General features: G+C 40.3%; 2 protein-coding genes across 4 annotated transcripts; one reads left to right on the top strand and one right to left on the bottom strand.

Moving 5' to 3' along the window:
• Positions 1-12,212: 12,212 nt before the first annotated feature.
• LOC149298914 (storkhead-box protein 1-like) lies at positions 12,213-28,837 on the top strand. Its single transcript, XM_089486773.1, has 3 exons — positions 12,213-12,510; positions 26,356-26,508; positions 26,631-28,837. Exons 1-3 carry the CDS (start codon positions 12,213-12,215, stop codon positions 28,835-28,837), a joined length of 2,658 nt encoding a protein of 885 aa, XP_089342899.1.
• Positions 28,838-33,211: 4,374 nt separating this feature from the next.
• Positions 33,212-49,827, bottom strand: LOC149298913 (cell division cycle and apoptosis regulator protein 1-like). Of its 3 annotated transcripts, none has more exons than XM_089486920.1 (24): positions 49,752-49,827; positions 48,978-49,156; positions 48,229-48,273; positions 47,450-47,482; positions 45,905-46,098; positions 45,513-45,627; positions 45,200-45,398; positions 44,414-44,543; positions 43,618-43,779; positions 43,210-43,435; positions 42,879-42,992; positions 42,232-42,398; positions 41,381-41,591; positions 40,384-40,467; positions 39,796-39,981; positions 38,966-39,157; positions 38,650-38,880; positions 38,307-38,415; positions 35,924-36,015; positions 34,806-34,952; positions 34,575-34,695; positions 34,267-34,452; positions 33,657-33,881; positions 33,212-33,258 (listed from the first exon to the last, which is right to left on the bottom strand). In XM_089486920.1, the coding sequence occupies exons 1-24, from the start codon at positions 49,825-49,827 to the stop codon at positions 33,212-33,214; spliced, it is 3,471 nt and encodes a 1,156-aa protein (XP_089343046.1). The 3 variants fall into 3 exon arrangements, with proteins under 3 accessions (XP_089343046.1, XP_089343047.1, XP_089343048.1); XM_089486921.1 differs by having other exon boundaries at positions 33,212-33,265; positions 33,676-33,881; XM_089486922.1 differs by lacking the exon at positions 48,229-48,273.
• Positions 49,828-51,520: the final 1,693 nt, after the last annotated feature.

The following is a 51,520-nucleotide window of genomic DNA, read 5'->3' as shown; positions in this document are numbered from 1 at the left end:
GCAGTAGTGTTTTTATGTAGTTGAGGACTATGTTCCTTACATTAACTGTTTGAGATAAAAGAACACCATGTAATTAAAACTTAACATTAACCCCTTAAGGACTAGGTATTTTCCAGTATCAATGAGCGGAGAGATTTTTTTCATTTTTGATATGTGGTTGTTTGAATGTAATTCTATTCTCACTTCACGCGCTCATACAAGTTGTATTTTAAAAGGACATAGCTTTGTTAGGATACTAGGTACATATACCTACCATATACTAGGTATATATATATATATATATATATATATATTTTACTATTAAAATACTGTCGTTGTGACAGTCTGCCATGTGATGCTGCAATAACATACCCCAATTTTTGTTCAACAACATCTGAGTACAGTGATGCCCCTCATGCATGGGTTTGTCGGTTTGTTTGGGTGTAATAGACCACATTTGGGGCTCACTGGATGTTTCTCAAAGTCACTTAAATCCCCTTTCTTTCCTATTCTGCTAGTTGTCTTGACCACGTCTACATGCGTAACCCCTTCAGTCCCCTGTGGACATACTGCTGGTAAGTCCAAAAAACGCATCCCAAGAATCCCCTATGGACGTACCGGTACGTCCTGCCCTTCTTGCAGGGACACATCCCTGCTGCTGCACGGGAGATCAGGCTGTCGTCTGCTTCTGTGGATGCTGCAAAAACACCACGATTGCGGAGATACAGCTGTTTAACAGTAGGGCTGCAACTAACGATTATTTTCATAATCGATTAGTTGGCCGATTATTTTTTCGATTAATCGATTAATTGGATAAAAAAAATGAATGTAAATTTTTCATTTATTTAAAATAATGTAATAAACAAATTATATTAAATACAAACAGCATAATAAAAAAACTTTGATAAAATGCATTTCTTGCCTTTATTTCGCAACCAGCCCCCCCCAATTTATGCACGTTTGAGCCCAGGCTTTCCACGCTGCCTCCCACATATGCCACTCCACGCTGCCTCCCACATATACCACTCCACGCTGCCTCCCACATATGCCACTGTGCCTGATACACCTTATACCCCGATACACCACTCCATCCTCCCTAGACATGCCACACTGCCTCCCAGACATGCCACACTGCCCTCCCCACATATGCCACTCCACTCTACCCCTAGATAAGCCACTCCACTCTACCCCCAGATATGCCACTGTGGCCCCAGATCTGCCTTATACACCCTGATACACCACTCTGTCCTCCCCAGACATGCCACACTGCCCTCCCCACATATGCCTTATATACCCTATATGCCTTATACCCCCAGATATGTCACTCCGTCCTCCCCAGATATGCCGTATACCCCCCAGATATCTCATAGTCCCCTCATAGAGTCACAGACCATACTTTTATAAATAAGTACTGGGTTAATCTTCACTGCCCCCAGGATTTAGATTCCCCTTAGTTTGCCCCCCTTTATATCTAACTGCACCTTAAGTTAACTTTAATAAATTAATAAAATTAACCCTCAGTCCTCATCATTAAATTAACCCTAAACACCCCATTAACCATAACTGCCCCTAAATTAACCCTAAAGACCCCATCAACCACAGCATCCCCTAAATTAACTCTAAAGACCCCATAAACCACAACAGCCCCTAAATTAACCCTAAACATACCATTAACCAAAACTGCCTCAAATTAACCCCAAACACCCCATTAATCACAGCTGCTCCTAAATTAACCCTAAACACACCATTAACCATAGCTGCCCCTAAATTAACCCTAAACACCCCATTAACCATAACTGACCCTAAATTAACTCCCACCTCCCCTAACTTTCAGTAGCCCAAATATTAATTTTATACTTACAGTTAGATGAGTGTCACAGCCATGTGGTTCTGGCCTTCTGGGAGAAGGAAGGGGGCGGGGCCAGTTGTCACAGTGATTACAGGGAGGGGCTGGTAAGTAGGAGCTGCTGCTGTGAGTCAGACTAAACGGATTATATAATGAGGGGTATTTTTCAGAGCGTTTGCTCCGAAAAAACCCTCATTTAATAATCGATAAAAATCGATTCAACTAATCGATAATGAAATTCGTTGGCAACGATTTTCATTATCGATTATTATCGATTTTATCGATTAGTTGTTGCAGCCCTATTTAACAGGCTTTGTTGTTAAGGGGTTAAATGCACTGAGTTGCTGCCATGTGATTGGCTGATTAGCTATTTGTGTTGACGAGCAATAACCTATTGTTACATCCAAGGTATGCAGAATTGCATCTCTGAACACACAACACGTTGAACCTTGAAGCAGATGGGCTACAGCAGCAGAAGACCACATCGGGTGCCACTCTTATCAAACTACAGGAAACCAAGGCTACAATTCGCACAGGCTCACCAAAATTGGAGAATGGATGTTACCTCATCCATCGTTCCGGCTCTTTCGCTGGCAGGGGAGCTGAGACGCAGCCCGCGCTTTCAGCCCCCCTGCTCGTTTCGTCTGTGTGAGCCGCCGTAGGGTCCGTCCTGCTGCTAGACGTGTGTCCCCGCAAAGATCGAGGGATCTTGACGGGGCGTACGTCTCAATGTCATAAGAGCTGTTCGCGCAATACACATGTTTTATTCATGTCGCTTCTTTTTTCCTCCACCCCCTAATTAGGTGGGTAGGAGGATCTAGTAGTGCGGAGGGATATTTAAACTCTCAGTTGGCATTACACCTTTGCCTGTGATAGCGCCTTATTGCCTACACTTGCGGTTTGACCTGCTTGTATCTATTGGTTCTTTGACTTCAGCTTGTTCCTGACCATCATTGTTTGCCGTCTGCCCTGACCTTTGCTTGTGACCCCAACTACTCTTTTGCCTGACGCTTGGAATTTATTATTATTTGAACCATTTTATGTTACGGATTCCGCTGTCTTTCTGCTAAACGTGCACCGGTAGCTGAGCTCTCCATATCCGCTAGGGGCACCTTTTCCAATTTCTGCAGAAAGGATCCACAGCCGGTACTGCCACAGTGACAACGGAAGACTGTTGTCTAGTCTGATGAGTCTTGATTCCAGCTGCAACATTCAGATGGCAGGGTCAAACTTTGGCGTAAACAACATAAAAGCATGGATCCATCCTGCCTTGTATCAACAATTCAGGCAGGTGGTGGTGTAATAGTGTGGGGGCGTTTTCTTGGCACACTTTGGGCCCCTTAGTACCAATTGAGTATCATTTAAATGCAGGCAGTCTACCTGAGTATTGTTGCTAACCATGTCCATCCCTATGACCACAGTCTACGCATCTTGTGATGGCTACTTCCAGCAGGATAATGCACCATGTCACAAAGCTCACATCATCTCAAACTGGTTTCTTGAACATGACTCCAATGGTGTCCAGTCACCAGATCTCAATCCAATAGAGCACCTTTGGGAAGGAGTGGAACAGGAGGATTCGCTTTATGGATGTAGAGCCGACAAATCTGCAGTAACTGTGTGATGACATCATGTCCATATGGACCAAAATCAATGAGGAATGTTTCCAGCACCTTGTAGAGCGTATGCCACAAAGAATGAAGGCGGTCCAACCTGGTATAAACAAGGTTTCCTAATAAAGTGGCCAGTGAGTGTACATAAGCACTAATATTTTAGTTGGTCCCCCCTTTACAGCTTCTGGGGATACTTTCCACAAGATTTTGGAGTGTTTCTGTGGGACTTTTTGTCCAATAAAGATTTTTTTTTTTTTTTACTTTAGGCACTGATCACTGATATCTTGTGCCACATATATATTTAACACTTTTTTGTTTTGTGTTTGCAATTGTTTGTTATGCATGAGCACAGAGTATTTGAGGGAAAGATCAAAAAAGAAATTTTTTCACAGCCTTCTTTGCTCATATTTACCGAGGGTGTCAATATTAGTGGAGAGCATTGTATATCAGATGCATTCTGATTATTTGACAAAAAGTCTTATTGGGAGAGGTTCTCTCCTAGAATAAGGTTATGAAAGCCAGGGGTATTGTACATAAGTTAAATAGAAAGAACCTGCTGAGCACCTATCCTGGGTATAAAGATCACCCATCCCACAGATAGAAAAAAAATAATTTTGTAACCAGCTATAGTTTGGTTTTAATAATATTACAAATAGCATCAAATTCCAGTCTCACTATTATGGCTACAGCTAATTGAAAATGGATGAAATTAATGAATATTGATATAATGACATACAATAATTATGCTGCTTTGATAAATCAAGATATGTGTGTCCACTAATCTTGGGTAACAATGTTAAGGTGTATGCATATATTTATCACAGCTGTTACCCATTGTGAAGGAGGTGGTTGATTTTGGTCTTCTAATTCTATACCAAGATACAAAGGGGAACAGAAGTAACCTAGTGACCTCACCTGGAATAATACTTTGGTCTTAAAAGAGTTAGTGTAAACTCTACAGCATTTTATATAGTGGTATTTTTTATACTGGAGTTTTGTTAGATATGTGATAGGGCAGATATGTTCTAGTGGCCAAAAGAGCAATCAAGACCACAGCTTCTAAGCCTTCTTAAATAGTTTTTTTGTAGAACAAAGTAGTATACATAAAGTACTGATGTTATGGTCTGGCTGCTTTCCTGCTCACAGCCAGGGCTACACTGCTAATGCTAATTACAGCCTGTCTGGGTTGCCATGGCTACACTCCTGCGAGGAAGGCCACTTTTGCCGCAGCTCCAATTTTGGCACACCCGAAACCCGAACTCCCATTCATACTTGAGGTCGATGCGTCTGAGTCCGTAGTAGCGCCTTCCTGTCTCAACGTCCTACTCCTGAGTGCCAGTTACACCCATGTAGGTACTTCTTCTAGAAGTCCTGGGGAATGCAACTATGAAAGTGGTGACCGTGAGTTGCTGGCGATAATACTCACTCTCAAAGAATGGAGGCATTTTCTTGAGGAAACCGCTGTACCAATCCTGATCCTCACAGATCATAAAAATCTCACTTACCTGTCCGATGCTAAACGCTTAACTCCAAGGAAGGCCCGTTGGGCGTTATTTTTATTCTGCTTTAATTATGTGGTCTAGTACCTGCCAGGGACCTAGAATGTCCAGGCCGATGCACTGACAATTCTTGAATGCTAAAGAAGAGTATCCTCCTAGTCCAATTATTCCCTCACACCGAGTACTGGCTACCATACGAACCAGCATAACTTCTCCCCTCGGGAACAGAATACAGGCCGCTCAAGTGGATGCACCTGTTGAAACTCCCTCTGGGCAATGTTTCGTACCTGTGAACCTTCATACCAAATTACTTTCCGCCTCTCATAATGCTAATTCAGCAGGTCATACAGGGAGGAACCAACTTCTCCAGTCGGTTTCCTGTGTCTTCTGTTTCCTGTGGCCATGAATTAACAAAGATATTGTTGTCTTCGTAGCAGCCTGTTCAGTTTGCATGTAGACTAAATCACCCTGTCACCTTTCAGTGGGCCTTCTCCAACCTGTACCCAATGGTAAGAGGCCATGGTCAAACCTCGCCATGGATTTCATAAGCGACCTTCCACTGTCGAACGGTAACACAGTTATCCTCGTGGTTGTCGACCATTTTTCTCAGATGATACACTGCATACCATTCAAAAAGCTCCCATCCGCTAAGGAGTTGACTACAGTCTTTATCAAGGAAGTCTATTGGCTACACGGGGTTCCCAAAGTCATAATTTCTCACTGGGGTAGCCAGTTTGTTTCGAGATTTTGGAAGGCCTTCTGTGCTCAACTGGGTATCCAATTCTACTTTGGCCTACCACCCACAATCGAATGGTGCTGTGGAGAGGGCTAATCAATTGGAGCAATTCCTGCGGTGCTACATCTTGGACCATCAGAACAACTGGGCGGATTTTGCTCATAATAGTGCAGTCTCAGACTCCACCCGGTTCTCCCCTTTCATGGTGAATTATGGGTATCAGCCCTTCGTGATTCCAGATAATTTCACTTCCCAGGGGATTCTGGCACTGGAGGATCACCTCTGACAGACCCCTTCCACATGGGTGCAGGTCCAGGAGGCACTACAACGCTCACAACTGTGTCAGGAGCTCCAGGCTAATCGTAAACGTTTACCCGCACATTCCTATCAGGTAGGGGAGAGGGTCTGGTTGTCCTCCAGAAATCGGGTGCCCTCGCAGAAACTGGCTCCCCATTATGTGGGGCCTTTCCGTATCCTATGATGGATGAACCCTGTGGCTTATGCCCTGGACCTTCCTTCCAATATGCATATCCACAATGTGTTCCATGTCTCGCTGTTGAAACCTCTGGTTCTCGCTCCTCGTCTCCCTTTCGGTGTCTGTTGACAAACATAAGGAGTTCAAGCTCCGTTCCATAGTCAACTCTTGTTGGTTCCGTGGGAAGCTGCAATATTTGGTCCATTGGAAGAGGTACGGTCCCGAGGAGAGATCTTGGGTTTCAGCCCCAGATGACCATGCTCCCGCTCTCCTTCGTTTTCCCCTCAAACCCAAGCCCTGCCCCACAGGGAGGGGGTCGTTGAGGAGGGGATACTGTTATGGTCCGGCTGCTTTCCTGCTCACAGCCAGGGCTACACTTCTAATGCAAATTACAGCCTGTCTGGGTTGCCATGGCTACACTCCTGTGACTCAGCCCATTGCCCAACCCACAGCTCGAATAAAAATTAATTCACATTAAAAAGTGGCATAAAACGTCCCGTAACTTCCGCTTGGTGTTGTGGTAGCTTTGCTACACTCCTATTGCATATAACTCGTATGGACTTCTGAGTGTGCGGCTCTTTCCCTCCTGTTTTCATCAACACGCACGAGGCGTTTCACTCCAATAGCTTCTTCTGGTATCAGCCTTACATCTTTGATATAATTTTATTTGATTCTTTTACCCACAACTTTATTTTTTTGTAGCGCTGTCACTAATTACCTTTGTTATTTCACATTACTTTTGGGGTAACTGGCGTTTTAACCTCAGTGATTCAGGAGCACTTATTACGTTTGTTCAGCACTTCACCTAAAGTCACTTATTTGTAGTTTTTGAATCAATGTTCAATCCAGTTTGAACTTAATCCTCAAATGTTTTCATCCAGGAGGGCTAAGGTTGGGTACCTCATCTCCCTTTTAATCAGCAAAGACTTTGTATATAATGCTTCCTTCATGGCGGCTTTACATAAAACGTTTAATGTACCCTGTAAAGCCACCAAAGCCTCCAGATCAGTGGCTGTGTAAGCTATTGAGTTTAAGACTATTGCTGCTGAGTTAACCTGGTCTAGTGAGGCTCTCATTGCAGCGTTTTATGACAGCCTGTCTGAACGCATCAACTCTGCTCTGGTTGGAAGGGTCATTATTGCAGGTCATGTCCTAATAAGGTGGAAAAAGGAGCCTTGCCTGACTAAGTTTATGGCTGCTCCCCCTACTGGAAGAGATTGTTTCCAAGTTCCTGACCCTTATAGAATGGAACAATATCAAAGTCTCTACATCTGCCAAGCTTGACTCACTAGACGTAGGCTCCTTCTTATTCTGATGGACACCCCTGCATCCTGCTACCATTACCCAGCAAATCTCTTCTTTACTCATCTGTGTGAGATTGCTACATCAGGAATTTCATATAATTTTGTTGCATTGGTTTGGACCTCCTGTGGCTGCAGGTGTACAATCCCTCCATCAATTGGCAGACTGGTTAAATTTCTGTGCCTCACACTGCCAACAGAAAGTCTTTTTTAAAGTCTATGTCTATTTTCATGTCAATAAAAAAAATAAGCCGAGGGACTTCCACCACTTCGCCTCTATGCTTGCCTGATTGAGCTGCTCCCTGATACCACTGTTGTTGCCCTAGTCTCTCGCTCTAGAAGAAAATATTAAAAATAACCTTGAGAGGTTTCATTTGTAACTGAACTTCTCCTGCAGGTGCAGGTTTCTTTTTCATTTCCAAAAAAGATGGGGGATTGAGACCATCCATCGATTAGCGTGAGCTCGACCGTATAACAGTCAAATACAAATACTCATAACCTCTCACACCAGAGCTGTTTAACCAACTTCATGACTCCATTTTCACTAAGCTGCATCTCAGGGAGGCATATAGCCTAATCCGTATAAAGAAAGGTGATGAATGAAACACTGCCTTTAATACTCGCATTGGACACTGCTAGTGTACGGTGACGCCCTTTAGTACTTGCAACGTGCCTGCCATGTTCCAAGAATTTATAAATTAAATTGTGACATATATTATATATTGTGACATTACCCTAAGGTTTCTAATTCATGACAAATTTTAGAATGGCCTCAACCTTAGATCCTCTAACCGTTTCTAGGATTTGTTAATTATCAAAAAATAATTAGGAGCTTTTCTGAGACCAAGACCCCCACTCACTCCCATGACTAAGAAGGGTGCAGATTGTAAACATTAGTCTGAGAAAGCAAGCGTCTGCTCAAATGATCCTTTGCCACCGCACCAGTCTTAACCTATCCTGATGTTTCCAAGCTCTTTGTGGCAAACTGTATCTTTGTGCATGTTTCTCTAAGCAATTCTCATCTATGGTCTGCGCTATTGAATCATATGTTGAAGTTCCAGTCTAAAGTCCTAGTCCATAGATCCTACCGGCACTATGTTTGTTTTGGAACCTGGAAGGTCCAATATGTTAGTATGTGCTCATTCATCTTGCACCACGGAACATCCTTGTGTTCAATGCAACATCATCGCTACACATTTTTGGCAATCCCACTGTAGAGGATCTCTGGAAGCTTGTGTTCCCTGTGCCACAGATAAAACCTCTCTTGCCAGACCTACTGTTCTTCTTGAGCCTCAGATGTCAGACTAATCGTTGTCATAGACTGGCTCCTTCATATACAAGGGGCAATAGAGCATGGCTCTCAACCAAGAACAGCCACTGCAAAGGTGCAGAGAGGCGTGAACTTACCTCAACCCCTTGTTAGGCGTTTCAGGGCTGAAGAACAACCAACTGCTTGTTGGTGACAGCAGTAATCACATGCACAGAAATGCAGATGTTCTGCTATAGGCTGACTGCTCTGGTTATGGAGTGGTCAGCTAGAGTGCTAACTTAGCTATCGCAGCAACATGGGACCATTTTTATAGTCCCGAGGGGCATCTGTTCATAATGTGCCTGGCACATCACTGCTTGGGAAGGGGTTATGCTCGAATATCTCTGTATATCTCAGCCCCAAGTCTCTAAAGATGCCCGGCGCTTCCTTCTTGAGACAGCATTTTTTTATTTACCATTGCTTATTCTGCAGCACTGGCTCATTGCTCTTGCCTCCCCCATTTTAGTTGGTGCTTAGTAGTGCGAATAGTTCACATGACCACCCGGGCTGCAGAACTCAAATTCATGTGGCCAATAAGCCAGATATGGAGTCCAAGTAAAAGATAGCTTAAAAAAAAGAGCTGTGAAGATTCTTAAGCCAACTGAAAGCTGATTGAAGGAGGTGCTGAAAGTCCTTTAAACCGTTTCATTTAACTTGGGAGTTTAACATGAATAGTCGCCTGCCCGCGATCTTCTGGTATTTTTCAGCAACTTGCCGCCTGGAGCTGCAATGAGAATGTCACACGCAGCATATTGCCCAACATCATTGTGTAAGGACAAAGGCTGCTAATGGTACTTTGTGCCCCATATGGAAGCTGCGCATTGCTTTAAAGGCTGCTGGCTTTTTTGGCAATAGGCGGCTTCACACTTGGACCTCCCAGCCTAGGCCAGAATACGTCACCCGATATCCTGCCACCAAATAAATAAAACAGTAGGAGTTTCTCTTTAGCAATTGGGCAACAGCCTCAGATGTTTTTGGAATCTAGCATCCTTCCTGCCAGTGATAGAATCATTGCGCCTTCATCAGCTGACGCTTTAATCCAGCACACCCTCAGCACACCCTCAGTGCACACCCTCAGCACACCCTCAGCAGGGGCGGGCTGGGCCGGGGGGCAGGGGGGCAATTGCCCCCCAGGCCGCCCTAAATCCGGGCCGGTGGGCCGGACGGACGACCAGCAGACGAGCATTCAATGCGGCTGCGGCCGCAAAGTTAAAAACTAAGCGGCCGCGAGCAGGATTGAATGCGGCCGTCATGCGTACCTGGCGGGGGGGGGAGGGGGCGGTCCGCCCCGGCTGCCGCTCATCTGAGGGGTGCCACCATGCCGGCACGCCTTCAGAAACAATGCGCGCGGCAACTGTGGCTGTGCGCCGGGACTTGATGTCAAATCCCGGCGCACAACACTGAAGCCACGCCCACCGTCTTCCGCGCTCAGTGCACCGGAAGGACAGGAAGAAGAAGAGGAAGAGGAGGAAAAGTGAGAGTGAAAGAAGAAAAGGTAGGAGAGAGTGGATTAGTAAGTGTGTGAGAGTGATGGGTGTTATGCTGAATGTAAGTGTGTGAGAGTGATGGGTGTTATGCAGAATGTAAGTGTGTGAGAGTGATGGGTGTTATGCTGAATGTAAGTGTGTGAGAGTGATGGGTGTTATGCTGAATGTAAGTGTGTGAGAGTGATGGGTGTTATGCTGAATGTGAGTGTGTGAGAGTGATGGGTGTTATGCTGAATGTGAGTGTGTGAGAGTGATGGGTGTTATGCTGAATGTAAGTGTGTAAGAGTGATGGGTGTTATGCTGAATGTAAGTGTGTGAGAGTGATGGGTGTTATGCTGAATGTTTGTGAATGAGGGTTTCAGATAGCATGGATGTGTAAGTGTTGGGGGATAGCTTGGCATAGGGAGTCTGTAATCACATCCCTTTCATGCCCAGATTCCAGCATGTAGTGGCTGCCTAGGCATGATAGGAGTGTGATTGCTGTTTTAAATAATTTTTTGGTCCAACTTCGGTGTGTTAACACTTTTATTGGACAGAATAATTCAATGACAGTATTAATATATATATATATAATTGCAAACAGCAATCACACTCCTATCATGCTAAGTCAGCCAGCACATGCTAGAACCTGGGCTTGATAGGATTGTGATTGTTGTTATATATATATGTGTATATATATATATATATATATGTTAATATTGTTGTTGATTTTTTTGTCTAATTTTGGTGTTACTTTTAATAAAGTATTTTAAAGTTTTTTTTTGTTTTTTTTTCAGTTTTGGCCAAGTGAATGCTGAATTTTTAGTTTCAGTCCAGAATTTTCATTTCGTTGCATCCCTACTATATACTATGCCAGTCACTAAAGTGGTAAGCCTACACCACATCAATGTTTGGCTTAGTATATAGTGATAGGGGTTGTCAGTGTCTGGCTCAATGTATAGGCACACATTGACAGTGGTACAGCGTAATCCCTAAGTATATAATGATAACAGTTATGCTGTACCCCTGTCAATGTTTGCCTAACCATAGAAACTATGCAGTTTTAAAGTGTGTGTGTGTGTGGGGGGGTGTGCCACATACAGGGTCTGCCACAGGTGCCAAATACTCTAGGTACCCCCCTGCATCCTGCGGCTGTCAGACCCAACGGCCATGCCTCAGCTCCTCTTCCCACGTCTTAAAAGGGGTGTGATGAAGAGCTGAGGCATGCGGTGCGCGCACGCCGGCCACTTTAATTTCATTAGGCGCTGGTGGAGTGACTGCCGCACGACGGCCACTTTCAATGTCGCTCGCAGCCGCTTTGACGGTGCAATGGGCCAGTTGACTAGACTCGCCCCCCAGGCCTTAGGCTGCCAGCCCTCCCCTGACCCTCAGTGTACACCCTCAGCACACCCTCGCTCTAGCAAACAAAATACCTACCCTGAATACACTGGGTAAACGTATCATAATACTAGTAAAGTGTGCCGTGCAGGTAGTGAGTACTAGCGCACCGCATAGAGTATGCGCTCTGCTAACCGGGTATCTGTACATCATTATTTTAGTAATTGTTTAGTAATGTTTTTATTGCCCAGATTTGCAGCTTGAATCAGAGTTTTTGGCCCCATTGTGACTGCATTCAGTCCAACTCCAGCACCATCTGCTCCAGCACACTTTTCCCTTAGAAATCATATTACACTCTCACAAGCAGCCCCCCTGCCCGGGTCGCGTTTCACTCCCCCGCCCGCCACACACCTCATGCCTCCTTACAGTACTCCACTGACCAAGGTGTTTAGAAAGGCCCCGCCCCCTACCCAAGCACTATCCCATTGGCTGGTCTGGGAATGATTGACACGCGAGGAGTCTTCCCCGCTGCTCGAGCTGTTCCCCTGGCACTTGTGTAATTGATACGCGTAAGGTTTCCCCAGGCGAGGGCTCCGGTTGCAGCAGTTTTCAGTATCCCATGCGCGGATCGGCAGAGCTATAGATCCAGCATGTCCCGGGATAGGGTGGTGGAGTTGGCCCCCAGCTCCCTGGCCTTAGTGCTGAGCAGGGTGGACGTTACCGGGGAGGAAAGGGGCAGCCAGATCTTCCAGGACTTCCAGGCTGCTAACGCGAGGTGCTTCTGGAACAGGAGGCTGGTCCGGGCCATGTCGGAGGTATCGTTCCAGGGCTGGTTGGAGAGCTGGGTGCTGCTGGTCCAGGGGCACAGCTCAAACCTGGAGGTGCTGAGGGATGCCTGGGTCAGGAGAGCTCTAAGACCCCCGCGGGGTTTCCGTGTCGTAGCTCTGGGTGAGTACACAGTAGGGTAAAGTGTTCTATCTATGGAGCTGACCCCATAGAAACCAGGGGGTTATTTATTTATTTGAGTTCTGCACCTTTTACTCGCTAACACGGGACCTTTCCAAGTTTACTCCTATCCCATGTTGACTTTATTATTATTTTTATAAATCTTTATTTTTATTAGCCTTCTTGATCATTGTCCATAGTTTAGTTCTTCTCTCCTAATCATTCTTCTTTCTCTACATGTTTCGTCTTGCTTTGCTTCCAGTTTCTTGAATATTTATCACTACAGCTGTTGTTTTGGAAAACTTCTTTTCATGATGAATCCTGGTTACAATTTATTGCTGATGCCTCTTTGAGCTCAATGTTAGTTTTATTATACAATTGTTACATTTTGGTCCTATGTGAATTGAGACAGAATGGGGGTGACTGCTTGTACAAGGAGACATGGATTGCAGGTAAAGTCACATTCAGATGGTTGTAGCATAAGGGAACAGATGGTTTCTAGTGACAGTGGGGTAGCTTTTAGGGGAGGGAGAAGCAAACATAAACAGAGATTTAAAGCATATAATAAGGACCAACACCACATGGACCAAACATGCAGTGTGGATAAACCTGGATGAGAGGGAGACATAGTGGGGCTAATGCTAGGGTATCTTTATAGCCATTAGATTGAAGCACGATGACCTGGCATGGATGTGTAGATAGTCCAGTATTAAGTGCGGAAGTTCACTTTTCATCGGTGAACATTAGCTACATTGTTGTACCCTGGTTTTTGATACATTTGTGCCTTTGCATCCTTATTTCTTTTTACTTCTACTCTTTGCTTTATATCTGGCTGCATTGCTCGCCGATTCCCTTACCTGTGCACTCAAAACGTTAGTCTTGCTTCCATAAAATGCCTTTTTTTTTTATAGATCCTGGTAACCGCTTGGTGACTATATTTTACTTTGGCGTTTATTCACTATAGCAGGGATTGTCAGTTGAGTTAACTCCTTGACTTCACTTTATATTATGAATGTCCAACCCCAGTTAACCTCTCCTCCAAGAAGAGTTTGAGTGGCCCTGTATAATGTGTAGATAAATTAGCCAGATATATTTACGTTTCCTCACCCAATGAACAATGCGTTATATAGGGCAGCTCAGCCCTATATGTTGGCCCATCATAATGAATAGTGAAGTGAAGGAGTGGAAACCACAACTCCTGCCTACTCTCCCTTTAGTGAATAAACTTCTTTGTTGAATTCCCTGATCCTAGCCACTGGGTATATATGCTTGCCAGTTACTACATTTATTATTTAGGTATGCTATTGCCAGCAGCTACTATTTTTGCAGTCCCTTGCCTTATCTCATACTGAAACCATACCATACTGTTACCAGCCATTTTGGTACATTGCCCTTACTGCTGGTTACATTTTTTTATTTACCAACATAGGCACACATTTTAAATACAATTTATAATAATGTCAGTGATAAGAATTATACTATAAGTAAGTAACTGTTCAATGCCATCTCAAACTTATTTGTCTGTAATTGGATTTTGGGTACTTCTTATTGAATTGCAGTTATAAATTGTAGTGAGCATTCCTTACATTATCAAGGGTAATGTCCTCTTGGTACTGCTCTTGTTTCATTATGATATTATTTTGAAAGTTTTTCCCCTACATGTAATAATCTGTTAAAGGGACACTCCGGCCATCATATGCACTTTAATGCTTGTAATAACTGAGTGGTCCGATTACATTTTCCTATCCTTAGCGATATGGCTTATAGGATATGTGGGAACACATCTCCTGGTTCCACCAGGATTCCAGGGAGGTCTAATAAGACCCCCTGTGTGCATGCCATTGAGGGCTGCTCTAAAACCATTGCTTATACAAATCAAAGGAATGTGTATGATATGCATCTTTCATTTACACATAAGTGTATATTTGAAATTGTGTGGTTTCTTTTCTTTAGCTAAAATGTTGTTGATATTGAGCTCTCAGACATTGCATTTATCTCCCCAGCCTACCACAGTTATCACTTGTTGCTTTCTTTACACCTTCCACAGATAAAAGATAAATTATTTTGTTTTGCTGGGGATCACATGACAGATATTGTGGACTAAGGTCTTACATTAGAGTGACTGCCCATCAAAGCGAAGACAATCATGTTCAGATGTGTACAGTACTCAGCACCGTCTTGTATTTTGAACAGTTTACAAAACAGATCTTCAGAGAAGTGGATGTTGATACATTTCATCACAGGGTTTTGTCATGTTAATCATGTGGGTGATGCTATCATGTTACAAGCAGACACATGGCAAGTACACCCAGAGACATAAATCCACTATCAGGGCTGGCAGCATGCATTTGTTTAGTCGTTAAACTATACCTTCCAACCTGTAGCATACACTGAGAATTTGTCAAACATTCAGTTGACCCATGGTTAACGATTAACATTCTATGACATTATGGCAGTGTTGTCCAACTTTTCAATACCAACTAGAGTAAAAGACATTTGTACCTTTGGGTTTTTTGGCCAGATGGGCTTTGAACGATAAACCTTGAGGTCTTCAAGTAGACAGATGGGCATCTCTACAGAAGAGAGTAATGGTTGGTTGGCAATGTTTTAAAGTTCACACAGTTTATTACCCTTACGTGTCTGGTAGCTAGTTTAATAAACATTTTACTATCCCTTCAAATTGTCTTTAAATCTAAAGGAAGACCAACGTAGAGAAACGTCACTTTTTTTAAGGCCTGGGATGAAAGGCGTTGGTTTTGTTTGTTTATTGAGGGTAGGTGTGTACTCCCTCTTCAATGAGGCTAAATTTATAACAGGTTAATATAAATGTAATTGAAGCCGCAGTGCTGATCTCAGCTTTGTTCTTGTGTATTCAGCTGAGGAGCTGTTAAAAGCTCCAATATACCTTTGCAATATGCATTCTGATAAATAAGGAAATTGCCCGGCACTTTGCACAAATACTTCATGTGTGCAGACTGTTCAAAAGTGGGGAAATTAAATGACGTTCTTACAGGGATCTGTGTTACACCAATGACTGAAATAACACTACGATGTGGGGGTTGGGGGAATAGGGCTGAGATGAGATCACTGCGAGTAGCTCACTAAAAAGAAGAGTAACACCAAATCTGTTCTACTATTGTGAAATACTTTTTTGTTCTAGGTTCTCATTGTATTAAAATATTCTGTTTCGATATGTGATGTCTATAAACATACAGAACCATTGATTCTACATGAGCCATTGTTATTACAGGACAAAAATATAGCGAACAAACCCCTTGTACCCACAGACCTCTTCCAAGGGTCAACATATGTATATGGACTATTGCTCGTCTCTCACCGATGTCTCTGCAATGGGATTAGAGATCCCCAAAAAATCTGGGGGAGAAAGAAAATCCGTACTCCCAGTCCCATGTCTTCATATACCCCTGTTTAGAACAAATTGGCATCAAAGTTAGTCATTCCTCATGTGAACGCCATGGCCAAGATTCATACATTATGTATTTTCCAAGACCTTCCTTTTCTACACAACACACCAAGAAATGTCTAAATCAAGCACAAGTATGAACTACTGTAGCTAGTAACATGGCTTCCCATCTCAAGATTATGTCCACATAAATCCATCTTGTGACCATACTTGGTGTCCTCACTTCGTAATTATCTACCACCACCTGTTTATGCTCAGCCTTGCATTTGCTTCCCATATGTTCTATTATTACATTCCTAGAGCAAACATGTGTATGCCCTCTAATGTTAAAACAGATGTCACTAAAACTTGACATTAATTGTAAGTGCATACAAAAATCATTGTATGTCCCATGTATGGTAAGCATTTAGAAATGTCCAAATGGATTCAGCCAAGATATTTTATTAATGCTTTAGGCTTTTTGGATATCTACACTAGCCACCTCCAATTTCCTGCCCCAAACTACAAATAAGGAGAAGCCAATAAGGAAGATGGGAGGGTGGATACATTCCCCGACATATCATCTTGGTGATATATCATAAATTGCTGAAAGTAGACATCCTAAAATTACAAATGTCTTAAAAACTGTCTACAGTGTATAAACTGTATATCAGATTGTGTAGATGGCAGGTCAGCTTTAATACCGTCCATATTTTTACTTTTGTTTTGTTTGCCTTCCATCCCTGACTATGACCTCTTCCTGTTCAATAGAAGACTTTGGAAAGAAATGAGGGGACAACTATATTCAAGGAAAATGTCTACAGATTCTTTCACTCATACAAATTTATAGACAAAGCAGGGTGTCCGCTAATGTTATAGGAAAAGAGACTCCTTGTGGAAAGCATAATTGTTTTCAGTGGGGGCCGTTAAGATGTGGAATGCGCTGCCGAAGTGTTTTTTGTGTGGATTCACTTAATATTGAAGAAAGGCTGGCTGCGTTTCTAAGAAATTAACTTATTCAGGTTTATGTTTAACTTTAGCATAGGCAATGTTTATTCTGAGAAAATCTGATTGCCTTTGGTGTCAAGTTTTTTTTGTTTTGTTTTTTAAAGGCTTTGGGACAGTTTTAGACATCTTACCTTCGTCTGGATGAACAGATATAGGCATTTAGAAAGGTTAAACATGGTGGACTTAAACGTTGTTTAAAAAAAAAATGGGCTATGGATGAAAAGCTAAAGATATTTTATGGAACCCCTGTAAAAAGTGCTTCTAGTAGACATTTCCTGTTTAGAATGACCAAATCATCGTATTTTCTTTTCTTATATATTCTTTTATGTAGTTAAATATATAGGGGAGGCTCCCCTCGTCAAAAAGCAGAAGGAATTATAAGGCATGCAATCACTATAATTTGGGTCTGGAAATTACACTGGATAAAGGAGAGCCTCAGTGTGTCCCAGTATAATTGTAAAAATATGCTAACCAAAGTGGTGACCTTTTTGGAACAGATTGACCTTGTACCAACATTCATCTCTGAAGGGAACGGGTGAAGTGTAAATATAATTATTGTGATGTTAACATTTTATTTCCAGAAACATTCCACAGAAGACCTACATGCCCTGAGATTATTTCAGAATGGCTGATGCTTCTTGCTAATAAAATGTGATATGTTTTCCTTCAACATGTGGTTTGACTCTCACAGCGTTTCAATATACCACTTTATTGTAAAAAGAAAAAAACGTAACTGCAACTGTGGATCAGATGTGTATATTTTACATGGCTGATTAAAGCGTGGTGCTACTTCTTTCAAATACCCTGTGGGAAATGTTATATTTATATCCTTTGGTGTTTGAGAGATTTCTTCAAAACAACAAAATGTGCAATTTTACAACTGCAGACAGATTCTAAGAATCGTGTATTTAACACACTGCGAGTTCAAAATCTATGCAGACTAAATATCGCTCAGTATCAAAAGCTGAAGATTCAAGACTAATAAAAATATATATATATATATATATATATATATATATGTGTTAAAGGCTGTTCTCAATATCTGTGTACCAAAATATTTCTTCTGATTTGCAAGAAATATTTATAAAACTACATTATTCAAACATTCTAAAGTAATTTGAACCCTTCTTATCTTAGTCTTCTAGTGAGTATGCTCAGTAACAAGATCATTGGGTATCTTTCAATCCATTGTTTGAGTATTCAAAGAGAAATCTTGACAATTTTGACAATGAAGTCAATTAGCATGTTTATAAGGCATGAGTTTGGCAAGTAAATGTTCTTTGAATGCTTTCTATTCTTAATCAAATTGAGATCACTTTTAACATATTTATATATATATATATATATATAAGGTGTGAGTCACATTACCAATGCATGTTACTTCATAGTAGAATTATGTTAAACCAAGTAGGGCAATTGTTTTGTTGTTTTTATTTTAGGTCTATAAAAACCTTTAGAATTCAGCTTTGCGTAGTGCTTCAGGCTTTTTGTAGAAAGAATCCCCTCCAGTAATGCGTTTTGTGGCCCACTACCCATCACAACCACACTACAGATAAGGATTGTTAGCCATAATTCTTCACACAGAGAACAAAAGTCAAATGTGCTTAATGGTTTAGTTTGATGATTTATGTAATTGAAGGATTGTTTTCCTTTTATCTTTGCAAACCTGTTTTTCTTACAATACAATAGGACATCATCCACACCATTCTGCAAATACCTGGTCAGAAATAGACACGTCAATGGAACAAAAAAAATATCCTAAAGGGAAGTAGTGCAGATCTTTATCTAGGTTGATGTCTACTGAGTTTGTTAATGTGGCCATAGAGTGTCCCTGGTGAACTGCTATTTTTGACACCTTCCAAAGTCAATTTTATTAACCCCTGCTTTTCAAGTCTTGAAATCCTACATTTAGAGTACACCTGCAGTGCTACCTCTACCTGTTTTCACATTGCCCTTTCTGAATGGGAATGTTTTTCCATCTATATAGACCACGTGGCGGCTTGGTTACAATTGTACTTTGTGTTGGAGTGACGGGGTGTGTATATCTTGAATAAATCCTTATTTCCCTTGTAGAATTTTGGTGTATTCAGTTTCAGAAAGCTGGTTCCTGGAGCTCTTAATTTGGTGTATACCTGTGGTGTGCATTTCCTCAGGGTTTAAAGAGAAAGCATTACGAGTATGTTGACTGTGGTGCCAAGGTTAGGTTTAGTGAATGATAAGTATCCTGATTGTCATGGAACTTTGTTGTCAAAGTGTTAATTAAAACCATGCTGAGCCTTTGATGCACACCTTTTCATATATGTTTAATGCTTTCATTAACACTTCTTTGGTAACAAACCTGACTATCAACACAGATCATCCTACAGACTTAGAATAATACATACCTATACACAAGAAAAACCATTTACACTATTAAATTATTCAGATATACATAAACTTTACAAATAAACAGGAAATAAAGTTTTCCCATTTCCACGGGTTTGTAAAGAATAGATCAAATGGTGGAATTCAATCCAAACATTTTTAGTTATTTGACCATTTGGAGAGCAGTAGTTTCCCAACTGCTCTTCTGCCAGCAAAAGGTCACACACAGGTCTGGCTGCCAGGATAGGGTTTCAGGCACATGGTCATTGGGGTTGACATTAAATCTCAGTACAAAAAGAGAAGTGGAGCTTGGTGTACAAGGGCATCACACAAGGAGATTTTGAGGTGGGCTGGAAAGCCACAATTTCTCCTCTAATTCATACATCCAACACATCCCTGTTTTGGTATTAAATGCATTTTGTCTGGTGGTCCCAATTTTTGAATGTCAGAATGAAGTTATTAGAAAACCAACTACCATAACAGTCATTCTTTGGACAGTTTTGGTGGGTAAGCTACTTGAAAGTTTCAGGATGGAATTTCAGGGTCGAAGCATTGAGAAAATGCATGAGCAGGGCTATCATGATATTGTTTATTTTCAGTACCTGGATTATAATACATATGATATACAATCCATTCTGATCAGAGCCAGACTAATTTTCTTACACTATCAATCTTCATTCACTAACCTATTGTCCATCCACTACCTCCCAATAACATGCATACTGCTGACTCTTACCTACGGAACCTTTAACACTGTGCACCCTCCCATATCTCTGCTTTTATCTCCAAATTCTCTCCTAACCACCCTCTTCAATTAGGTCGATGCCTCTCTTCAAGCATATTTGCTTCTTCCCACTAGCATATCTAGGATGTTACCTGTGCTGCACCTATTTTGTGGAATTCCTTACCTCTTTAAGACTCCCCCTTCTTATTCCAATTTAAAATGTTTACTAAATGCACTTTTTCAGAACATACACTCAATTTTCTAACAGCTCCAACATGCATCCCAAAAACATGTTCCTTCAAGATCTCCATGCCACTGCCTTCTCATGATCCTCTGTATGATCAGATCATCTTTGCCCAAATAGGTCCTTATCTTTCATGATTTTGTAAATGTTGTATATTGCCAATTTAATGTTCATTTATTAACATTTTAATCATGGTTATAGTGTTGGCCAATCTGTTGGTACTCTAAATAAATAAATAGAATGCAACGGGATCAGTTTACATTGTAATATTAGCTGTCCATTCATTCATTGTAAAAATCCATTAAAGCAACAGCCAAAGACAACCACACAATTGTGTATTATGTATATTTGATTTTGTGCTGCTTACTATATGATGGTTTAATAGATCTCTGTAACCTAATTCCCTAGAACAGCAGTGTCTGTATTTTGTTTAGCACAGCTGTTCAGCTACACTTTTCTTTGTTTGTTTTTCTCTTTTTATAGTATTTTATTGTATTATATGTTTCTATTTAGGAAATGATAATCTCTAAGGATCTGCACTGTGTGCAAAGTGGTTTTAATTGTGTATGCCACAGCTGGATTACATTTGTAGATGATACAATGGTATGCAGAGAAGACTATTTGATCTTTACATTATGCTAGTGAATACAGATTGATAAATATTCTTATATCACGTTCTTACTTGGTGAATAATGACTGCCAATTAGGTATATGGTTTGTTATTGTATGTGGAAAGGCATTCAAAGGGTTGCTATTCCTTTCCTTTTCACACCCACCACTTTCCCCTCAAGAAAAAATATAAACTGTAGAAGTAAAACCACAAAGTACACTTTGCTGCCTTTCAGTATTTGATGACCCATAGCCTTTAAATCATGTTTAAATCACAATATTATAGTATATTTTCTTAGCACAAGCATTGGAGATACTGGATCATTAACACAACCTATTGACTCCATCCGGTTTAGCTACTGAAAACATTGCCCATATATTACAATGAATCTAAATACACCTTCTGATTAGCCTCATTATATATATTATATATATTATATATATATATAAAGTAAATCTGTACTACTCAAATATATACATAATTCTTCTGTGATCCTTTTATATATGCTTGCGATTAATTAATATGCAATACATTTCTGTATTAAATTACATTATGGTATGTGGTTGGGCAGACTAGGTGGGCCGAATGGCTCTTATCTGCAAACACTTTCTATGTTGAGGGTGATCTGTACGATAAAGTGTGATCAGTGTGGCTGAGAGTGGTGTCTACATTATATATTTGACGCAATGAAGGGAGGTTGATACTCAAAAGGTTGTCTTTTAAAATGGAATGTTAGTCCAAGAAAAAGGTATTTTATATTGCAGTATCGGTGAAGCTTCGCTCCTTCACACTGCAACCTGATCACGGGCTCCTGTCTGGCTGATTCACAGCACGGCAGCTGTTTTTCCCTGGCTGCTCTCTCTAGTCTAGACAGATGAATTGTCTCTGCTAGAGACAACTTCCCAACATAGGGATGGTCCAGCAAAAGCGACGACGAGTGGCAACCATGCCTCTAAGAGGGGGTTATTATTAAGTTAGGTTCCTCAGCTAGTGTTAGTTACATGTTGCTTAATACAGCAATGCTATTGAAGTTTGTTCCTGCATAACCTCTTATAAGGCAGAAAGTCTTGCTGGGTGATTAGGGATGAACTATTGAGTGATTTAGCACAAACAGCTCGATACTTAGGGTGTTTGCCATACAAATGGCTACTATGCCTCTACCTGAAAAGATATTATGCAAAAACTAAAACTGATCTTTAACAAAGGTGTCTGACCCCTAAAGGTCCTTCCATTTGAACACTATCACCACCTTGTATTATTAAATATATAACAACAGTAAAATATACAGCCCCATAGTGTTTACTTGTCTTATGTTAAACAATAAACTTTAGTTAAGGGTATTGTTCAGTTTGTTAATTAAAGGCTGTATCCGTGATTGTTTTGTGAGAAAATTCTGTATTGGATCTTTGGCCATAATCATTATTTAAATAAATGAATAAGGGTTTTATAAATGGCATTTCATATAAAAGTGTCCTGCACCGCTAACCTGAAAGAAACATAATCCCCCAAATTCTCGGTACATTTTTTCCTTTTAAATAAGATTTCAGTAACTTCTTTGCGTTTCTTATTACATATAGTTTAATGAATCATTTGGTGTGCCATAGTGCGTAATTAAATTGGTTGCTAAAAAATTGGGGCAACCGTACAAATGCTTTTGTACGGTTAGAGGTTAGATTATTCAAATAATCTAAATGTGGTTCTTGGTAAATATCACACTCAAATAACATTCCCTTTCAAGAAATCTAAACCATTGTAAGCATGAATACCCCCATACAAAGTTACAGTATGTCAATTACTTGGACGAGAACCATGCTCAGTCAAACATAAAACCCACTGATCTAAGGCTTGCCTAGTGTACTAACTGTCCTTCTAGGTAACATGTTTACAATTCAGTGTGTAGTAACGATGTCCCAAAACATGTTCTTATTGCGTAACTTTACAGTGTCTTTTGACCTTTTTTTTTCTCTCACAAAAGTCACATTTTGCCAAAATCCTCTAAAGCTTTTAATGCACACTCTTCTACTGCCACAAATCCACAGGGTCTTTTTTTTCTGAGCCGCAGGTCCTAAGGCCATTTGGTGTGGTTTTTATCCGGTGTGTTACACAGGAATACATAAACGTCTTTGGGGTGGTAAAGCCGCAGGAGGCCTGTCTCTGCTGTTTCCAATCTCATTTGGAAACTTTCATCTGTGCTGCTGGCTGAAGCTCAGAAAAAGTCAGAGCTGTTGTTGGAATTGTGCTCTAAGCATGTGTTTCATATAAAGCTACTACATATCGAGGACTTTCCATTTATCTGTGGCAATGCACATAGAAATAGGGGGTGGGGGGGTTTGAGAGACTTGACATGACCTAATCAATACAGGTTTTGACTAGTGGTCTATTGCCTCGGAAATGGGTAATCCAGGTTTTTAAATCCTTAAATGTACTTCTGTGTATCCCACGAGTATCCATTTCATTTTGGTTTTCTTATCTATTGCTTATTTTTATTTGTAAGAACCATTACATAGGTTTATCTAGTACCAAAAAGTAAAATGCATGATTTTGAAAAGTGACAGATCCCCAATTTAGCAAATAAAAATAAAACGCTTCTCTGTCTTTGTTAGTTTTATTTGTCCTTTGGATGGGGCCAAACACAACAACACCTGCTTTAGCCATCGTACATATCCGTCATTGAGACAGTAAAAGTATACTTTCATTTAATTAAGGAAATACATATTAAATATTCCTATAGGATATCATTGAATACATTTATTTACATTTTGGTGAAAAGCAAATTTAATTAAAAACCCTTAGTGTAGATATACACGGACCTTGTATTTCTGGTTGACTAGGTTTATTCAATAAATCCATGAAGCCTACTGCCCACATGAGTGCCCAGTGAGATCTGCTCACATGGGAGACAGGCATGGATTATGAATGAAATGTGGTTTGCATTAATAAGTCTCTTCTCACTCTCTCTGTGCCATGCAACGAATTGCTGCCAGAAATGCTGGGCAGGAACCATGGGAGCACCTTTGGCCAAAAAAAGGGGTCCTTAGTGGCTGTACATGTTCCATTTCTACCTACTTTATCCATAAATTGCCCTTTTCCCCAACATTACTTGGACTGTATGTTTTTTGTGAATCGGTTACAGTTTCAGTTTATAAGATTCAATTATATATATATGTTTTCCTTGTCAAGGCAAAGTAGGACTTGCAAAGCTTCTTAGAGAAACAGAAGCACCAAATGCTGCAATTAGGGAGGAAGGGAAGGGCTTAATTTGGACGACAGCTGTTTTCTCATTTACAGAAATGTAAAGCATGTGGCCGTTGGGTCCAATGAGCAAGTAGGTAGCCTTGTTTTGCTTGTTGGTAGGAAGCATAGTAGAGGAATGAATGGGACCCGTTAGTACAAATGCGCATTGGGGAAAGGAAGATAGCTTGCGTTCCATTCTGTTTTGTTTCTTGGAAAATACATGAACCATGCACTGAAATACAACAAATCTATTCTTGTGCATGAGTTTAGTACACATTTCCGTGTATACGACATGCAATCCCTTCCATACCCCTCATTCATTCGGAGGTGTTACAATGTAACTTTGCTGTTCTACTAACCGCTAGAAACTAAGGTATATTGGTTGTGTTTTTTCACAATATTGTTATAAAGCAGATTTGTTAAGCCCAATTGCTTTTATCATCATTGCTTTTCATTCAGTTTAATAGTTTGAAAGCTACTTGTTTGAAACAAGGGACTAACTTACCTCTGTTAAGCTACGTTTAGTGGCATTTGATGGCAAAAACCGCTAAGGGAATTTCTTAGCTGTCCTAAGCATATCTCCCATTTCAGTGCTGGATTAAGGGATTTGTAGGCCCAGAGCTGAACATTTTGATTGGCCTAATTATGGTATTATACAGAGAAAATGCACTAAATTCCTAGAAATAGTAATTGGATAGATGGAGCCTTTATAATTTTGTAGTGTATGGAGGAAAGGGGTCTTGATATTGATGACCATGATGAGACTGGACTTTGTATGTGGGTGGCTAATGACCTAAGCAGAATGCATGAACGTCTGTCAAATAAACGTCCTTTTATCTTCTACTTGCAATCTGTGGGGTTCACATAAAAAAGGCACTACCTGCAAATTGCTTACCTCAGAGAACGGCGCTTGACAATCCTTGCTTGTCAGCAGGAGGGCCTTTCCTGTAGAGACCTCCATATTAAGACTCATGTGCTGCTTGTTGGGAGACATCTTTCTTTTCAACTTTCTCTGTTCCGTTGCCCTTAGTAAGTAAAGTTTACATGCACCCCCTGTTAGTTTACTGATGCCAGACCCAACAAAATTAAACAAAACCACAACAAAGTAGAGTGGAATAATGGAAATCTGAAGAGCAGGACATTCATGTGATTGCTCTTACCGGCTCAGAAGGGTTTTAATAAATGGCATTTCAGATAAGTGTCCTGTAACCGGGGCGTCTCTTTTACTCACTACATGTGTAGATTTCATATAAAAAGAAACATAATCCCCCAAATTCTCTGTACATTTTTAATAAGATTGCAGTAGCTTCTTTGTGTGTCTAATTACATATAGTTTAATTAAATTGGTTGCTAAAAAAGTGGGGCAACCGTACAAATGCTTTTGTTATATGAGGTTCCGAGGTTAACTTCCACAATTGGTGGCTATCAAAGTGAATAGCTTTTTGGCTTTGTATTGCCCTGCAGCGAGGAGGATCTAATAGCGGGCTGTATGTGTTATGACGTGGGGTGTTTGGTTGTTTGCTTGGCTTTTTTCAGGACATTCCTGGCTCACTTCTTTGGGCGATTGGGTTTCACAGCTCACATAGGAGGGAAGGTATCTGAAGTTTGTGTCTCTGTACTTCCTACAAAGCCTTTCCCTTGATTTATGCACCTGAAAGCTGTATCTTAGCAACCGTCCTGCGTAAAAGGAGTTTGGAAAGTTCTAGATAAACAGCCTTTGTTGATCTTTACAAAGGCAGACTGTAAAACAAAAGTCAGAGGTAATTTAACAGCCTTGGAGAGATATCCGTTTGGAATTGAAAACTCAAATGGCTCGAGGATTGTACATAACGTTCTCTAAATAAAATACAATGTTTAACGTTCAAACTATCCCTTTACACACCTTACATATTCAGAATTATAAAAAAATATAAAACGTTCTGTTACTTTAGGCAATTCGGTATCTGTATCCGTGCCTGAAGCATTGAGACCTCCTGTACAGATCTGTTACAAATTGCACATTCTGTGAAGGGATTTATATAACCCTAAAAGCAAATGTGAGCATATCTAAACTATATGACCAAACGTATGTGGGCATCTGACCATCGCACCTATATGGGGGGGGGGGGGGTTGACACAGAATGATGCATTCTTTATATTATGTCGCTCAGTGAAAATATATTTTCTCACATTCATTTGGCAATGAGCAATATTCTGCCCTTCACTATTTAAGTATTCCACACGGCGGGCTATACATTTCTAATTTTTTCTCTTTATTTCAGGTGATGTGTCACCAGTACACATGACTCCGGCCTCCCAGTCTCAGTTCATTCCTCTGGCTGAAGTGCTTTGCTGTGCCATTTCTGATATGAACACATCTCAGACGGTAGTGACTCAGGAATCTCTGTTGGAACATCTGGTTAAACACTATCCAGGTATTTACCATGCGTTTACAATCACGCAGTTATTTGTCGTTCTCAACCATGTTCAATTCTTGTTATACCAACGCTGATAATTGATGATTAAAAGCATTTAATGTTAATGTTCTTTGTCTTAGGAATAGCAACTCCATCACAGGAGATTCTGTACAACACACTGGGAACACTCATTAAAGAAAGAAAAATCTATCACACAGGCGAAGGATACTTCATTGTCACGCCACAGACTTACTTTATCACAAAGAAACCATCTTTGGACACTAAGTGCATTGCAGCAGAGGATAATTTTGTCTCACCCCCATCTGTGACATACCTCATTAGTATGGAGAGCTGTGTAGATTTAACCAAGGTATCCAACCAACCATCAGTATCCCACTGCAGGTCTTGTAGCTGCTTTTCAGAACATTCTCTGCATAGCATCCTAGGACAACAGTCAATTAATCAGAGCAGCGAAAAAGCCCAAAAGGTCATCAAGGAACCAAAACCATCAGTTCAACACCAAGCTACATCCACATCGCGGGACTACCACACATGTGGAAAGTCACAAGTGTCACTAAAAGAAAAAGAAAAGTGCAGTAGGAAATTCGGTATCAGTCTTTTTTGGCGCAATGTCTCCAAAAAAGAAAAGATGAAAAAGGAATACTCAACCTTTTCTGCTCAATTTCCCCCAGAGGAATGGCCTGTGAGGGATGAGGACAATTTGGATAATATTCCACGTGATATTGAACATGAAATAATTAAGCGCATCAACCCAGTTCTCACTGTTGACAACTTAATGAAACATACGTTGCTGATGCAAAAAGCTGAGGAAAAGAAAAAAGTGTTTAGTAAAGGAACATCAACAGATATAATAAAAACCAAACATGGACCTAACGTTAGAGGGAACTCCAAGAAGAGAAATAGCCGGCTTTCGAAATATCACAGAAAACTGCAGTTAAACAAAGAGAAAAGCAGAAAGGACGCTTCTGCACTCAAATCTGTTTGTGCCGTGAAGAAAGATGTAATGACTACAAATGGTATAATGGTTAGGGATACAGTGTGTCCCATGCGTAATGAGGTTACCAAGCATGATATAATCTATAAAAAGCAAATTAGCAATCCTTTTGAGGGCGTTTTAGATAGAGGTAACTCAAGCACAAATGGGCGGAAGTCTTTAAACGAGATCAGGAGAGCCAGCTCAGGAAAGCAAAGAGATAATCGGTCAAGGTCTCTGGATTGCAAAAATGACGGTGGAACTAGATATTCAAGTGGTGAAAGACACAAGATGGAGTATGATACAGAGGAATCTGTTCTAGAAGAGATGCCACCTTCTGTTCTTGATAAAGATGACTTCAGGGAGTATCCAGTCAACTACCCACAATGTAGCACGTTGAGGATAGATGATAAGTTTAAAAATAACAAAGAGGGCCAATATTGTGAAGAAGTCAGTCATGCTTTTGATGAATTTCAAAAACAGGCATTAATTCCACCAGAAACAAATCCAGAACACGACAGAAGTAAAACATTTTGTAAAGGGACTTGTGGGAACAAGACAGTATCAATCAGCGATTCCTCCCAACAAACAAATCGCTATAAATGTGTCCCAGTCTCAAAAAGTACTGTGAGGACCAACACTGGGGCATTTGACAAGTTAGAGGCTAAAAAATCAAGAAGTTATTTATCCAGTGGTTTAGATGAATATACTGTGTTTTCTAATTCTCAGAACCAGGAGCATACAGGTAAAGATCCAGCTATATATCAAAACATATTACAAGACGATGATGCTTGTAGCTCAGTCTACTTTGAAGAAGACACTGATGAAAACATCAAGATGTGTCCAACATTTGAATCTCAAAACTTGGATGGAGACAATTGGGATGTACACGAAGAACACATTACATCTGAAACTTCTCAAACCTGTTGGAACCATAAAGTCTCCTATTCTTCTCAAATGACATCTTTGGAACCTTCGCAGGGATACCATAATGCCGCTCTGCACATAAATGTTTGTTCTGGTCAGCCACTGAAACAATATGTCCAAAAACATTCTGTAGTAGAAGGCGACACTGCTGAACATTTACATTCTGCTGAACTTGTCGACGGCAGCATATTTGATTACTGTAATTCAAGTGAAGGCAACTCTATGGCAGAGACAATTCACACATCTGTTAATGGAAATGAGGAAAAACATGCCATCTCAGGGCAGCAGCCAGAGGAAATTAGAAAATGTTTTGAGCACAAAGTGAAGTTATTTAATTCAAAAAGTGGTCCACTGGAAACAAACCAACTGGAAAAGAATGAGAATCAAAGCACCACAGGAGACAGCGGTATTGAGTCCCCACGGTAAGATATAGTAATGTTTGTAATGCTCGTGTTACCAACATGTTCACGGTGTAATGTTCTGCTGTCCCCCCCCTGGCCTGTTGTAGTTTACTTAGTCCAGTAGTACCTACGTTTTGGAGCTCATCAAATTGAACTTATAGAACATCAACATATGAACACTTTGGTAACAAATATTGTGACAAAAAGCATTTATAGTTACATTTAGTGTAATTTGAAAAGGTGTAAAAGTGCGATTTAAAACCAACATAAAACTAACGTTTTCAGTGAATATGGACTTGGTAACAATACATAAGCTTGTACTGCCATAGGACTGTTCTGGGACCTCACTGACCTATGGGGAAATCATTAAATGATGATCAGAGGTCAACGTGTGACAAACATAACTACCGTTATTTTCCCTAAAATTATAGATGGTCCTTAACCCATTCAATCCCAGGGGTTTTTGGTACCTCAAAGCCCAGAGCAATTTTGCCATTTTTGGGGTATGTCGGTTTAGCGATGATTCTTATTTCCTGTGAATAGTGTACCCATATAAACTATATACTGTTTTTTCAAGGAGAGATAGAGCTTTCGTTTGATACCATAGTTGGATGATTAGCTGAAAATGTAGAATGAGAAATTTAGTAAAAACTAGCGAAGATTAGAAAATTAAACTAATTTTTTTTTACATTTTCCCTCTGAATCCTCACAAAATTAGACTTTCCCAGCACCAGGGAGCATACTATAAGGTGTACAATTTTGAATAATTTTTATGCCTATGGCTTAACGGGTTTGGGGGTTGTGAACGGGGGCAGAAGGGTTATACTGGCTAGATGTTATGCTAGGGCAATGGGAAGTAAGGTTTTTTTTATTTATTTTTTTATCTTTTTTAATATATTTTTTTTAATTTTAAATTTTTTTTTATTTTTTTACATATTTTTACACAGAAATGGTTAGAGGTCCTCCTAGGGACCTCCTGAACATGCCAGTGATGTCACAATGACATCACAGCTCACATTATAATTTTTTTTTGTATTACATATATTTTAATGATTTAATATTTTTGAAATGAATTAACTTTTCCTGCTTTTCTCTTTCAGGACGGGAGGGGGACTGAGAGAGATGGTTTCTCACTCCCCTCCCCGCGATCCCCCTGCACCGATCACAGCGTCTCTGTGCCTCATCGGAGGGCAGGATATTCCCGCAGGGGATATCCTGTCCTCCAATGACCTTCCGGGTTACGTCAGCAGTGATGTAACCCGGAAGGGAATGCCCGATCGCGCGTTTGCAACTGCGCGATCGGGCACTTTCAACCGTAACAGCTTACCGGCTTTCATGCCGGAAGCTGTTATGGGAGATCGGGCAGCAGAAAGCTGGCGATGCCTGGATGTGTCCCTGACGCTGCACGAAGGGCTGGACGTACCGGGACGTCCATAGGGGTTTCTTTGTGGGAGTTTTTTGGACGTCCCGGTACGTCTATAGGGGATTGAAGGGGTTAAGTAATCTTATATAGAATTATTAAAATTTTTGGTATGTAAAATTAGTGAATCACTACTTTTTTATTATTAAGTTGTCAGGAACAAAGTTTAGTGCTCGGCCCAGACCATAAGTATTCTGTTTTCTCTCCTAGAACACGTATAAGTCTTGCTTCCAACAACTCTGCCATTTTGGAGAAGCTGAAGCAGAGAACTCTCTTGCAGAATCTGGAAATAAACAGCAATTCCAGCAAAGAAGAATTATTAACAGCTAATCAATTAAAACAAATCACACCTGCTGTGAATGTATAGTAGCAAGGACACTTGCTGTATTTATACTCCTGTTGTACCTATATGTATATTTTTAATAAAGTTACAGAATATTTTGATTTATACTTACATGGGGATATTTTTATAAAGATACCCATTAAATGTTCTACAAATGTGTCGACATCCTACAGCAGGCTACCTTCAGCTGTACACAACGGACTTACATGCTGAACACATCTTAAAAGTGGAGTAATAGCAGCAACATTTTTACATGGATACTTCAACGCGTGCATCTGCCCTTTAATATGGCAGGACAATGCACCGACCGCTGGCATTCATGAGAGGGAGGATCTACGCTACTCTTATATGTGAAGCGATAAGAGGGGTGGCTGGAAACTTTGCTTATAGCCAGGTACAGCTTTAAAGATCCGTCAGCATGGATTACCAGATGTGACGGGCACATTTATTTAGCTGTGCCTCCAACTAAACATTGCAACATTAGTTTCAGACAAATGTAGAATTTGATGCCGTTAAACATTCTCATGGTCTTGACACTTACAGCTATACATTAGAATCTTAATGTAACTGGGACAAAGTACTTTCTTATAAGCTGCACAGCCAGGAGCATGGATTCAAATAATGTTTGCTTTGGACATTTCACAATGCAATTGCGAAATACTGAAAACATGTTTTGTTGATTAGAAATAAGAATGGACTGCAACAATTATTTGATTTTCTATATTATATATATATATATATATATATATAATCTCTATCAGGCACAAAGAAAGTAAACAGAGATCTGGCAACGTTTTTTTATTTGTTATACACAGCAATGAAGATAACAGTTAACATTAGCAGAGGGGAAAAAAGTCACAATATGAGGCAAAATCTGTATCAAAACCAACCTCCTAGCCATGCTGTTTGTAAAACAATTTAGATCCGCGCCGAGTTTGGCTACTGCAAACGGAGAGGAGCCAGGTTTGCTAAACAGTTTACAGCTACTAAATTTGTGAACCCATGCCTGTAGACCACCTGGCACTGACATACAAACTTCCGATTATATTTGTTTTACTATACAGTAATGTACTGTAAATATGTATATAAAATGTAAATATAATCTGTATATTGATTTTTTTTTTATTAATAGAGTTGGATTGCGAAAGAAACAAACATGTACCAAAAGTCTATGGTTTGAATAAAAAATGTTACAAGTGCCAGGGTGAAGATTTTTTTTTTTTAAAGGGAATTCCAAGTAACAATGCCTAAATTCTCAAGCAGCAACACTACAACTTTGTATATATACACATGATTCAACTTGGGGGAGCCCCCCAGCTATTGCGGTGGGATCATGGAGTCAAAGGTTTTAGCCACCTTTGCAAAAAAAATAAAAGGGTCAACGTAAAAGATAAAACCTATTTCATTTTTTTTTATTTTAGGAACCAGTGAAACGGGTTTAATCTTTCCATATTATTCCTTTTTCATATAAAAATATGCTGGGGGGGAGGGGGCAGGAAATAAACATATTTATCGTCACTGCAGTAGTAAGCTTCCTTTTTTCAAAACTAAAATGTAGTCAAAGACTATAGGAAAAAGGCTGTGGATAACCAAAATGGTTTAATTTAAAGAAACAGGTTATGTAAATGTATTACAGTCTCAGCATGGATCATTGCATTTATTTCTACTGGCTTTTTAAACTATATAATCATGAACACTGTATCAATTTGTTAGAGAAACCAAGTAGTAGTACAGGTAATATTTGCTTGACAAAAACGCCTTAAATCCAATTAACCTTCTGGCTGCTAGTTTATTGCTTGGTAAAACACTGCAGCATTTGAAAGGGAAATCAAAAATATACACCTTTTTTTGTTTTAAACTATATGAAACTGAATTTCAAGATATCCTGATAAAAGTCCCAAACCGGGAATTTTTTGTATTTCTGGTCATATTAAGTTAATAGTTTTTGTATTTTTAAAGTCCTAGCGTGCTCCTACTGTTAAGTTATGCTGCAGCGGGCAGGGTTTTCTGTCCGAATAGAAAATATATATAAATATATATATATATTTATATATACACACTACCGAACTTCGGCATCACTTATAATATTCTTGTTTTTGAAAGAAAAGAAAAAAACAACATCAAATGGATCAGAAATACAAAGTAGACATTGTTTACGTTGTAAATGACTACTGTAGCTGGAAGCAGCTGATTTTCTTCATAGGTGGACAGAGCCCCTTTATCAGCAGCCATCACTCCTGTGTTCCAAAAACACAACGTTTGCTAATCCAAATTAAAGTTTAAAAGGCCAATTGATCAAAACTTTTTTGCAATTATGTTAACACAGCTAGAAATTTCCTTGTTTTCCCTAAAAACAACTAAGTGACTCAATGGTAGTGTATAGTTAATCTAAATATTTTTTGGAAACATTCAAATTATTCTAAACAATTATGCAATGCAATATTTCTACTCATCATAGTGCTATGCAACACAGGCAATCATAGATCAATTTACACATTCATAAAATTTTGTACATCTCTCCCTATTTCCCTATAAATAATAGGTATTTAAACAGGTAAACCTACACACCATCTCGCCAACCACACAATCACGCTGATCCCCTGATTTACACTATTTAACAACTTTCCGGTAGTAAGTCAAAGACTGGCTCCGTTTTCCTTTGACTTTTGATCTTCTGATGTTGCTGGGTTCTGCATGGGGAAAAAGGGAAATCAGAAAAAGTTATTTGGCGTCTCAAAAAAAAAAAAAAAAAAAGAAAGCTTTCAAAAATTTAACAAGGGACAGCGGTAGGGAGGCATTAACCGGCAAGGGTTTCTGTGCACAATGAAATCAATTATATCTAATGGTTTCTAATTGCAGTTCAGAAGTGGGGTCACCGGTTTCATTTAACATTCTCACACTAAATAATGGGATATATAAGAATACGGTTTCAAAAGAAAAGCCCTACTTGCCCTCTACAACAATATAAAATACGTGTGAGTATCCAAGTGTAAAAATAGCCTTCGCCATTAAGGGGTTAAACGTAAACTCTCCTGTAAGCTCCAAGTTCGGTGAATATAGAACAATGGACCTTGTAACAACATCTAGAATTTGCACGCACCCTGTTTAGAACCCCTTGAATCTCTTCCATGGCTGCGGAGAGGTTTTTGATGGTTTTATTGAGCTGGTGTTCATAAAGAGAATTTGTCTCTTCGGTTGCTTTCAAACTGCCACGCACGTGGCTGAGATTATTCTTGAATTCTTTCAATTCTCCAGACAAGTTTTTATTTGATGCTTCTAGTTGGGAAATGTTCTTTTCATCTTCCTCTGTGATCCAAAGAAATGCATGGGCATTATTTTAATGGTTGTATCGGAGAAAAATAAAATACATACAATCTATTGAAAACACAACTAAGCAACATGAACTGGTGTTTACACAAGTTTTTATCTGCACCTAACGCATGCTGTGCTTTGTAGATAAATGTTCTCTGGCCCAGCAGGTAACTATAAACAGACAGAAAATGTAATGGTTTAAAAGATCTTCAAGGGACCATTTCTCTTATATTCAGGTATTTATAGATGTATGTATTATGTGTAGAAACATGAAATAAACACAACAGTAGGCATCAGTATTTTGGACCACATGGCTTCCTGTTAATGTTCAGAAGCTCTTTAGATGGCACTGGAAAAAGTTTGTTCTGTTGTGTAGTACCTGTTTTAGCTGCAAGGGCCTGAAGTTGTTGTTCTAACTCTGATCTAGCTTTCTCACTCTTCTCAAGTTTCTGAAGGAGACTTCCAACATCAACCATTGCACCATTATACAGAACAAGACCACCATTGTCTTCTGTGGTTGAAACTCCAGATCCTGAAGCTTTAGACAGCAGAAGCAAGCGGTTACCTGAAAGAAAGTTTTCCACCATTAAAAAAAATAAGTGTCTTACTGTTGGTTGTTAACAATCCGCAGAAAATTGTCGTAAAAAGATAAAATCAGCGCTCAGGCTTTTAGGAGGGTTTTATTACCTAGAATATCTTCACGAAAGGGTTCTGGTTCTTCATGGCTTCTGTCCTCAGTACCAGCGTCCGTGAGTTTGCGGTAAAAGCATGATTCTTTGAGCAATACTTTATTAAACAGTTTCTTCACCTTCAAAATAGAACATACTTTATAAAAACGCAGAAAGCACCTCCAAAACCTTCACAGTAATGTTATGAGAAACAACAGTATCCACTGTGCATAACTCCGGCCAAACATACCTGAGCACGTGAGAGATGCAGACCAAGTGTGTACATTATTTCTTCTAAATCTTTCTCTAGGAGGTAGCCACAGTGACTTTGGTCAAAGTATACAAAAGCCATTAGAAGATCTCGGTTTACCGTTACCATCTGTTTCTTCTCTTTCTCCTAATAAGATCAATGAAACAATTATATTATCAAAGCAAGAGTCTTTGAGTACAGTAATACATGCTCCTAACAACTAAAATGACTAGGTATCCCCTTGGGGTCTAAGAATATAGAAAAAATTAAACTTAGCGCTGTATCTTCCCAAAAATCTTGACATGAAAAGATTTAAAATGCTAGCATTTCAAATTCCCAAAGGGTGTCTACATTTAAAAAAAATGCATGCTAAACTGGAGTGGCCGGGTTCAAAGATGTCCCAAATAGGGCATAGGCACAGACTGACCAAAATTTAAAAAAGCACACTTCCCAAATGTGGCCTTTTAGCCCCAAACAACCAGACAAAACCATGCATGGGTGATATCACTGTACTCAGGAGATGTTGCTGAACACACATTGGGGGGTTGTTTGAGAGTGACATGTAGCAGGAGCTGTAAATTCACACCTGAAGTACAATTTGTGTGCTAAAAGACAAAATAAATTACTACCAGAAAGTTTGACAAAGGGTGGTAGTAGAATTAGTTTGATGGGGGTAAATTGCATTGACCGGCTTTAAAGATGCCCCAAATAGCACATGGGGCAAAATGACCAGATTAGGAAAAATTGGTTTTGAAATAGGAAAACGCTACTTGTACTTATTGCCCTATAACTTGCAAAAAAACCATAACATTGGGTATTTCTAAACTCAGGACAAATAGAATCTATTTAGCAGTTTTTTTTCATTAGATTTTGTAGACGAGTAAAGGTTTTTCAAATAAAAGGGAGTGCTTTTTCCCCCCAATTTTTCATCATATTTTTTTTTTGGAAATTAGATAAGATAAAAAATGGTATCTGAAAAAGCCTTTCTTGTCCAGAAAAAAACAAATATATAACAGCTAAACACGAGCACTGCAAAAGGGGTTAATATAAATAAGTGTGATACATGAAAGTTTGCAAGACAATTTACTGATTTCAGAAGTTAGAGACAGGAAACATACCTTATCTTTTGGTAACCATTCTTTGCTGTACCTCCTGCTGTCTTTCTTGTCTTCACGCTTATCCTTGCAGCTTGAATCGTCATCATCATCTTCTTAAAAATACAAAAAAATTACAGATCTGTCAGCCATTGTATGTCATCCAAACTAAATATATGAAAATTGCTACTGCACAGCCCTCAGATCTCTAATACCCTAATTTCTTCGGTCAGATTACATGTATTCTGACAAAAAGCCGTGTGGACACCTCTCCTAATGACTGAGTTTAGGCGTTTTAGTCATACCCATTACTTACAGGTGTATCAAATCAAGCATATAGGCGCCCATCTCCATAGACAAACATTTGCAGCAGAATGGGTCTTACTGAAGAGCTCAGTGACATAATCAGTTCATTAAATTTCTGCCCCAGTCCGATGTTCCTGCTATTATTGTGACGTGGAAGAGTCTAGGAGTAACAGTTTAGCCACAAAGAAGTAAAAATAACACACTCACAGAGTTCCAAGCCTGGAAGCAACATCCGCTCAAGCATTGTGAGCGAGGAACTTCATCAAATGGTTTTCCATGTCTGAGCAGCCGCACACAAGCCAAAGATCACTATATGCAATGTAGGGCTGCAACTAACGATTATCTTCATAATAGATTAGTTGGCTGATTATTTTTTAGATTTATCTTATAAAAAAATGAATGTACATATTTTTTGTTTATTTAAAATAACTAGATGTTAAAAACAAACAGCAGAATAAAAAAAAACTGAGGAAAAATGCATTTCTTGTTTTTATTTCACAACCTGAACCCCCAGTTATGCACATCTGAGCCCGGCTTGCCCACACTGCCTCCCAGATATGCCTTATACCCCCTGTATGCCTTATATCCCCCTGATATGCCACTGTGCCCTCCCCAGATATGCCACTCTGTCCCCCCCCAGATATGCCTTATACCCCAGATATGCCTTATACCAGGGCTCGACTAGGTTTTGTCAGCCTCTTACATCCAGAAAAAATTGTGGATGTAAGAGGCTGAGTCACCACACGGGGGCGCTGCTGCTGCTGTCTGCCCAGGAGTCTGGGCAGACAGCACAGCCACACAGAGCCCGCCCCCGAGCCTGAGATCCCTCCCACGGAGTGATCCTGTAGGCTGAAAACACGGTTGCTGCAAAACCAGCAATCGTGTTTTCAGCTGCCACAGGCAGCTTCAGGGAAGGGGGTTGTGTGTTGATTGGGTCCCCACACAAGTGTGGGGACCTGACCCAACACCCCCCAGCTGCCTGATCGCTCCATGAGAGCGACAGTGCAGCGTTAACCCCTTCAATGCCGCGATCGTGGCATTTAGGGGTTAATTCCCGTTTTGTACGGGGCTCTGCTGCTGGTGGTCTGCCTGGAAGCCCAGGCAGACCAGCAACAGCAAAAACGAGCCCCCACAAGCTCTTTGATGATTCCTGTAGGCATTGAAGCCTACAGCAGTCATCAGAGAGACTCCCCCTGCAATGGCTGGTCTATAGACCAGCAATTGCTTCCCAGCTGCCAGAGGCAGCTTCAGGGACAGGGGGAGAGGGTTCTTTGGTCTCCACATGAGTGTGGACACCAGCCCCAACACCCCTCTGCTGCCTGATCGCCCCATGAGAGCGACAGTGCAGCGTTAACCCCTTCAATGCCACAATTGTGTATGACACATTCGTGGCATTGCAGGGGTTAACATTTGTCACTACAAGCTTGTGGGGACTAAATATCAGTCCATGCTGTGCTCCAATGGAACATCAGCATCGAAAGAGTTAAAAAAATAAAAATAAAAATTATAAACCCCCCCCCCCCCAAAAACCAGCACTGACCTGAAAGTCCAGGGTGCTTCCAGGTCAAACTCTGTGAGTTTAGTAAGTGGGCTGATGATGATCAGATCACTCCTGACCAACTGTTAGTTTAAAAAAATCCTGGCTCCTAACTTTTTTACCTGGCGCCTAGATTCACAACAAATTTGTCAAGCCCTGCCTTATACCCCCTATAAGCCTCATACCTCCCGATATGCCACTCTGCCCCCCAGATATGCCTTATACCCCCTATAAGCCATAGTGCCCTCTGCTATGCCTTATAACCCAGATATGCCACACTGCCCCCCAAATATGCCTTATACCACCTATATGCCAGGGTGCCCCCCTGATATGCCATATACTACCCCCTAATTGCCACTCTGCCCCCAGATATGTCTTATACCCCAGGCATGCAAACAAAAAGCACTTAAGTTCTATTAAACGCCGATTTTAAAAGTATCGAATGCTGCAGTTTCATATGGCAACTAATATTTTGTACGATTACAGCAGACAAATGATAATGATTTGTTTTCCAGTGACGTAGAAACACAAAAGCAATCAATATTAATAAAATATTATACCGACCATCATAGTCTCCATCATCTTCCTCTGCTCCAATGGGTTCATAATCTTCTTGGTTGTCGTCTTCCATTTCATCATCATCTCTGTACTCCTCTTTTCTTCGGTCATCTCTCTACAATGTCGTTTCACCGTCAGTAAATAATAGCTCTTGACCAACCTAAACATGCCGCCCTAATCTAACATATCTGATACGTACAATGATAATATAAACAATATAAGCCCTAATCAGATGAATAAAATGAGCTGCAAAAATGATCAAGAACATCAGTTTTGAGGCATGCTGTGTGCTGATAATAAAAGTTAATAAAATAATTTCTACTCTACAACAGACTATAGTTAAGGGCACCTTTCGTTCCTCTCTCTCGTCCACTTTTGACTTGTCGTCTGTAGATTTTCTCCGTTTGGGTTTTGGGTCATCCTCATCCTCTCTCTCATCTTTCTTCTCCCTCTTCTCTTCCTTCTTTATTTTCTTTTCTTTTCTCTCCTCTTTCTCTGGGAGGGCCAAGAGCTCCTTATAAATCCGCACTCCAAAATCTCTCTGCAGCATTTCATTGAAGAGTTCAGCAAATAGCGAGACCTAAAATAAACCCCCGTTTTAAGAAATTCTGTGCATAATAGGTGGAGTTCAGGTCAGTGCTAATGAAGAACAGGTAACCGCGTACCTCAAATGAGTGTTCCTTATTGTCCTCTATGCGGTAATCTAATAATACACTAAGCGACATGATGCTGCAGTCAAACTTTCCATTCTTGGCTGACCAGTTCGGGTGAACAATAATTGCTGGTTCATCTGGTAAAATATATCTTTTTTCACGTCTTTGACGCTCTATATCCTCTTGGCGCTTTCTCTCCTCTTCCTATTTGGGGAAACACATAATAAAGTGCACAGTGTATTCACTAGATTTGCCAAGGAGACCTGAACTTTACTATTTGCTATAAAAAAGCCACCCCCAAAGGTCCACTTATTTTCAGAAGGGCTTAGCTGCTGTGGTTGTAACGCAAAATTAGATCAGGGAGACGGTGTGTACACACACACACACACAAAACAACATTAAACATACATTATGCAGGGCTATCTTGGCTCCTCACGCAGGAGAGGCTCACAACAATTATTTTAAATGTTTAAAGCGAAGCAAAGTCATGGTTTACTGAATATTTCCACTGCAGAGGAAAGCTTTTCTGGTCTTACTATTAGCAGGACCAAGCCACTAGCATAGCACATGGAAACCACTTTAAAATCAACATTCTTGTTAAATGATAATCCAGAAACCAAAACATGTATATGAAGCCTGTCAAATGTGTATGATTCACTCAGACATGCACAAATATATGTGCTTTAATACATATAGCGGTTCAGATTAGACCAGTTGACAGGTCTATGAGCCAATTTAGGAGTCTTGTCTGTGGCATCAAAAGCCGGCAGATAAATCACAAGTCTTTCTGTATGAACGTGTTAAACGGTTTTAAAACAAAATCAGCAGGAATAAAATAAAACCTCTTTGTCATCTTCAGACTTCCTTTCTTCCTCCTCTTCCTCTTCTTTTTCACACTTCTCAAGCTCCTTCTGTTCTTCTTTTTGTTCCTCTACCCGAAGCTGCTTAGTGAGACGTGCTATAAGCTGTGACTTAAGACCTTTGGAGCTGAGAGATCGGCTCTCCAGCTCCTTGCGAAGATCGTTTACCTGCAAAAAGAAACACAACGTGTCGACTAAATCGCAATTCAATCAAAGATTGTAACGTAGTAGCTGGCAACTCAAATTTTTTTGTAAATTTAAAAAAATAAAACTATAGTGCATCAATATACTAATCACAGGTTCAAAAGAATATAGATTGTTTTGATCCTAAAACTTAGTTTAACAAGCACTGGGTCTTTCAAATACATCAAATGGCAGCCAAAAAAACCTTCCGGAATCGCAGGTAGCAATGCGGTGTAGAAAGGGGCAAATATATCAAATATGTATAGGGGGCTATACAGAATACTGTACAGTAAAGGCCATATGATGGCTGGAGTATGAAGTATTTCCACCCATTGAAGTTAAGTATTTATACTGGCCATATACTAAATCATTGTATATCGAGTGTACCTTCATTATCTTCGGGTCAAGCTTTGACCAATGAGTAGGATTACAAATTTCTTTCGCTTCGCCGTCCTCTTTGTCGTCTTCTTCCTAATGCAAACATATTATGAAATGTTTAATACCAGATCTTGAAAAGGTTATATTCTGTCACAGGTCCGTGCAAGTGGCAAGGTCACAGTTTGTTTTTCATTGTCTTCTCCTAAAGTTTTTGTTGAGGCACACAGACACATTCTATCATTTTTACTGACCATTAAGTCATTCAGAGCCAGATCTGTGAAACAAAGGATGATGAATAAAATGAAGGAAACCACGATGTACAGACAATCAGGGCTGTATTTTCCAAAGGGCAAAAGGGGCTGCTGACCAAAGGTCCCTCTACCCACAGCTGCTCTTTTTGCCCATTGACTGTCTGTCACAGCTACACTGTAGACTAGAGAAGGAAAAATAGCATCTACAGAGACAAGAAAAATATCGGAAACTGCCAAGGATTTATCTAAGGTTCCAAAAACTGTCTGCTTTAGATATACAAAATAAGGAAAATCTGCTTATGCTCTGTCAAATGGCCCTTCAGCACAGGTTTGCCAAGGAGAGCGCTGGCATTAGATGGCCCTATGGATGCTGCATGGCTACAATGACTTACAGTTAACAGATGTAGCCATCAGTAATCTGGGGCTTAGCTATGAAAACAGGAATTTTCATACAATAGTGAGATGAAGAATAGGGGCTAGCTTTAGTTTATAATAAATCATCCAGTAACTAAGCCTAGCACAAATGCACAAAAACCAAATGGGGGGGGAAAAAAAACAAAATCAATTTGAATTTTAACATCATTTTCATTATTTTCCCCATGTTAGGAAGGAGTTTTAAACATGGGATTGACTACACTGCAGACGAAGCAAGGCGTGTTCTTTTGAGGTGTGTGTTTAGTGTGTGCTGTGCTTTGTGCCTGTGTTCCTGTGCCTGCGAGAAGCGGAAATAGAAAAAGGGGATTAGCGTTCAGTGCCTGTTCTCCATCAGTTTCCTTGCGTTCACCCTGAAGCTTGTCGGCCAGCTGCTGCTTGTATCCACGGCACAGGTTTTCCCACTCTGAGCGTGTGGGAAGGCAATGCCAAACATCCGGGAAAAATAAAACCACTGTCTCCACATGAGCAGGAACCGTACGCCCCTTGTGGGTCTCCTCAGGGCGATGGTAGCGAATCTCTGCAAAACGGTACCTGTCGCAAGGGAAGAAGCACGTTGGAAAACCAAAATCTGTAATGCACTTAATATAGAGCCTAGTTCACTTGTAGCATATCAAGAACTGCTAGCTGAGGGCTGTCTACAAAAAAACAATAATAAAAGCAATTACATATGCCATATGTTTTCTTCAGGCAAGTCAACGCATTGTTTAAAAAGCAAGATAGAAAATAAATATTTAATATAAACGTCAATAAGCAGAGAAATATACAGTTACAATTTGAGATAGCTTAGCACACGCTAGATATTAGAGTCATTAAAGAGTGTGGTCCCTTTAAACAACAAAGCTTGAAATACCATTAGAAAACACGGCCAAACATTTTGTTTTTAAGAGATCATAAGATGATTCTTCTTTGACGACCTGCAGCTGGGCATGAAAAAATAAATAAAACTTTATAATACACAGTAAGAGTTCATTGAGAATGATCAATACATACAGTGGAGAGTTCCACTCCATTTTCAAAATGAAAATGTTCTACATTTGGCACCTGAGGAGTTTCAGTTTTAACGTGGCCCGGTGAACCGGGGCAATTTCATAGATCCATAGGGAGATTCACAGAGCTCCGGAATGGATGACGAGGAAAGAGAAGCAGTCCCCGCTATTGGGATTGTACTTACCACTGGGTACACAAGCTCAAGTCAATGCCAGTCAGAGCCTTACAACAGCGGACAGCTGTCTTGATCAGCACCGATGGGTCTTTAACTGGGTCAGGTCCATCTAGGGAAGGAGACCAATGTCCTCCAATCGCCATGGCTTCATCTTTACCTTTCATTCCCACTAAAAACTGTAACAAAACACAAAGTTTATGAACGATATTTGCAATCATAGAAGGTCTTGTAGAGATCATTACACTTCCTGCATCCAGCTACGACCCAATACTGAGCATGGCAGGCACAGTTCCCTCTTATAGCCTCAACATCATATTATCTTGCTCTGCCTTCATTAAACCAAGCCATCGATTCCACATTCTGCTTAAATTATTGAAAATAAAACATTAAGCCAGGTAGTCATGATCTATAAGTTGACATCACATTAGTTGCCCACAGAGGGAATCACACAAAGGATACCTCTAGGTTTCAAATACCATCTAAACACAAAACTAAAATATTTCAGGCAACCAACGGTGAAATGCTCAAGAGACAAAACCTGTGGCCAGAAATTTATAGTTCAACATTTTCAGTCCGACAAAAAGTCTGAAAATGTCCACCCCAGAGCAAAAATTCTAAATAAATGAAGTCTTTTAAATACTTATTCAGACTGCTACCTTAACAAGTCTTGCTGGATGCTGGAATCCTTCCCTAACCTCTACTGGGTCCTCTGCAAGGGCACATGACTTATGATACAGATCCTCCAAAGAAGGGCTTGCCAGCAGCATAACCTAATGCAAAAAAATGTTTCACAACGACATTAACAATCGGAAAGTGCTTACTTTACAACAGCAGCTTGGTGAACATCTTATTAACTTATCAAATGTATGAAATGATACACAATAACCATATTATTTCATGTTTTTATGAGTACATATTTAGATTTTGTTAAAGGGAAACCACCTTGAATGAATGGTGCTCCACACGACTTTAGGTACATTTCCTAACCTTTGCGCTGTATGTGTGATCTACATCCGGAGGATCCAGAAGGGCAGTATTTTTCTCAAGTGGGTCAACTTCCTTGTGCATTACATAAAAATTGCTGTAATTCCCAAGATGAAACGGGCGTGCAATGGGAAAGGCTTCTATCCATGTGAACTGCGCATCAAAGAAATCGCTGGGAATGTAGAGATTCTGATACCGCCGTCTCAGTTCCATAGTGTCACATCCTGGACTGCATATGTAAAACAAAATAAGGTACAACAAGGACACATCCCACTGTAGTCTTTCCCCTAATGGTAATGGTAACAAAAAGCACCATAAAATGGGGGGGGGGGGGAGATACATTGTGTTTAGCCCTTAAATTTCAGTGATTTGGAGCTGCAGCAGAGAAAAGGGGAAAAAATCATAACGTACCAATCTAGAGAGAACTTGGAAAACTGAACAGTATAGCGAGGAGTAACTCGTCTAGGTCTTCGCGGGGATCTCTCTCTCTCACGACGTGGTGATCTTTCCCTTGACCTTTTTCTGGGAGGCGATCTATCACGTGATCTGCGCCTCTCTCGGTCTCTCTCTCGGCTAAAACAAAACGAGCGACCGTGAGTTTTAAACAATAAACCCAAAAAATGGTAAAATGAACTTCATGTACAGCAGCTTGCATGTCCATTAAACGATTAATGTGAAATCTAATTAAAACGGATTACTTTTCTTGTGTTATACCAAAAGCAAGGAGTGTTTTGTTTCAGCTGCTTGACTGGTGATGTATAGAGCGAGATTTCACTCATTGTATTATGCATTATACAGGGCCAGCTCAGTCCTCCTTGCTGGCGACTCTTGACTCTCTTAATTTACACAGGCGTCAGGATAAAAAATATCTGCGCTATTGGAATTGTATAACTAGATTCCTACCAACTAGACCAGCAGTAGAAACTCTGCGATGGGTCACAGAAGCATATGTGGCAATTTAAAATGCTGTGGACCTTTCCAGATAAGCGATTTCCACATAATATCTGTACAAATAAACACACTTAAAAGCTATAACAAAAAAGTCTACTAGATGCTAAGCATCCAAGCATATGCTGCTTCAACAGTTTAAACTGCTGGGGGGGAAAAAACAAAAATATCAGAAATTTTTACATTTTAACGTTCAAAACTAAATTTTATTTAATAAATAAGGCCATGTATAAAACAATGCAAATTGACGCAAACATACTTCCGATCATCTTTCCTACTGGATACTGAATCCCCCCTATCGCTTCTCCCAGAGAATCTGGAGGGTGGTTCCAATCGTCGAACGGGCTGAGGCTGAGACACAATACGAACAGGAGTTTGCAATAACCCACCTGAAGAAGAAGAAAAAAAAAAATGTGGTGTGTTGGTGGAAGCCACACCAAAATGGATATGACATCATGAGGAAAATAATTTTCTTCTTGATCTCGGCAATGTCTATATCTTGCTTACTTTGATGATCAGCTGTTTAGACCCTGTGAACATTCTAGATGTTTATCAGAATGCACCTAAATGATTTTAGCCATGATTTCTTTTAAAAATACCTGCTCTTTAGAATAAAATTGATAAGGGCAATCAAGATAGATAAAAGGTACACGCCAGCTACTATATGCGTTTAAGATAGCGGAGACATCTCTGTAAATGTTTGTGATGTCCCCAAATCCATGGGGGGGGTGTCTGTATTTCCCCTTTTTTTCCCGCCCCCAGCTACCCCTCGCAGAAGATTCATTGGACCACAGAGGAGGTCCAATAGGTCTTTGTTACAAGATATATTAAACAGTCCCTTTAAGTGCGTGAACTACATTTAACTTTTTAAATGAGGCACACAAATCCGGACATTCTGTTCTTTAAGGCTGGAGAAATAATGACTTCATCCCAAGAAGAGATCATTGGCTGGATACAAGCACCTGCTTGGAAAATTATGATGTGCTACACAAACTGGATATGAAAAATATAAAAAGAAAAAAGGAAGTATAAGAACGCCGCTTACCTTTTTGCTGTGGTTGTTGTAATAAAGGAGAAGGCTGTGTCTGAAGCAGAGGAGTGAGAGAGGCAGCCGAGATCTGTGCCTGCAGAAGGGTCTGTGCTTGTGGAGCTTGCTGAGACTGAACCCCAAAAGCAGCTTGCTGTGTGACAGGCTGCAGGACAGCTGGAGGGTTCTTCAGAAGTGGCTGCGCTGGGGGTGGATTCTACAAGAGAACAAAAATCCTGTGTGAATACATGAGTGTGACCCCCCCACCCCCAAAACAAAAAAAGAAAAAACAGGCAAAATTGGCTGAACTGTGAACAAGGTGCTTAGCTACCTGGTTTGGAAGAGTCTGTATCCTTTGGGCGTTCCATTTGAATGGCATGTTAGGATTATAAGTGGCTTCAACTAATACCCTGTCTCCAACCTGCGGGGACTTCCCTTTAACAGCCCTGTGATTTAAAAATAAAGGGGAAATAACAAATCACCGCCAAAAAGGATCAAATAAATGACATCATAATTGTAGCAACGTAACGTAAAATTCAAGCAGCAGTTGAAAAGGCCTTTAACTGAAACACGAGATTAACTGCTCATTTCCATGAAAGGCGTGATATGTGCCCATAACACACCCATAACTACACCTAATCACAAAACCGTTAGAATGACCAAATTCAAAAGGAAAAAAAGTCAGTCTGAACTATTGGTAATATATATTTTTTAAATACACACGTGAGCTGAAAGAAGACATCTTCATCCACGAATCCAAATGTTTCATGGAGTTTGGTCACGACCCCGGTGAAGACACGCTGCTTCTGGGTTTGGGTTTGCTGCTGACTGGATCGAGGGGTTGGGTACGAGACGGTAATTTGCGCTGCCTGCTGGGGTGTAGACAGAGCGAGACTTGTCGGCAGCGTGACGGTCTGCTGTAAAACAATGAGAATTTGTGAGCTTCAAACAGCTTACATATTTTAATTGAAAGATGTCTGATTGTCTCGACGGCAGACATACTAGGGATTCGTCACTAAAGCAGAAGGCTGCGGTTTTGATTCACCAGCTTCACTATGCATCATGAAGGGCCGAACCTGGAAAGGTTCCCTAGTCAAAAAAATGATTAGCTGGCTCTTTATAATGTATGCTTTAAATAGTGAGGTGATCTTCAAGATACACAATTTCATTCGGCATTATAGAGGATCAAGCAAGGACTTCTTGCACAAGAAGCTCAATAGCATTGGTACTTTATAAAGGATAGTGAACAATGCAGGACAAACCGGTGCCGAGAAGGCAAGGAGTGTACTGTAACTGTAACTGAAAACATCTGCCAAGTCCCACTTTAGTGAATAATGAGGAAGCTGATGTCCGAGGGAAACCACTTCGTGTTTCATTTCTTTGTAAGGCATACATTCCTCTTAAAATTACAGTAAGGAAATGTGTGTATATTTTAACTTGTTAAATCCTTCATGACGTTCCATGCCGTCATGAAAAAGTGTCCCAAAAACCTATCGCGATGGCATGAAACGCAATAGAGCATTGGGTTCTCAATGAAAAAACATGGAAAGTGTGGTGTGGAGAAAAAAAAAAAAAAAAAAAAATTATTAAAATGTTATGGCTCCTTTTGCAAGGGATTGGTGACCAACTGGTTGCATGATAAGCGTCCAAATGCTCCTAGGGAAATACCCTGGGTTTTTTTTGTGTGGTTATTTTGAGATGGTGGGCTGCTAAACAGTCCCAAATGAGACAAAGGCTTTCCGTTGTGTGCCCCGTAATTTCCAAAAACCATAAAAAACCCAAAAAACATATGCATATGGGTTATTTCTGTAATCTGGATATGTGTCTGAATGAATATATATATATATATTTTGGGGGGTTTCTCTGCAGCTACATGTAATCTGTGAAAACAATCTCAAGAAACACTGAAATGTTGGAGGGCAAAAATCAACGGAAATTAATGTTCTAGCTACTTGTTCCAGAGATTGGTGACCTAATGGTTGCATTATGTGTCCAACTGCTCCTTGTGAAATACCCTGTGTTGTCTTCTCTCTGAAAAGATATACTTTTTGTAGGGGTATTTTGAGCTGGTGGAATAAAGGGTTTTCATTATTTTAATGTTTATTTATACATCGAAAATGATATCAAATGGAAGATCTGGCCTTCGAGAGAAAAAAAAAAAAAAAAGTAATAATTTGTGTGAGTGCATTAAAAATGAAAAAAGGAGACTCCTGTATTGCAAATATTATATATTAGAGTCATATACATTTTTACCCACTAAACACTCACCTGAGTTAACAAGGTTTGTTGAGGTTGTTGTAACTAAAAACAAAATAAAAGGGTGCATGACTTATTAATACATCTCAACCATCTTCTCTCTATAAGAAAGTTCAATCTATCTTTACCACTGGGTGAACTACTTCAGCAGGTTAATGTTTTGTAGAGTATGGCTTTATTTAATAAATATGTAACACACAGAACCCTGAAAATAAGGAAAAAACCACGATGCGTACACTTCCACTGTATTTTCTACACTAATCATAGTAAAGTCTGTCCCCGATGAGCTATTCAGCTCGTTTCCTACAATTTAGCATTTGGGAAATTCTGCAAATCAGGATTTAAACGAATCAGGGAGGGACTTCTTTATACAAAAGAAGGGAGCACACAACCTAAAACAAAAAGCATAAAAAACATTTTAGATTCAGATTCCCGGGTACCAGTCATTACTACCGGGTACTGTCACTACTTCTAAGTAGCACAAATTAGCGGAAGGGCTGAGGAATATTTGGCCTTCTATTGTGACGGAGTTTCCGATACTTATGCCTAAGGGTTTGGGTTTAAATGCAAAGAAGTCCCATTGATTCAGCTCTTTGGTAAGCAATATAGCCAGGAACTCACCAGACTTGGGGTACTTTGACGTCGTGGCCAATTTATGGCAATATAGCGCGTCGGAATCTCCAATATTGATTCCTCAGATGTGTTTTCAGTGCAATGCTTTCCTACATCTTTATTTATTATGCACAATTGTATTGCAGGCAATCATACATCTCAATTAACGAAACACAAACCTGTTGTTGGACGCTGTATATTGTCTGCTGGGGCTGGGTGTATTGCTGGAAAAAAAATGGCAAAAATCATTTATTTTTAACACCATGGAAACCGTACCATGCATGCTTAAAAGATGAGACTACTCTCTCATTTAACAAACCTGTTTTTAAAGCGAACCGGATGAACACTACATAATTTTTTGATACATTTTGTGTCGGCTGTAATCGCAGTCCGCCAGCAATACAAACATTAACGATGCTGTTCCACCACGATGAAATTTAATTAAGCTCTCTTGTAGGTAAAGCAAGTAAGCATCAGCAAATTTGTAATTTTCTCTGACTATATTACCAAAGTAAGCATTTTTGTCAGTTTCTATAGCAACAGCCTATCATTGTCTGCTTTTGCCTTACATGATAATTAAGTATTCCCTGAAAAATGGCATTTTACATGATTAAGAATAATTTCTGTGTAGGGTTTGTACATTTAATAGTACATGTAATTATATGTCTACATCTACTTAACGGTTAGCTCACACTGAAAGAACATTTAGAAGAAGAAAAAAAAAAGCATATAAATCCAAATGGTTAAAACCGCCACTCATAGATAGGCGACGGGTAATGTGCTTTAATGTCGCATATGATACTGCACTATGGTAGCATATGGATTTGTAAATACAAGAAGGCATAACAATAATAGAACTTGTGTTTTCTAGCTACTACAAGCATATAGGATAGCGATTTGGATATGGTCTAGCGTGACCGGAGATTACCTGCTGGAGAGCGGCTGCAGCAGCGGCGGCCGCAGCCTGTTGTTGCAGAGCAGCGGTTTGTGTCAGCTGGTAGTTTCCTGGGGATGGGGTGGTGAGGCCGGCAGCTGCAAGTGCCGACTGTTGAGTGTAGATTGTAGGTGAAGCTCCAAGTAATGATGGCTGCTGGACTCCTAGGGGTGCTAACAATAAGGCATTTTGACCAGTTCGGCTATAGCACAGCTTTACAAACCATCACAATGTACAAATGATTGACTGCAAGTATTAATGCAATATGAGGGCACTGTAGCTGAAGGTTCCATAGCATCCTTGCCTTCTGCTGAGGCACATCAACTTGACTGTGGCTGTAAACTAAATGCTAGGTTTAAACATGTTCATGATTTTTACAGGTTGAGTATCTCTTATCCAAAGTTTTTGTTTCAGATAAAGGAAATTCAGATTAGGGATACTAACGACTGGAGGGGACACAGAAAGGAGGTGTCTGACCTCTCCAGTTGTCAGTAGATCCTTCTCTCAGCCTTCTCCCTGCTGTCTAGTCAATAGTTCAGGCTTCTTCCCGCGATCCTAGAGCACTTCTGCTCCAGAAAAGAAAGCGCTCGTGGGAAGCATGAACAATGACCACAGACCGGATGCAAACGGAGCGGACACAGGTGAGAAGACAGATACGTTATTCTTAGTACTTCTGGTCCGGGGATACTCAACCTGTATTAACAATATACATCTGTCATTAAGTCAACACTAGATGTGAGAGTGTATATCAAGCGAAAACTACTTTACCTGGTTGTGAAACTGCTGTTGCTGTGAACTGGGTAGCCCAAGGTGGTGGGTTCTTCTGTCCTCCAAACTGAGCCATGATGATCAGCAAGAGCTACTTTTGGACTTCTATAGTTGTAATCTACAGAAAAAAAAGGTACCATAAATTTATAAGAGTAATTAGATATTGGACTGGATACTATTTCCCATTAACCACATCTTTATTTGAATGACACATGACAATTTGGAAGATGGGGAAGGTTGATTAATAGCTTGTTAGTCCCTCCCCACATATACTGTGTCATACTCTGTTTATAGGCTACTGGATAACCCTTGACAAGTCCCTTTAACTTTCTAGTGTATCTTCTGAGCCTAGAAAAGCAGAGAAAGGTGAGAGTCGTTTACACAAGCTCCATTCCTTGTATTAGTTAAACAAGAAGCCTTACTTTTGACTGAAGACTCCAGAGTCCATATAGAATAGATAGGACTGCTTGGATCCAGCACTTGGAAAATCCCATCCAGAAAAGACTTACATTTAGTAGCGTGACAATTCAATACTATAATACAAGGCTATGTGCTTGATCCTGGAGTGCATAAATACACTACTGTTAGCTGGACTGAGACCCTGTCCAAGACTGACGGCTGAAGCTGGCTGCCATAAAGAATCAGTCACATGCAAGGTGAGAATACAACCAAAATATCACAACCTCCTACAAACGCTATGTAGGCAGTCGGCAGGAGTGCCCAGGCTTCCCTCTCTGCAGTCTCTGTGCCGCAGGAAGGGGGACAGTGAAATTTGCTCCCACCCTATACAATTTAATTGGTCTAACATCAACTCACTCTAACACCATGCACTTACCCATAAACACACACTCTCCCTTTCCCAGCTGCCATTAACCTTAGGCTCACACACCACCATACACTGACACATTCAGCACCATCACTGGCAGCTTTCGCCAGAAAGAAGGCTAAATTGGTCCTGTATAATGCATAAACTCAATGAATAAAGACATCTCACTTATTTAACTATACATTATACAGGGTTGGCTAAGCGATTTCTGCAACAGAAGCTCACTGGGAAGGGACCTTCATAAAGTATTGTGAAGCCCAGATTATGGGACACAAATCTGCTGATGACTCCTTTTTAGTGAATAGACCCCAGTGTGTGTTGGGTAAGGAAAGTCACAAAGTAGCACATAACAATTGCAGCCTTAATAAATGTAGATAATAGATTTTCATGTTTGTGTGAATGCTAACCATGGCACACAGCAATGTGTTTTATGCCAAGGAGATGTTCCCCTAAGGTACATCCCCTTTGAGATCTCTTGTCATATAGTCCATGGAGTATTAATTTAATTATCAGATAGAAGTGAAAAAAATTATTAAAAAAATGCAATTATGACAAAAACAGCTCATTATCCTTCAGCAGCAGTGAAACCGGTCTAATCTGTGCCAAGCCCAAGCACATCCTCATACCAGACTCATGCTGCGCTAAGCTAAGAGATGAACCGTCTGAGGAAGTCAGACACAATAATCAGCCATTAAAAGTGCCATTGGGACTTACATGTAATGGTGTCGCAAAGACACAATAGGCCCCAATGCCTGGAATTGCACCTGCTGTATTGTGTATATTATGTATCACTGTGCTTGAGAACATATGGGTGCTATACAAATGTAAAAAACTTTACTGTTAGCCAGTAAACGACACCATCCACCCCCCTTTGTCATCCAACCATTCACCGATAGAAACAGGTCCTGCAAGGGAAGTGGACGCATAACCAGGGCAACATTTA

Source organism: Sceloporus occidentalis, unplaced genomic scaffold, assembly GCF_023333645.1.
Source record: "Sceloporus occidentalis isolate IW3139 unplaced genomic scaffold, rSceOcc1.0.p SCAF_30, whole genome shotgun sequence".
In the NCBI taxonomy this organism is placed as follows: Eukaryota; Metazoa; Chordata; class Lepidosauria; order Squamata; family Phrynosomatidae; genus Sceloporus; species Sceloporus occidentalis.
This window is presented reverse-complemented; position numbering and strand designations above follow the sequence as displayed.

What these genes read in the sequence shown, in the direction of transcription:
- LOC149298914 (XM_089486773.1), top strand. Translation starts at nt 12,213, where the DNA reads ATGTCCCGGGATAGGGTGGTGGAGTTGGCCCCCAGCTCCCTGGCCTTA. An exon ending in TTTCCGTGTCGTAGCTCTGG is followed by an intron (nt 12,511 to 26,355) that starts GTGAGTACACAG and finishes TCTTTATTTCAG; the next exon opens with GTGATGTGTCACCAGTACAC. An exon ending in TCTGGTTAAACACTATCCAG is followed by an intron (nt 26,509 to 26,630) that starts GTATTTACCATG and finishes TCTTTGTCTTAG; the next exon opens with GAATAGCAACTCCATCACAG.
- LOC149298913 (XM_089486920.1), bottom strand. Translation starts at nt 49,827, where the DNA reads ATGGCTCAGTTTGGAGGACAGAAGAACCCACCACCTTGGGCTACCCAG. An exon ending in AGTAGGAAAGATGATCGGAA is followed by an intron (nt 43,780 to 44,413) that starts GTATGTTTGCGT and finishes GTTTTGTTTTAG; the next exon opens with CCGAGAGAGAGACCGAGAGA. An exon ending in CTTTCGTGAAGATATTCTAG is followed by an intron (nt 34,453 to 34,574) that starts GTAATAAAACCC and finishes ACTTTCTTTCAG; the next exon opens with GTAACCGCTTGCTTCTGCTG.